A 56,145-nucleotide genomic window follows, 5' to 3' on the forward strand; every position below is an offset into this window, starting at 1 on the left:
ATGGAGACCAGGGATACTATTTGTACCTGCCATTAGTTGTTGAGTGGTAACAATACTACGCTAAATGTATATGGAACATATGTATGTTTGTATGTTTATGTGTGTATGCATATGCTTATATATGTGTATGGTTGGGTGTGTATTTATGTGCATGTGTGTATTTATATGCTTGTATGTGTGTGCATGTATGTATGTGTGCCTGTATGTGTTTGAAAAAAATAGAACTAGCATGTAAAAACCAAACTCTATAAAAGCAACAACAAAAATGGTCAATGGAGACATTTTTTAGATGATGAATAACTCTGAAATTTTAAGAACACATACAAAATAATATCTAAGTGTCTTGTAGAAGAAAAATAATGAAAAGACTTTTCCTATTGTATTTTTGATGTTGCAAAGGTGGGTCATGAAATACTGTAACACTCGAGAAATAACAGATGAAGCAGAATAAAGATACAAGGGAAGAATTCTGTGATGGTTAATCATTTGCTCCCAAGTTAAAGTGACTTGAAAAGAGGACTATATGTTGGAGCATGCTTATAATCCTAGCCCTCAGAGGGCAGAGACAGGAAGATCTCTACCAGCTGCCACCTCAGAGATCATAAATAAATCATAAATAAATGAATAAATATTAAGTGATAATAAAATGTGATTTTCAAGAAAATTGTAAAAACAAATTGGGTCATGTCATCTCACAATATGTTTGTGTCCACCCCCCCCGACTTATTTATATAAAGGTAAAAAAGAAAGACCAGAGCACAAAAGAAAACATCCATGGCCCCGTCTTTTGGTGCCTATAAACTCCTATTCTCTCATGTAGACTTAGGGATGATGGTGTGTAAAGGGGTGCATACTTCCTTTTCGCTGCCAGTGGCAAACAGTGAGAGCCACAGTTGGGAAAGGAGTTGCAGATTCCACTGGTTAGGGACATACTTGAGAACTACTTGGCTAAAAGCCACCCTTCTTAGAGAATGTGTGGGAAGAGCTTGCCCTGAGGTTCCAGCAGATGTCTGGGAAGATGACAGAAGGAAGTCACTCCTACCATGCTTTGGCACCTTTGGGTAGCAAATCCTTGACTGAGCTAGAGAGAATGCTGTGAGGGATAGGGGAGATGGGAAAAGGTGGGAATATGGAAGCCAAGCCTCAGGCCTCCCCCAGTTCCCCTGAGCTGTGATAATGTTCATTATTTAATAGTAAAAGGAGATTTCCCCAGGAGGGATGAGCCCCAGGGCAAGCAAAGATCACTTCTCATCCTAAACAGGGTAATTGCTGAACAGTTCCTTGCCAGCTTGTCTTTTCAACATAGGAGGAGAGATCAAAGCTGGGCACATCTCCTTCTGTGCCCCAGCAGGCTCCCAGTGCCAGTGCTAGCTGGAGGCATTGTCCCTTCTTGGAAGGTTTTTAAACAGACCCAGCCAGTTTCTGTGAGGGCAGAAGGCCCAGAGACAAGGCAGCTTGCTGGGTGAGGTGCTTAAGGAGGGCCTGCCAGGAGGCTTCTGAGGTGCCACAGCAGGCTCAACCTCTGTCCAGCCACAACCACAGCTGCTCTCTGCTGTCATTTGCAGAGGCATGCAAGCTGGCGCCTCAGAAAAACAGAAGAGACAAGGAAGGGAAGGGAAGCACACATCAAGACTATTGTAGGAGATGGTGGTATTCGCGTTGGTTGTGCGGCAGTTTCTGTAACTGAAGCCCAAACCCTGGGCTGGTTGACCCCTTCCTGTCTCCACCCCAGGGTGAATCTCAGGAACCCCAAAAGCTGGGCTGTTTGCCCCTTTCTATCTCCACTCCAAGTTGGATCTTAGGTCTCCCTTTTGGGATTTCCAAGGCTTCCTCCAACACAGCACATACCCCACTGCTGTTTAGAACCCCTTTCCTAAACCCTCCTCACGCAGTAAAACCACAAGCCATGTCTGTCCTGTCCTCAGAGCTGAGTGTATCCCCCAAAGCCAGATGAGGTTCCTGATGCACAGAGGCAGACCCTTTCACCCAGGGGCAGGAGTTGAGAAGGAGTTACCACTAAGGATGTAAGTTAAGCATGTAAGTTACCCAAGTCTCTGTTATCTGGACTACTTAGACTCAAGTGCCTGAGGAATGGAAGGTGCAAGGTCACACTGCCCTGGAAGGTTCCCAGAGGCAGATGATGAGATTCCTGTGTGAAAGACTCAGCGACCACACCCCCAGACCCTCAAGGAAGAGGGACCCAGGAAGACAGAGGGGAATGGTTTTCCACACCATGAGTGAGTAGATTTTTTTTTTTTAATTGGGGGCTGGAGTTTTATTAGTTGACACTTCAAAACACCATCAAAAAGAAAGAGCTATGAATAGAGACAGATTTGAAGACGTGAAAACACACACATAGAACACATGTGTGCCTGAATTTACATAGCTGCCTAATCTTAAATGTTCTTTTGATTGGTTTTAATATCGCGTAGTGCCCTCCTGTTAGTTAATAAGTAAAATTTAACTCATATTTGAATAAAAGTCCTGTTTTTACCAATTCAAAAATTATACTTCACTGGATTATGACGCTTCCACCAGGATGCCTGCGCCCACTCATTTGATGAAACCTGGAAGACTTCATTGGCATAGAAGCACAAGTGCAAATGTGTATGTAGAAATGTTATAAATGATCCCAAGCAGCAAATAAATATTCCTGTCTTTACAGTTGTGTGTGTATGCGTTGTTTTGTCTTTTTTTATTTTTTGAGACAGGGTTTCTCTGTATAGCTTTGGCTGTCCTGGAATTCGCTCTATAGATCAGGCTGGATGAACTCACAGAGATCGACCGGTCTTTGCCTCCCGGGTGTTAGGATTAAAGGCATGCACCACCACCATCTGGCTCCTTTCTGTGTGTGTTTATGTGGATTTTGTGTTTCATTTTTATTTGGGGTTCACTTAGCAATAATTATTCCCCATTGATGGCAACAGCAAACATTTGGTTTCCCAGAAGACCCTGGGTGATTTCTGTTAGAGCAGAGCTGGAAGTGGTTGCTTTGATGAGGACAGAAGATAGGGCCCCAAGGTGATAGCTTTGAGAAAGTCCTGCTGGAGGCCAGGGATACTGGGAGAAGGATCTGGTTTCTTGTTGTCTTCTACATGCGCATCTCTTCCTGGGGGCCATGGGTGAGTGTGACAGAAAGCAAGAGGAGGCACCTGAGCTGGGATGATGGCACTGACCGACTAACTCACTCCTCTCCATGCCAAACTCATTTCTGCCACAAGCCACATAAAAGCTCAATGCTGCCCTATTGCCTAGGACCCCTCCTGCAATGTAGGATCTGTCCTCTCTGTCTCTCTCCCACTTATGAGTTTATAATAAAATTCTCTAAACTCTGTTGTCCATGAATCATTCTTGATTTTTTTTTTTTTTTTTTTTTTTTTGAGAACAGAACCTGAAAGCCCTCAGCCATAGAGCCAAGCTCTCCCAAAGTTGAGAATGGTCAACGATCTCTTCTCACAGATACCCAAATATTCCCAGCGTAAATCTGTGTATTCCTCAGAGTGAAAAGTGGCAGAGAATCCGGTCACTTGATTTTCTTATCTGTTACCAAGTTTGATATCAAATCAGTTAGAAATCAGGTTCCCGGAAACAATAGCCTTGAAGACAGTCCTTTGAGGCCAGGCTTTCATTAGATTGGCAGTAAGATAGACAACTTAAGACATAAGGTTTTTTGCTGCACTATTTTTCTATGTGTTGACAGTATTAAACAGGTCCTTTGTATGATATGCACCAAAAATATGGGAACCTATCATTATATTAAACAATATAATGTTAGGGGGTCCCCAGAAAAGCATAAGCAAGAGATACAGAGAATGTGTAAGAGGGCAGCTATCATGGGATTGTGGTGGTTTGAATGAGAATGGCCCCCATAGGCTCTTAAATTTAGAAGCCTGGGGGTTGGAACTTTGTTGGTGTCTGTGGCCATGCTGCTGCCAGAGCCATGCTGATCTGAGTGGCCAGTGTTTTCACCTGGAGCCAGGATGTCTTCTAGGCCCAAGCTGCTGCCAAGGGCCATGTCTGGGAACATGGTCCAGCTGCAGTCAGGGTCTATGTTGACGTTTGTGGCCCATGTCATCTCAGCGGGCCATAGAAACCATGCGTGATGAAATCAAGAGGGCCATGCTGAGCCAGCCCACCCTTTGCTGGCCCTGGGAAAGCTGGACACTATAGAAAGAGAGCTGGCCCTGCACTTGGCAGAGATGGCCCCATTCCTCACCACAGAAGAGGGAGAACCAACCCTGATGGCATGGGCCCAGGGGAGCTGGATCTGCCCCTCTCCTAAGACCAGCAGCCTAGGACTGACCAGCTCAGCTACCACCCAGGTCTCCAGCCGGGCCTTGGGTTAGCACCCCCTAACATCTACCCCATCTAGGACCTGTTGGAGCTCATGAAAGGACTGGTCCTGTGGAATGGCACCTGCAGATTTCCATGACTCAGGGCAGCTGTGGGACAACCCAGAGGAGTTTCAGTGAGGATCCTGTGATGGTGTACCAGAAACCAGACCTTGAACCAAACCAATGCACTGCAATGAACATTTGCAAGCATAGCTGATTGGACAAAAGGGTGTACTATATGACACCATGCTGCCAAAGCCACCAGGACAAATGAGAAGGTGTTGGAGAGGCGGGAAAAGATGGAGATGCTAAATTTTTTTGTTCAAATTTTCTTTTGGGGGACAATGCAGAGGTGAGGGGAGGATAAGGCGGGGGGAATGGCAGATGAGCAGTTAGAATATGTGATGTGAAATCCCCCAAAAATCAATAGATAAACATTTTTTTTTTAATCAAATAAAGTTGGGCGGTGGTGGTGCATGCCTTTTAATCCCAGCACTTGGGAGGCAGAGGCAGAGGCAGAGGCAGAGGCAGGTGGATCTCTGTGATTGAGACCAATCTGGTCTACAAAAGCTAGTTCTAGGACAGCCTCCAAAGCTACAAAGAAACCCTATCTCACCGCCCCCCACTCAAAAAAAAAAAAAAAGAAAAAAAGAAAAAAAATCAAAGAAAAAAATCTCCCAAAAGACCAGTGAGTTTGTGTGAGTGTTGGCCACCTACTGTTAGGCATGGTTTACATATCCAGTGAGACTACATTGAGGAAAACTGCACTGGCTCCCTTAGGATGAAAACTAGGCAATTATATCATCTGAAGCTGGTTGAACATCCTATTTTGATTCAGTGTAGTCTGGGGAGGTCTTAAGATCTTTGCCATTTCAAGCAGCCGGAGCTGTACCCGAAATGTAGTTGACTGGCATAGAGCTATTATCCTGGCTCTAAGTGGAGGAAGGCAGTTCCCATTCCACAGCTGTAAATGCTTCTCCAAGAAATCAGGAACTGTAACCAGGTGCTCAGGTGTGTGGCCACCAGTATTGGGAAACTGCTAGCTCACAAAAACTCCCAGAGTGGACTTACACCCGGACACTGTGCTCTCTTGAAACTTTCACCTACAGATCTTTCTTGCTGAAATGATCACGGGTGGGGTCAGTTTTTGAAAAGCCACCCCCACTAGCATGCCTGTTAGCTGGTGACACTTGAAATGGGATCACTTGACAGGCATTATCTTGCAATGTGGTTTCTATTCCCACAGTTTCAAAATTGTATCATTTTCATGAAAAACTGAATCAGTATTAAAAGAAGTTTGCCAGACATCAAACTCACGAAAGTATCCCTGGTCTGGTACAGGGCAGTGTCTGTATCATTTATCACACTGCTACTCTCCTGACAGCATTGGTTTAATTACAAATATAGTCAAATACCACCACTTTAACTCATTTTGTCCTATGAGAACCAAGTTTGAGGGCTGCAGGGATGCATCAGTGGTTAAGAACACTTACTGAATAATCATGAGGACCAGAATTCATGTCCTAGCACTCATACAAACCAGGTGTCCCCTGTACGACTATGCCTCCAGCTCCAAGGGAGTCAGTCAGACAGGCTTACTGACTTACAGTCTAGCTGACAGAACATGAGCCCCAGGTTGTGGGAGAGGCTCTGACTCAAAAGCTTCTGGTCTTTATGTGTGTACTTGTAATACACATGCACTTATATTCACACATACAAATAAAGCCTGTGGTTTAAAGAAACAAGACAAAACCCACTTTTCATTGAATTCTCCCATGGAGTCATCTACTCTGAAACAAATGGTACTTCTGTCAAACTTCTCAGCTCTAATGTCCGTCTAACTTTAAGGATCGGACAAACTGCCATCCTTCAGGTGGTGCCCCACTTTCATCCACTGACTCCTTGACAAGGAAGCATCTGGACTTATCACAGAATATGTTTCTGACCTTGCTGTGTCGTGGTTTGCATTTCAGATAATGTCATTTAATTCTACTGACTTCTTTCTTTTATACATGAATGGCAGGGGCAACATCAAGAACCCAAGAGGAATATTTTTATGGGGACTACAAACTTGTACCCAAGAGCAGTGCTTTTTGCTTCAAGTTGTTTTGGTTGTACAGGAAGTTTTCTTGAACACCCAGATCTAGTTCTTGGCTTGAGGTATTGAGGCTAATTACAGACAGTAGGGCGAGGAAACATCTAGACAACATCAGGTCCAATGCTCAGCTTAAAATGAAACCTGGGTCCTATGGGGTCAGGTGGGCCATATGGGGTCAGGTGGGCCATATGGGGTCTGGAAGCAAAGATGGGAACAGGAAAAGGAGTCCTGGTTTCTCTAGGGCTACCCTTCCATGTGATGGCCACAGTGTGGGCTTGAAAGGACCCTACCAAGTGCCCCATCCTCCCACATGCATCACCACACAGAGCCAAGTGATCCACAATCAAGAGAAAAGATATTTAATTATTTCTCAGTCTAATCTCTTAAAGCGCTCAAAGTGTTTTCACAAGTGCAAGGGGAGGGATTGTTCTCAGCCAACATTTACCAGTGATTCCGACACACGCAAAGAAACTGCCAATCACGGTGCTTTATACTTACTTTAATTTCTGCACTGAAAAAGAAAAAAAAAAGGTAAAAACATGACAAGTTACAGTGACATCATCTTGTCCTTAATCTCTGCATTGGGCCCAGGGGAGAAGGAGGGAAAGAGACAGGAAAACATTGAAGCATGGTGATCATGTGACCATAGCCTCAGTCTGGCTATGAAGGGCTCTACTCGCCTAGACATGGTACTGTCAGCACGCCAGCTCAGGAACAAGACAGACAACAGTCAAGATACATTAAAAAAAAAAAAAAAAAAAAAAAAAAAAAAAAAAAAACAACAACAACAACAAAAAAAAACAACCAAAAAACCCCATGATTCCATTCTTAAAATCAAGCACAAAATCTGACAATGAGATCAAGGTTCACATGTCCCCATGGGATCTGGGGATAACTCCAGGGAGACAGCCATGTAACATGACTTACACCACGGAGTAGACACCTGCTCTACCCAGAATGCTGACACAGGGGTCTGCAGAGCAGCTCCTCCTCTCCAGTGCAGCTGCATCTTGCATGGGAAAGGAGAGCCGTGGCCTGCTCCCTACCCAGCTTCCTGATAAGCTGCAAGAGCCACAGGGGCTGGGGTCTGTGCTTTGGAGGCTGCTGCCTCTGGAATGTTCCACGCTCTCACGGTCTGGTGGGCTGTAAGTTTTCAGGTACGCTCCACATGCTGTTTAAGTGCTTGCTTTATTTCTCATGTGCAAACTGTTACTGTCTAAAGCTTTCAGAAGGACGCGTACAGACATAGACTCCCTGTAGAGAGGAGGGTATTCGCAGGCCCTGCTCACTCCCGGGACAGGCGGGAAGGGGAGCGTTACAGAAATAGTTAAGAGAAGGGTGCTCTGAGGCAGTTAAAAATCTAGTCCCTGATTCGGTCCGTGGGGTGAGCGGCGTCCTCAGTAGGTGATTGTCCACTCCTTCACAGAGGCGTCATGGGAAGTGGTGACCAATGTGTGCTCATCCAGCCAGGCCAGGCTGCTGACATGGTGCAGCCGGTGAGCATCTGGGAAAAAGAGTGCAATTTGAGGAAACAGGCTCACCTTGCCTCTCCCTATATTTGAGTAAGAAGAGAACCACAGGGCTATAGTTGTCAGTGAGAACCAGAAACTATCACAGTGGCAGCTTCACTTTCATAAGGACAAATTTGTGAGGACAGAGCTCAGCCTTGCACCAATTCCAGGCGAACCAATAGTACCTCCAGGCTTCTTACTGCCCACGCCAAGTGGCTCCTCTTAAAAGTCCCAACACTTGATGATTCTCCCTTTTCACACACACAGCAACAGAACAGACAAGATAGAACAGACACAATGCGGTTCCACAGGATCCACATTTACAGACTCAAACAATTAAACAGGGAAAACAGCCAGCTCCACAATGGCTCTGGCTGTGCTCAACAGACAAATCAGTTATTCTCAGATCAACACAGCACAACAAGTGTTTATATGCCATGTACACTGCTAGCCAAGTAACTGTGGTTTGAAGTGTACCGACATTGTGTCAGTTTATATGCAAATGATGCTATGTATTTCGAACAAAGACCTTGAGGTCTTTGGATTTTGCTGAGGTCCTGTCACTAGTGTCCTATGTAGCACTAAAGTGGAAGAGGTGGGGTATGGACAAGAAAGAGATTGAGGACCTGACTGGTGTCCCCTCCAGAAGTCATACTGGAGCAATGGGACTCAAGCTGTCCTCTCACCTCCATTATTCTTGACTTCAACCATGAGACTGAACCTTTGTGATTCCTTCAGCTCAAACTTCTCATAAAGCTCCAGGGACCTCACAGTTCCAGGAAAGAGGTCCCTGGACAGGATTCCTAGTCCCATGGCCCAGGTAGCTTCTAGTCTAGATCAGCCCCACCTGGGCCTGAGAACTCCAAAGTTTCAGCACTCTCCACGGCAAGGCCAGGTGTGAGCACCTTGTGTTCAGGAGTCTGTGACCACAGCAGACAGATGCCAGTCCCATTCTCGGCACCTCTAGTGCTGACAGAGTAACTTGCCAATCCATTTCATTTGTGAAATCTCTAGATTTCCTTACAAACCAAAATGGCTCCTTGGAAGCAGCTTCTGGGTTCCTCTTCTTTGTCTGCCTTCCATGAACACTGACACAGCAGGATATAGTGGGCCTCCCTAACTTGCAGCTATTGGAGTGGTCTGAGTACAGCTTTAAGATAGGCTAGGATCCCTGTTCCCATAAACACAGAAGGTTGCCACCTCTGTAACAGGGTAGGTGAAGGGGACAGTATAAAAATGGAATATAGCCGTTCCAGTCAGACCACCAGCCATATGTGACTCTGGACCCTAGCATGGAGCTACCAGCAGGATCAGTGTGGTAAGATGATGGATAATCAAAATAATGCTTTAAAAATGTCTCCTTTGAAATTATGGCTACTTGGAAAAGCATGGTTCCCATTATCCTTCTGCTGCCGTCACCATGGTGGGACTGAGCTAACTTGGTGGTTGTGGGCTTAGGCATAGGAGCAGGGTGGGGAAGAGAGGTGTCAAAAGCTTTTCCTCATGTAGCTCCTACATATGGAGATCAAGCATTCCTGCCATAAGCAATGTCTTAAGATCCCTCTGCAAGGCCAGCAGAGTGCCTGGTGTGTGCTAGAGGAAAGGATGGAGATACATCATCTCCTTCAGGTCACTTAAAGCACAAACCCCAGGGTCACTTGAGCTTAGGGAGCATGGTCAGAGAACTGACCCCTGAGGCCCAGGGATGAGTTACCTTGGATCTTAACTTTGGTCTCTGGGTCACTAAGTGTCCACACGTACACCATCATGTCCATGCCACCTGAGGCAAAGTGTTCATTGTCTGGTGACCAAGCCAGGCACACGATTTTTGCATGGTGTCCATAAAAAACATTGTTCTCCTAATATAGAAAGAAAACAGAGGTGTTAGATTGTAGTGTTGGCCAGGGTACTATGTGTCCTTCCTCCCAGTAACAGAGAGAAGCCCTAATGTCCTTGATCACTACCAGCATCCTCCCAATAGCTCCACCAGGTGTCTGACACTCATGGAGATGAAGACATAGCTGAGGAAGTCAAAGCCTAAGAGCACCTGGCTAGAGTCCTCCCATGTGCCTTCAAGTATAGTATATAGGGGTCTGCACCCTACTCACCGAGTAGTCATCAGCCACACTGAACACTGTGACCACCTTGCTGGCATCACACACAGCCAGGAAGGCACCATCATGGGAGTAGGCCAAGTCTGTCACTGGCCCCTTGGCTTCTAGGAGCTTGCCTTCATTCTTTAGCGTGGAGCCCAGGATGGAGTAAACACGCACTTTGCCATCCTGTAGGCAGGGACACAAAGCAGTCACTCCTTAACATACACACCATGTGCCCTGTCATAGGGGAAGGTCAGGGTTTGCTCTGCCATGGTTCTGTAGGCACCAGTCCATGCCTGGGGCTCTGGCTGCCAAGAAACAGCTGCTTCCTCCTCACATACTCCTTACTTATTTAATCTCAGCTTCCTCCTTACCTGGGCAGAAATGTCTGGACCCCAAGCCTCCCCAGTCTCATTCTGTATTGGCTGGCTGCCAAGGAGACCCCCTAAAATAGTGCTCATGGCTCCCTGAAAGGTCAACCTGAAGAAAACGGCACAAATAGCTTCCCAACCTCTGGGGCGCCAGTTGTGTCTGGCAAGGTACATATATCTGCTCCAGCATGCTTCCTGTCACCATGTGCCAGGTACACCTTGAGTTAATAGCCATTCTTGCTGGTAGACTACATCCGGAATTAACGGAAACCTAAGTGGCTAGGTACATCTGTGAGGATTATTTTTCCTTATTTAAAGGATCCAAAAAGTGGGAAGAAGCACTTTTAATCCAGATCTTGAGTCAGGATTAAATGATGCACCTTTAATCTGGGCTACATCTGCTGCTCGCCTATATAAAGGCCATGGAAGAAGCAAGCTTGCTCTCTATCTGCTTGTTCTTGATCTCACTGGCAAGTTCATCCTTTCACTACCATTGGAGCCTATCTTTGGGATTCCAGCATACACTCAAGACCTTGGCCTTCTCCAGGCTCCAAGGTCACAAAATAAAGGGTCTTACCGAGCCCCCAACAGCCACCATGTCCCCACCAGGGTGCACGGCCACGACTTCGGGCTCATAGCCAGGGTTGTCGATACTGAAGCACTTTTTCTGGTCCTTCAGGAGGACAATCTGTGACAGGGAAGATGTAGTCAGATCAGTGGCCCCTTAAGACAACACTGCTCATCAGCAGGAAAGGTGGATTCTGCTTAGGGGCTCTGGACTCTAAGGCACACCTGCATCAGTCTCAATCTTTTGATGGAGACTTTTCCTTCCTCAACAAAAGGACCATGGTACTGTTAGTCGCAGGCCAGAATTGAGAAAATGTTCTATCACAAGCATGTCAGGTGCTGATCTCTAAAGGGCAAAGGGCAGAAGTATCAGGAAGGGACTTGGGTTAACCATCAGGGGCAGTGGCCTGATTCTGAGGATTCTAGATCCTAGGTCACAAGAAACAGCTAATGCCTGTATAGTGCAGGTTTCTGTTTAGCCTGGAGGATAGTGTGTTATCCATGACAAAGGTTATTGGACACTGAGCACTGAGTGTCTGTCCAGTCCTTTAGGGCAGCAGTGGAGCTCTGTGGGAACAACTGTGCACCCCAGATCCAGGAAATAGGAGCAGCTCAGCAGCACAGCATAGCAGGGATGGGGGGAGGTGTTGCAAATGGACTGTTCTGAGAGAATCCTCACATCCTACCTGCTCTAAGAAAATCCTCACATCCTACCTGCTCTAAGAAAGACAGAAGACTGTGTGGGAGAAGGCTACACCACACTCTCCAAGTTGGGGCCAGTCATGCTTGCCTAAGAAGCAGATACTTCAATATGTTTGCTGTCAGGACTTCAGAGACATGTGGCAGCCTGATATTGACTAAGTTACGGGCTGGTTAGGGGTCAAGGTCACACAAGGACCTGGGCTTGTTAGCAGCAGCTAACATGGTGTACTCACATGTACACAGAGAAGAGCCCTTCTATTGGGAGATGGTACCCTCAGTCTTCTAAGACCGTGAAGGAAATTGCCACCACCTTCTGAATGGCAGGCAGTTTGAATCCCTACTTTCACCCACCTTGACTAATTCTGATCAGCCGCAAAGACGGGGTCAGCCTATGGCCACTGTGATTTCAGATGAGGTAACTGGGGCCTGGGACAAGGAGATGTCTGTCTGAGGCCTTGCTGCAGAAAAGGCCCTAAGTCCTCATGCACTGTTCACCAGGGCCAGGTGCTGACACAGGGCTGTCAGATCTGCCATGGAGCAGCAGCTGCCCAGGACACCCCACGCAGCACATTCCTTTTTGTGCCTGTGGCTGCCCAGACTGAGTGCAGTAATTATTTGGCAGTGGCATGTGATTATCTAGGACACAGAATCCACTCTCCCTTTAGCAATCAGCTTCACAAACCAGGGAGGGGTGGATAGATCCTCAATGGCCCTTTCTTCAGCAGGGTCTGTCACTCAAGCCAATAGAAAGCACTAGTCAGTTGCTGGCTCAGACCACATGATGGGATGCCTGGGTTTGCAGAGATGACATGTTGTGAAGCAGAATTCTGCACAAAGTAGGTCAGACACAGATGTGAGCCAAGGGTTCTGTTCTAGACACTCTAGAGGAAAAGATAGGCAGGGACTGCAGAGAGTTAGAATTTAGCATGGCCTGGGATCTACCTGATTTTCATGTGGCAGTGTCCCTCAAAGCTAAGCTGTACATCGAGTATGACAACTGTTATTTTCATGACCACCCCGTGCTTCTGTTAGGAATTACACAGAGCTAAGTGGGTGAGCTTCAGTAGGTAAGGGCAGAGATCCAAAGAATGGCTGAGTGCCTAAGATATCATGGACCGATGGCTCTACACGTCAGTCTCATTCTTAAAGCCCAGCTTTGCCCTCTTCCTGTGTCTCGATTTAGGGGGCAGCACTTTGCCTAACAGGCCCTAACTAGTAGCACAGTGAGTCCATGCATGGGCAAACCAAATGAGCCTGCAGCACAAAACACTGGCTGCAGGTACTTGTCATGACACAACCTAGAGTCACCTGGAAGAGGGAATTGAAGAATTGCTTTAATTAGATAGGCCTATGAAGCACTGTCTTGACTACTAATTGACACAAGGAGGGGCCAATACATTGTGGGAGGTACCATCCCTAGGCAGGAAGTAAGGAAGCTAGCTGAGGATAAGCCTGTGGGACACCAGTAAGCAGCATTCCTTCATACTTCCTGCTCTGCTGGTTCTCAATGATGGCCTCTGATCAGACTTAAAGTCAAATAAACCCTGTCCTCCCCAAGTTAGTTTGGTCTATGTTTCATCACAGCATCGGAAAAGGAAATCAGAACATGGGAATGGGTGGAATTCAGAAACTAGACAGTAACTCTACATCTCGTATCTCACCACTTCTGGTCAAAATGGAGCCAACCATACCTGTCCAATGCACACGACCACAGTATATCCCCCAGGACCAACAGCTACACACTTTGGTTGAACATCCAGTTTCACAACTCCTTGTCCACTGTTGGGGAGGAGGGAGGGCAGGTTACTTCCACATTCAGATGGCTTGGTGTGATATCCATATACGCACTGCAAAAACTGCACCACTTAACTATGTGAAAAATATCTTACTGTAATCTCTGCTGAAGGACAACTTGCTAAAATCTGAAGTGACAAAATAGGGCACTGAGGTCTTTTTATCACAAAGGGAGACTAGAGTGAGGAAAAGGTGTCAGCAACAAGCAGTTAGAGGAAGTTGTGCAGACTCTTCCTGCCCGCTGTGCAAAATACAGACATATTATTCCCAACCATCTGGAGGCCCAAGACTGCAATTTTCTAGGTAGGTATGGAACTGAGTTCTGCTCCTTCTGTGAGTCATAGCTGCTCTTCTCCAGAGGGGAACTAGGACACCGAAACCTTTAATGAAGACCCCAGTTCCCTCTTATATTAGATGAATGCTACATCTAGAATAAGTTATAGCCATCTTTCTTGAAAACATTTAACTAGCAAGCTTCCACAGAACTGAGCCAAGCCATGGTTGGCCTCCAGAGTGCCCAGGTCTTGAACCTTGCAGCCATGGCCATGGGTTGCCAACAGGATGACTTTCATGAGTGATGTCACAAGGCAATAGGAAGCAGACAGCTGAGAACCCTGGGTTCTGGGGTGCCTTCATTCTCAGATGCCAGGGGCCACTAGTCAGAACACACAGCAGCGCACATTGGTAGGTTTGTTGCCAGCTAGGCATATACCTGGGGTGGGGTGGGGGAGTGTAAGCCCCCCAACCCATCCTTCTCCTGGTCAGACACATTACTAGCAAGATGTTAGTCATAAAAGACCATGATGGAGTCTACCTAGAAGTGCTCTACAGGGTGGGGGTAGGGAGATATCATTAAGGTCAGTGGGTCTGCTTCTGAGCCAACAACCAGGAGCAGCCAGCCTATCTAGCCCCTAGGCTTAGTACCTGAATGATGTTCAGAAACAAACAAAAGGGTAGATAGGAACCACTTGACCTGGAACCTTACAGGCACCTGTGGCTCATTCTGGACCTCTCTAGAGCAATGGCTGGCTTCCTCGGGCAGGACATACCTATAGTCCCTCAGTGTGAGGTTGGTGTACCGCACAGTGTCATCCATGCTGCAGCTGACCAACTGCCCAGACTCATTCACCGTCATCCTGGACACCTGATTTGTGTGGCCTTTTCCAGAGAAGGAGTCATTCTCTCCTGTTTCGGAATCCCAGTAATGTGGAATAGGGTTAAGGAGAAACCAGACCTTAGGATGGTGATATCTACTGCTCTGGAGAGGCGTGGCTGCCCTTCATGCAGGCAGAAGCTACCACAGAAAGGACAGGAGGTATTCTCACAGATGGCCAAGCTTGGAATTTCAGAGAACTAAGGCAGTGTGAGCTACTGGGGCAGCCTGGATACTAGCCAAAGGACCTAGGCAATAAATAGCACAGATTTCTTTTAAGAATGCATGTAAAGCCAATGTGTTGGACACAGGCAGACTTGTCTATGATGGCCAAGACAGCTGACACACCTAATGTGTAACAGCCCAAAATCTAACTTTCTAACACACACACACACACACACACACACACACACACACACACACACACACACACACACACACACACTACAGACTCTGAAAACAAGAACAAGGACAAAACAGTTTTGGCCACAACAGTTTCAGATTGGGGTTCTCTAACTGTAGCATCACCAACTACTCGGGAACAGCCTTTTTGAGGTGGGCTCCTGATCTGACAAGAGCGCACCATGGCTCATATGTCACTGCATGTGAGCCAAATGCTCATTTTATCTTTCCTGAATCAGCAGCTGAGGCTACAACCACCCCCAGGTAAGCTGGCTATGCCTCAATGCTCACATAACTACTGCCCAGGTGCTACTGGGTACTACCAGCCTGAGGGTGGGGGAGGTCTACCTTCCAGGGATGATGTATTGATACTGAGCCTGGGGTGTTGAGGGATTAGAAGATGTGATTGAAGTGCACAACAAAAGACACTCTCAGTTCAAGTGACCATCACTGTTCCGTGTGAGACTAATATACACAAGCTGTAGGCATGAAAATCCAGATGCAGAATCTAAAGGACACAGCTCAAAAGTGAGTACACAGTGGGTAGTGGGTTAAGGCACACAGGTAGTGCTGATGGCCCTGGTTACAATCACAGGACATACTCACCTAGGGGCTGCTTAGCCATCAGCTGACACTTTTCCTTGCCTAGTGGCAGAGGGTGTGTTATCCACCCTTTCTAGGATGGGAAATCTTCCTGAGTCTTGTGAAAACCTGAGACAAAGTCAGTTTGGGAGGCATGCTGTGAGGTACTGGGACAACCTCCTCCAGGAAGCCAGCAACATGTGGGTAAGAGGACATCATGCAAAGGAAGCCTCATAGTCAGTGCACAAAACAGGCAACAGAGCACAAGCATGATAGGCATGCACTAATGGTTATACACCTAAAAAAGCATAACTAACTGGGGGCAAAGAATACAGAGAACCCACTCCCTCCTGAGTTCTGGCCCCAACTCTGTTGTTGACAGGTCATGTAGTTTTATTTAGGAAAGGCACCTTGCCTCTGAGGGCTTCAGTTTCCTCATGTTTAAAACAAAGTCCCTCTGCTAAGGGGAGTTCAAGAGCAGAGACCTTAAGCACCAAGCTAGGCTGAGCAGTAAGCAGGGTCCAGGGCTTTCTTCTGCCTAAAGCCTGGACAGGTCACAGCACCAAGTGCCGACAAAGGTACCAGAGGTCAGCCTGCTTAGTAAGTACAGCTGGGAGTGGTGCCATCTGGCTGGACTAGCCTGTAGCACCATGGGAATGGAAAAGTCCTCTCTCTTGCCAGTGTCTGTGTCAGCTCTCCAGTCAAAGGATATTGATATGTCCATCGTGGCTTCCGGAATAGATGTAGGACTTGCCACCATTTCTGTGCACTGTCAGACACTGGATGGATTTACTGTGACCCTGAGAGGGAGACAATGGGATGGGGTGAGCCAAGGTAGCACATCCTACACTCTGCCAATCATTAGCTGGACTGTGCTGGCACCCCAGCAAACATACTGCCCACAAATAAGTTACGAGCCAAAGTCAGTCATCCATCTCCCAGTCAGCTGATCTGACAAACCATCATTATTCCCTCAATACCCAAAACGTACTTGGACTAGGACAAGGTCTACACCAAAGCCTTGCACTCAGGGACCTAAGCCACTTAGAGAAGGAAATGCTGCCCCTGCTGCCACCCATGAGCACATCAGCTGGGTCTCTCACAGGGAGTGAGACAGCCAGGATAGGAGGCCCTGGTGCTCTAGGTGTGACCACTTTGGCTCAGGTCCTCCTTAGTATTTTTCCTAGTACCCCTTCCTTCAAAACTGATGAAGCAGGTGACCTTGTATACACAGGTTTCTCTAGAGAGCACCTTTCACCTCTGTAATGGGTTCAGATAGCAAGTGTGCTCTAACCTCACCCTTCCCGAGTCCCCTCTAGCCTCTGCTATTTTCCAGCAACACTTGATAGCTTGCTGGTCTGCTTCATGCCTGGGGCTTCCTCCTTACATCTTGTTTCAGGGATCCCCCGTGGGTCTCCTTTGTTACCACAATATGGCATTTACCCTCAGATAACAGAGACAGCCCTTGAGAATGCATTGTATAACTTAAGAGATATGAGCCCAGGTTGTGCTCTGTTTAGTGCACCACAGGCCTCACCCAAGTGCAGCAGACTGCCTGGCCTGTTGCATAAAAACCTAAGCTCATCAAGATTCCAGGGGGACCTGTGTGCTTCCTGGTGGCCTCTGGCAACAGTCTTGCTTGAGAGATTTAAGATTTAGGCACTCGGCACACCTCTCAGAGACCAGGTGGTTGAACAAGCTAATTGTTTTGGGTGGTTCTCACACACCCTCTATTTTGAGGAATAGGCTTGAGAAAGCACCACTAGGCCAGCTCCAGAGAGATCCTGGGGAGGCCCTTTGGACAGTCAGGAAACCCTTTGCCATAAAGCTCCCAGGTAAGGTAGCCATGTAGCCAGGTTAAGAATCACATTCCAGTCTCAAACTTCTGGTTCACTGGTACAGCTCATGCTCTCTGCAGGCTGAATGCCAGCTTGCCAGCTGCCAGCTGCCAGCTGCCAGGATCCAGACAGCTGTGCAAAGAGGATAAGATATAGGTTTCTCTGAAAACTTAAGTCTCAAAATTTCTCATTGAACTGGAGCCACAACACAGAAGTGCCTATTTCTGGGAAACTCTGTCTTCCCCATGCACAACTTCCCACCTGCAGAGGTGTACCCATGTTCTGTCACACATCCAACCCTGGTCTGGGACCTAACAATAGAGGGGCTCCCAATTCTGTCCCCAGGGGCCAGTGCCACGTTACCTTGTTCTGAGAAGTCACTACATGGGGCTGGGAGGTAAGGAGGCCCCTTTCTTCTGTACAATCTCACCTATAGAATGGGGACTATGACCCTGCATATTTGGGTACTTTGAATACCAGGCTGCACTGGTGAGAGAAGAGCTGGGCTGGGGTTTTTACTGAAAAGTTTAAAATGTAAATTCTGGAAATTATCAGCAACCAGGATGGGGGCTAGGAGGAGGCAGGAAGATTGTATGCTGGATAGTTTTATACCAACTCAATACAAACAAAAGTCATCCGAAAACAGAACTTCAATTAAGAAAATGCCTCTCTAAGTAAGACTAGGCTATAGGACACCCTGTAGGGCATTTTCTTAGTAAGTGATTGATTAATGGGGGAGGGCCCAGCCCATTATGGGTGGTATTATCCTGGGCTGGTGGTCATGGGTTCTATAACAAAGCAGGCAGAGAAAAACATAAAAGCAGCCTCTCCTTCAGCTCCTGCCTCCAGGTTCCTGTCCTGTGTGAGTTCCTATCCTGACTCCTCCATGATGGACAGATATGAAGTGTAAACCAAATAAACCCTTTCCCCCCTATTTTGCTTTTGGGTCATGGTATTTCATCACAGCAATAGCAACCCAACTATGGAAGCCTGGCTGTAGAAACCCAAATACGCAGGGTCATAGTTCCCATTCTATAGGTGAGATTATACAGAAGAAAGGAGCCTCCTGACCTCCCAGCCCCATGTAGTGTCTTCTCAGAACATAAAGCTTAGCCATTAAGGACTCTGGGGTCTTCCAGAAGACAGGGCAAAGGTGATCTTGGAGGCTGTTCCTGCCCCATCTGGCTACACCATGATTCAGACTCAAGGCCACCCCCTAACCCCACGCCCGCCGACTCCTGGCTGAAAGCCCCCTCCCCTCATTTGTTCATTTGGTCTCCCACCTCATCCTCCATGATTTATATCCTGCCCTAACACTCAGGATGTTCCTGGTCTGGTCTTGAAGTTTTGAGGCACAATACAAGTCCTAAAAGAAAGCCAAGCCACTCAGAGAACAATGCAGACCCCAATCAAGCATTGCTCAAAATACTTCTGGTGTCTAATTATTAACCAGAAATACCAACCCGACTTCTGCTGAAATTTGCAGACCAAGCAAGCCTGACATCTCAGCTTCCATTTGGCCATCCTTGTTGCCCCTTTTCAGAGCAGACCACAGGAGTCTGTTCCCAATCCACACCATGCCTATAACAAGGCTCACCTTGATGACCCAGAGGGGCTTGCTGGGGTTGTTCTTGTCCAGATAGTTGATATATCCAGACAGGGAGATGCTGAGGAGGTGGTCCTTCTGCCACAGGCAGCCCAGCTGCTGGTCCAGGACACTGGAGCCCATGGGAAATGTGTTGACCACAGAGTTCACGTTGACATCCCAAATCTTAGAGGTTTTATCTCCAGAGGCAGATAGCAAATGAGTGCTATCGGGACTCCAACTAATCTATTTCAACAAAACAGTGCCATATGTCAGAGGGTTTCAGAGCCCACAAAGCAGCAGCCTACAGCCACCATTTGACAAGAGAATAGGGAACTCATGAAGGTGGTAGGATGGACCCAGCCCCCAGGGTTCCTGCTTAGCCATTGGCTGCTCCCACCCTGACTATGACCTTAAAGCTCTGTGCCATGGCTCAACTCTTTAGCTGCTTACATCAATATTCATCTAGATTCAAAACAATCTATGACTACATTCTATCAACATAGAACTGGCCAAATTAAAACCAGCAAATCTGGTAACATATTCATACTCACAGCATAAATTCCTCCGTCATGAGCCTTGCTTCCTCCAAGAGCACACACTTTCTCTCCTGTCTTTCCATCATAAATGAATATCTTTAAGAAACAAACAAGTTATGTAGAAGCTGGTGTAATGTGCCATTAGCCCACCATTTCCCTTGCAATGATAGCTAGACAGTTGGAGCCTTAAGCAGTCTTTGATACCCTAGGAAGTGGGGAACAGGGAGCACTACCATGCACTTCCCTTCTCTGTCTCAGTTCTTACCTGGCCATCGGCACTAGCTGTGGCAAACCTGTTCCCATCAGGAGAGAACCGCACACAGTTGACAAAGCGGCTGTGATCCTGTGGAGAGAGGGCTGTCACAAACTTGACAAAGCTCACAAAACTTCTCTATTTAACCCCAACTGCCCTAAACATTGGTAATATTCATCAGTCCATAGGAACATTTCAAGCTTAGAGAAACTCCCAGGCAGTCTCTCATGGCACAGCACAGTACAAAAGGCTATTCTCCAGCCAGGCCCGCCTCCCTTATCAAGTGCCTTCTGATGCATCCTCTTCCCTATGAAGCCCCAGACAGCTTATGTACTAAATTACTGGGCTCTGAGATAGCCACATAAGGCACTCCTAGTTAGGCCTTGTTAGCTCTGGGGGTATTCGCTGAAGAGCAAGTGAATTTTAAAAGAAATCAAGCAGTGGCTGTGACTTTCAGGACGAAGAGTCTGAGACCAAAGCCTAAGGCAGGTCATGGCAGTACCCAGCCTTGGGACGTAGTGATGGCACCAAGGACCCCCACTCTAGTTATGGAGAGTCCTTACTTGTGTTTGTATTTGCTTGCTGTTTTGCTCTTCTGGTTAATCTCAAACATCCACCTGTCTCAGAGGCCACTATCTTCATCTGCTTAATTGTAGTTTCTCAGTAGGCACAACTCACACACTGCACGGAGTCAAAATCTTCCTAAGTCAGGGTCTCATAAGCCCTATATGCTTCCAGCTCTGCCACTGTCACAAGCTGTCACTGTTACATGCAGAGAGGCCATGGCAAGCTTTAGGGCAAACTCCTCACAGCAGAGTGCAAGGCCTAAAGAAGCTGGGTAACTTGAGATGCAACAGTTGTGAAAATGCAGGCTCCAGTTTATTGGCCAGCATTGACTTGCCTACATTGGCAGGCCTGGGCGGGCTCTGGTCAAGAGCCATCCAAGAGGGTCAGAGCTTTTAACTCCTCAGACTGATTGCCACCCATCTATCTCCTATTGCCACCCATCTATCTCCCATATCACCCATTCAGACATCTATCTCAGGTTGCAAAGGAACCTGCTATACAAAAGAGCTTGTACTCCATATCCATTAGTCATGGGGCTCAAAGCCCTTCCTGACCACTGTGGGGTGGGATATACACCATCTTTGGGTCAAGGTCAAATAAACTAGAGAGGTACCATATAGCCACAGCTAGACCAGAGTATCCATTTCCCCTTAACCCCACCCCTAGCACAAGGACCTCACACTGGCTCCTCAAATCCCCACTCTGACTATTCCACAGAAAGGAAGCAAAGAATCCACACTTGTGTCAGCACACTCCTGGACCCTGACAGAGTACCAGGGCACTCTACAATTCAGAGGCCAAAGTGCCCATACCAATAGAGAAGCCTGGAGACCAGAGGATGGAACGGGGTGCCGACTTGTCAGTGTGAAAGGAACATAAGAAAAAAGCAGACAGACAGCAAGTGTTCAACTCGAGCCTCTAACAAACTGCTTGTCACTACTTCCCTGGGGCCAAACAGACACACCTACTACTAGCCTGACCTGATGCAGGACAATCCTAGGAAGCAATATTGGAAGCCACACACAGACTCCAGGACTTCAAACATGGCCTGTGACCAAGCTCCAAAGCTTCTACCTCTGTGGTCTCTCTTAGAAAACACACAACCTGGCTGGGGTGAGGTCCTGTGCCCTAGAGACCACACAAGTTTAAGAGGCCAAGAGAAGACTGGGCAAAGCATACAGTGAATGGGGTGATAGAGCCTACATGAGCCCATTTAGAGCCTTAGCCCATCATTCCTTCCTGCAATTCAGCCAGGCACCACTGTGTACATGGGCAGGAGACATGCCTGTTCCTGAAATAGACCCTGTGGCAAGCAGAAACAGCCAACAGCAGCCTATTAGCCAAAGAAAACGAGGGCTAAGGATAGTGTTTCCCGTTGAGAGGGCCTAGCAGTGAAGAGGGAGTTTGGAAAGTTTCTCAGTGAGTCCAAAGGTTCAGCTGCCTCACATGGCTGCCTGAACCAGTCACTCACTGAGCCAGACAAGACTTCTGGTCCCTGGGCCATCCATCCAGAGGGGTCACATTCAACCTCATAGGTCCAGTCTCTAATACCTCATGCGAAGGTGTTCCAATCACCTGGAACTACTCTTGGCCCCCTGTAGCTAACACTCATTAAACCTGGTTAACAGCTATGCCAGTGAGTTCCCCAAGAAGCTACTTTCCAACCCCACTCCCCACTCCCATTCCCCTATACTATCCCCACCTTCCCCCAACCTCATCATCTCACCACCAAGAAAATAAGCTTCAAGCAGACATTCAAATCCACTCCACTGATGGGATCCAGGCCCTCTTGGGCTCCTATGGCCTGACTGTCATGGACATGCTTACTACGTGGGTTGGCTCATGAAGGACCTCTATAGAGGCCCTCCTGAATTCTCAATGTTCTCTAAAAGGTAGAACACTTATCTGAAGATGATGGTATAGCCTTGCTCCAAAATCCCAAAGGTGTCCTCAGTGATTCACCTATAGGGGCCTGCCAAAGACCTCCAAAGAGTATCCCCAGTGTTCTTTGGGATGTTTACTGACACCTCAAGTACCATCGGTCTGCCGGAAGCATTACATGCAAGAAAGAAGATCCATAAGCAGAATAGGTATCGACTCCAGTAAAGACAAAGCATTATCCTTTCCATGAAGAAGTGGTCCCATGTAGTCCTACCTGCCTTGTTTTCTGGTCACCCTGGGAAATGGTGCCATACTGGGGCTCAGGGTTCAGTGTTTGTCTCTGCAGTTCGACAATCTGACATTCATCAACAGCTGTAGCCAGGTCAGCCTTGGTGAGTGAAGTCCATGTTGTCAATCCCATGCAAAACCTCTATCTCTGCTACCATGGCCACTTTGTTCATGGGTCCATTGGGCAATGACAGGGATGGCCAGCAGCAAGAAGGTGGTCCTACTCAGTCCTTCTAAGGCCAAGGTTGAACCCTTAGGGGAAACCTGCCCATCTCATCCATGGTCTCCCATATATGACCCTGGAGGGTTACCTCTTAAGGTCACTTACTACATCAAAAAACCACAGTGGGTGCAAACAGGTAGTGCTTTGGACCATTCCAAGAGAAACATTTCTCCACACCACCTTCAAACACAGACAAGACCCAAGTCTGGTAGCCAGGGCTGGGAGGCATAACTAAGTCTGGCTATGGGTGAACCTGAGCTCACTTCAGAATAGTTCAAGTCTATACCCTGCTCTTAACAGTGTTGTGATGTGCATAAGCAAGGTGGATATGATCTTTGTAGATCAAGTCCTATTTATTTTTTTCTCAGCCACTATTTTCCTTCTGAGGCTGGCACATCCCAGGTTGGTTTTATCACATACCACACAGAAATTCCTAACAACTGCTTTATGAGGCAGCAGTTTGAACTCACTCTCTAACTGTGTCTTGTCCCAGTGACACACTATGGGATGCTCCTGTCCATTGCTTGGAAAAGCTCCTATAAGGTCACCATCCACTTTGGCCCGGAGACCCTTACAAGCCCTAGGTCTCTTGCGTAGAGATGAGCTGTAAGTAGAACGTAGATGGGAGATTGGATGTTTGATTTCAGGGACAGAGTGCCTGTGGGCTGTTCACTTGTTGAAGATTCTAGCCAGCACAGGCCTTTTGGCCTGCAGAGAGAAGGGAGTGGAAGAAGCCTGGTGTTCAGCATTCATGGGACAGTAAGGAAAGATCTGGTGACAAAGGGATTGCTATTTGGACTTCAGTTTAAAAAGTTAATTTCCTAACAAAACATGGTAACAACGAAAAACCCAACACCCTCACATATTTTAATTTTTAAAGCCTTCCACTAGGAAGCGCTCAATGGACTCCTGAGAACCACTACAGCTCTAGCTTTTGCTATCAGAACCCTCATGTGGTTGCTCAGTCCATCTTTAACTGAGAGCCTCACCTACCATAGGCTACCTGTTTCCCATCTGTCAGCATACTTGTCCTTAGTTGGGTCAAAGCAAAGGGTCTGCCTGCCCTGCCCTGCCCCACCCCGCCCCACCCCACCCCACCTTAAGAAGACAGCAGAAAGGAAGCCATAGCAGGGCAGATAGCCTTCTGTCCAGCCCTACGACCGCAGCCTCACCCCTGCTTGCCAGCAGGCCGAGGTCAGACACATAATCAGTTACTGACTTGGAAGTCTCCAGCACCTTACCAATGGACCCTCTCTCCTTATGTCAGCTGGGCCTGTAGGAATAGCTTTAGATGGAAATGTGAACTCTCCCTACAAAGGGACCGGGGGGGGGGGGGGTGGTGGTGGTGGATTCTGGTCTGAGAGCAGAGGCACACTTGTCTGGAAGGTAGAAGAACCAACCAGTTTTGTGCTAGGTGCCACCTAGAGACAGGGCCAGCTGAGAATGTGGGGAAGGATACTGTGTAACAAAGGAGCTCCCAGTGAGTGGTGAAGAGTGCAGGCACAGGCTCCTTGCCAACAACAAACCCTGACCCTATGGCTCCATTAAATGCTCTTCAGCTGCTGTGTTCTTTCTTCTAAAGTCTAATCCACATGCTCAAGAGGATGGATCACTCCTGCTACAGGCAATGGAGCCCCACCTACAAATAGCTCAGACCAAGAAGCCAAATGGTGTGGGTTGGTCTGGGGAAGGCAGACAGCGTCACTAGAAGCAGGACAGCTTCTGGTGGCTACAGAAACCTCATCATCTTCCCTCCCCCAAGATCAGACCCCAGAGATCGCTAGCTCAGCATTCCTTAACATTCACCCTGCTTAAGAACACTGGCCTTGAGCAGCATCTTTCAACAAAGCTCCCAGAATAGCCATGCCACCACTACCTACCGATGGTAGATCCAACAGACCAGGATGAGAACTACAGGAAGTTAAGAAGAACTTGGATCAGCACACCTGCTGGACACACAGGTTTTATTTAGCTTCCTCAGGAATGAAACAGAGCCTACTTCACTACAAAGAAGAAATCCCTAGATAGTCATCTGTACCGTAAGCCAAGACCTGTTTATGGAAACTGCGTACTGCATGAGTCCTGACCTTGCCCCTGCCAGGAATGCTGTCCCTATTTATGACTTGTTACTAAAATACTAAAATTAACAGTTCTCCTCAGCAAGCCACTTTAAGGATATTATCTCATTTAATCCCTGATGAAGTATGGACACTGGAACTGCTCTTCTTTAAGGATATTCTCTTATTTACTCTCCAATGAGGTACGGACACTGGAACCACTGACATTAATGAAAGATGAGTCTGAAAACCTTGGAGAAGCTTCAAACTCAACTACCTCCAAGGACAGAAGACATGTCCTTTCTGATTAAACAGTCACTGCCTCTCCTATTACCAGAACTAGTATTGGCTGCTTTGTTCATGGTATATAGGACAGTCACCAGGAAAGCCAGAGCAAGCAAGAAAGCCCAAGGGCTGCCCACATCAGAGTCTTCTCCCCTATCACTTGTCCTCACTCTAGTGTGTTAGCCTGACCACCAGCCTGTCACCCACCCTTACTCCAGAATGCCAGCCTGAGCACTACAGCAGTGACAGGGCATGAGCACTACTACAAGCTGTGTCTTGGACAAGGCCCCACAGACCACCATCCTGTTATGGGAAACAGAAGGTGAAAGAATCTATCACTTGGCCAAGCCAGGGACAACTGCAGAGCACAGACCTCCAGATTAAAATGCACAATGCTCCTAGGAAAAAGGTTGAGCACTTGACTCCTCAATTAGATTCCACTCCAGGCATCTCTGCTCTGCAGGGAGGTACCCTAGAGGCCAATCCAGATAGATGTCCTGGAGGGAGATCTTTTGCTAATTTGATGGCTTAGCAAGCCCAGCTCAACAGAGCCAAATAACTGGCATTTTGCTACCTACCCTAATACTATGTACACTCGCATTATCCGGAGCATGTCCTTCCCTACTGGAGCCTCCGTGCCCAGCCTGGGGCCTAGAATTATGAGGACCAGGGTTAAGAATTCCCCATTAGTGTCTATTTTCCCCACTAAATCTGCTTCCTATACGTTACAGCACTTAGAGCATACACTGTTACTACCTTCCTGCATCCATATCTAAACACATCTATCTAGGTCCCATGGTCTCAATACAAAACTCACCCACAAAACCACCCTAAGAAAAGAAAGCCCACTTACACCAATTGTAAACTTGAATTTGAAAGGAGGGCCCTCGAAGAATGCTGCACAGTTATCATCGCTCCCAGTTGCTAGTCGGTAGGGCCTGTTCTGCTTGATGTCCACACTGTTGATGACTTTGTTGTGTCCAGTGATCTCACCCACAGAAGAGCCACTGTCCCATAAAAAGACAGCTCCAAACCTTTCCCCAGTCAGGGTCAAGGAGAGAAAGAGAGGGGGGGAAAAAAAATCAATCCCAGAAAGACAATGGGAACCCCAATGGTCAAGCTGCTAGAGCATAGGTATGCAATATCCACCATAGGCCTATCTGAGGATGCTATAGGGATTGATATGCACTAAGGACTGCTTTGGGGCTTTAAAGCTCATGTCCAAAGGTGTCTCAGAAGAGATGGAGGCTATGTAGGAAAGGGGCCAGCTGTCCATGTCTGCATGGCCCAGTATTAGCACCTCTACCAAGGATGGAGCTACAGGAAGCAGCACTGGGGAACATCTTTCTGGCTTCATCACTTCCTAAGTTTCTTTGGGAAGGCCAGGAATAGGCAAGTTGGTATCTCCTAGTAGAAAGGAGCTAGCCCACTCGGTGCTGGTACCCATGACAACCAATTGTTATAGCTACTTAGGAGAAAAACCTGGGCTGCAGCTCTCACCCCACTGGACACTAGTCCTGATAGGGCAACCACCTCCCCAACAGATCTTTTCACCTCTTTGGCATGCACAGAGAAAGTTCAAGTGATGGGCCCATCTAGAAGAAAAAAACTGGCCCTGCCCATCCTGCAGCTCAGAGTGGTCATGTGTAACCACTGAGGGGATTCCCCCATAAAGTAACACATCTCTCTCTCTCTCTTTTTTTTTACCACCTAGCCCTTTCTTGCTGCCTGGGGTGCAGGTACAACAATTAGAGTCCAGAGCTCCAGGAGGTAACGGACTTAGGACATTGCAGTGTAGACAGAGGAGATGCCTATGCCCTGGTGACACTTCTACTGTGATGTGGAGTCTCTCTGATAACATGACAAACTGGCCCTGAACGGGTCAGTGGCTCCAACTAGTCACAATACTGAGAAATGAGTGCTGGCATCCTCTGGAGCTGAGCCACATTTGTGCCAATACAGACCTTACTGCAACCTGTTTCTACAAGGGGGCAGGCCATAGCACAAGTATGGGGGTGGGGGCAGGGAGGGGCTGAGGTTAATGACTCACTTCTCCCTTCCTTCCCCGACCACGGCGATCCTCTTACTGTCTTCCGTCCAGGCAATGTCCTTGATCTTCCCAGCAAAAGGCTGGTACTCATACTTTAGAAGATGCTCCTTCTGTGTGGTATCCCAGATCCTTAGCTTCCCAGAGACATCTGCAGGACACGACAGGGTAGAAGGGTCACATTTCACCACCAGCCAGGGAAGCATGGCCACAGCACCCTCAGCACCAGCTCCATTTCTTCTGGTCCAGGCAATACACTCAGCCACTCTAAATCAAGGTGCTGCCTACACACAGTTGTCACAGTACCCTTGTGTTCCACCTGGCCAGAAAACCTTATGTAGGAATACAAAAAGCCAAGGGATAGTCAAATCCCAGTACACCAGAAAGCAGTTTCCTGTATGATTTACAGAGCACCTGCACAGTCTCCACAACACTTGGCTTGAAACCCTCCATTTCTGAAGTATGACAATACTACACAGCCTACGTTTCCTCTCAGGTGCAGGTGCAGCTTAGCAGACTGTAATGCTGTGACAGCCTGTGTCCAGTTGCACCCTATAAGCCCTGCTCCCAAAGGCAGATCTGCAGTCTCAGTCTCCCGAGCATTTGCTCCTCCTCTCCACTCATAAGAGCTAGGTTTGAGTAAAATGCTTCTGTGAGATGAATGAGGTGTAGGCGGTATAAGGAAAGAACACAGACTGTGAGGCAGAGTTGTTCCCAATGGAATGCTGCCAGCAGATTGTAAAGAAAAGAATACCTGGCACCCCACCCACCTCTTCCCAAATTAGCACCATGCCTGTGCCATGGGAAGAAATGAGAATGCTTTACCTAATTCTTCAGGCTTATAGAGCTCACATGACCTCTAAGAAGGCAGGCAGGGTGTACCTTTTCCCGAGGATGCCAGACCAGCTGAAAACAGCTTCCCTGTCTGGGCTAAGCAGAAGTGAGGGACAGCAATGGTGACTGCAGTGAAGGGCAACAGCCAGCATCCAGACCTTGTGAGTCAAGTTTTCAGGAACCAAATCTGTCTTGGCTGTATGTGGGCTTCTTGGACCTCATCAGGACCTCATACATGGCCCCTTTGTAAAACCATTACCTACAGAGCCATTTCATAGGGTTGCTGAGGTCAAAAAGAAGTCTCGTGTTAAGTCTCAGGCTACTCCTTGGGGTGCAGTCAGTTCTTGTTAAAAGTAAACCACGAACTAAGGCTCTGCATACTAAAAACATAGTGCCAATGTTTATAGCAGTGGTTCTCAATGTTCCTAATGCTGTGATCCTTTATAGAGTTCCTAATGTTGTAGTGACCTCCAAACAAAATTGGTTTTTTGGTACTTTGTACTATAATGTTCTACTGTTATGAACTATAATGTAAATATTTGTGTTTTCCAATGATCTTAGAGGACCTATGTGAAAGGGCCAATCAATCCCAGAGGAGTTGTGACCCACATGTTGAGAACCACTGGTCTAGAACCAGGACATGCATGAGACTTGAAATGCTGTCCCTATATCCTGTGTGTACATAGGAAAGGCACTGCCCCCCCAACATACAAGGCACCCTACACACTATATACACACGTTTGCATATGCACTCATGAATAAAAATGTACACATGCACCACACAGATACATATTCATGTACACACGACAATGAGGTTCCTCCCTATTAGGGCCCACACTGTTCCCTGGACAAGTCAAAAAGGACAGACTGGAAAGTGTTCTTCTCTTTCAGGCAGGGCAGGACCCAGCTTTTCTATGCCCTGGTTCATTGACTTGCTGCCACTCCTCATGTAGTTCTCCCGTCCATTCCTCAACTCATGTCCAGTCATTCATGCACTACACCTCTGCCACCAGACTAGCAGCCTCTTCCTCCGGGCTCACTTCGCTCTTTATAGAGGAAGTTGGAACAGGAAAGAGATAGGAGACTGGAGATCAAAACTTCAACCTATCAGAGTAGACCTCAACATTTATCATATGTGAGCTTGGAGCCAAATCCCATGCAGGGTGCTGAGGACAGAGTAGGTACCAGTAACCAAAGAGCTGAGAAATAGATAGATCATTTTCAATGATCTGTTGGTTGGGAGAAAAACTGCCCAGTGTTATGTGACATCAGGAGTGGGCTACTTCTAGCAAACTCATGTTCATACTTGGACAGGGGGCAGAGCCAAGGGAGCTTCTGAGTCTATGTCATTTCTCAACCACCACACAAGTGGTACTGAGAGCACACATCTGCTCATCAAATGCCATGGGGCTTGAAGTGGGAGGAGGAGGACTTGAGCAGAATGGCTTTTATTCCCTAAGGAGATCCAGCCTGTGGACCTCTCCTCCCTGTGGTGCCCCTTCTAGCCTTCATCTCAGGCCATCCTTTAGGAAGCCTGTCCTGGACAGCGAGTGGGTCAAATCAGGCACTTCTGCATCCCCAGGGCTGTCTGGGAACCACTGTCAAGAATCAAGGGGCTAGCGGAGCAGACAAGCACCAACATCACCCCAAGATGTTGACGAAAACCAAGACTGTCCTAGAAACAGCTCCTATGATCAAAGAGCCTTTTCAGAGGCACAGGCTCCAGGGACTCAGACCCCTATGTACACTTAGTATTCCTGCCAGAAGGTTCTGCCTTCTAGTAGCGACTGGCCAGCTAGACTGACAGCATCTATATATTTCAAAGAAACTGGGACCCCAGCTTCGAGAGAGATGTAGGCTTCAGGGTACTGGGATCCAGCCCTGTGGGCACACCTGTTAGCAGCCAGACTACCCATGACATCACAGCCTTTCCTAAGCTTCCCCACCTCCTCCCTTATTCAAACATGCAGCACTATTTTTAGCCCAGGGCCTTCATGTGCACAGCGAATGTCCCACTGTTACCCTTAACAATCACTTTGCCTTCCTCAAAGAAATACATTGGAAATGTGAAAATGTGACCTTCACCCACAAGCTCCCTCCATTCTGCCAGCAATCCAGAGAGTTTTTAAGATGACATCAAAACCATACCAATGTCCCCTTTCATGGACTGTCCTTTGTCGTACCCTCTGCATCAGCGTTCTACATAGACTGCATCCAATCTGAAGGCCATCAGATTTCTGTCTCATTCAACAGCCCCATGGGGATACTGAGGCCAGGTTTAGGCCCACAGGCTCTCAGGTGCAGATGGCAAAGTGGGAGCTCTGCCAAGCTGGGTGGTTGCCCTCACCAGCAACCTTCTTCTCCTAATAGAATTCTTAGAGTACTCAGCCATGTGTTAAACACAATTTTAAAAGGCGCTCCAGCCAAATCCTGGGGTTTAAGTGAATAGACATTTTGCTGGCAAGTGGGACCAGAAGCAAAAAACTCTACAAGGTACAACAGATCACCAGACCTGAATTTGTTTTACATAGAACAGAAATATCTAAACACAAACAGAGTAAGTGCCCCACAATGTGTCAGGTTCCTAGCCCAGCCCTTCAGTATTACAGCACACCTGCTGTCCTGCCTCTGTCAGCACAGGGCCCCTTTCTCTCTTACATGTGCCCCAGCTTCAATGACAGCTGCCACAGCCATCCCTAGCAGGCTTTGTGCTACTAAATACCAAACACACATCACCTTGCTGGATCCTCGACCTACCCAGGAAGTTTTATCTGCAGTCCCAGTTCACAGAGAGAACTAAGGTATAAGAATGTAAATTATTGGGCTGTATATATATAACCAGGAAGGGGTGAGCTGCAGGCCCTCCCGGCCCTGCAGCCTGCCATCTCCTAGACAACACCAAGAATATGAGGGCAGGGTAGATAAAGATGGCCACAGCACCTAAAAATCCCAGTTCTCCTTGCTCTGTCTAAGTACCTGGGCTCTCACTCTCAGCCATCAGTCATTCACACTGTCCCTCCCTGTGCTGGAAACAGAGATAAGAAAGTAGGCGATTAACTGTTTATTGGATATCTGAATGAGAAAAAGGAATGAATGATTTGAGTGGATAAATGAATGAGATGCCGAGTGTAGCACTCTACCTTCTCTGCTTCTGGTTTCATCTGTAAATGGTTAAACTCTACTTCTAAAAGATAAGAGTATAAGCTCCCACAAATGCAAATAACTGCCTGCCCCATCTGCCACAGTCCCCTGCTGACATACAGAGGCTCAGGCCTGGGGGCCTGGCATAAAGGCCAGCACTGGTTGCAAGGCTGGCTGGAAAGGAGCAGCCAGTGGACTGACACAAAATAACCACCACATTCCCAGGCAGAGCTCCAACAACATAGCGCAGACACTCAGGGGCCTCACAGAAGTGTTTCTGTTGACCTCCAGCTAGAACATTGGAACACAGCAAATTACAAAGTGTCCATTCTAGGTCTGCTACTGGCACCCTGGAGCTTTGTAATTTTCTCATCATCTTAAGTAAAGCTAGTCAGTGGTGCTCTCCAAGCCCTTAACCAGCCCCCACCCCATTCCCAAGTCAGCAGATGCTACCTGGGCCACACATTTGTCCATGAACAGCATTCATTACCTCCAGAAGCAATGTAGAACCCACTGGGTGCATACTTGGCCACTACCACTTGATGGGCATGTTCTGTGTAGATGTCAGCAATAGCGGGGTTCTGTGGGGAAAAAAGTGGAGGCTGAACAGAAGGATTGTACAGGCACCAACAGCTGCTGGCTCCCAACCCAAGAGCAGGGCAAGGACACACAATGTTTAACATTAGACCATTATCGACAAAGTCCTAGAAAGATACCTACCTGTCCATCCACTGAAGCCCATTTGGCCTCTTGGATGAGGGAATCTGAGATCCATTTTTGCTGGCTTGCTTTTTTATACTTCCCATTATACACAACAAATATGTACTTGCGGAACACCGCCCAAACGAACATTGATTAAAGAGTTCTATGGTTCTTCTGTCCTATATAGGAAGCTGTCAGCTGATAATAAATTCATCTAGTCTATTCCCACCCCGTCTCCCCTGAGTAATGCCAATTCTACCCAAGCACCCTTTGGGGCCTGTCACAAGATTGCTCCTGGCTCTGATGTTGGAGCAGAGGAAGCCCGAAGCTGGGGCTTGGGAAGAAACTTGGGCTTGGGAAGAAACGAGGATTCCCTGCACCTTCCCATAGCACACATCAAAAATGGCTGGACATGAAGCAAAGAATGGGGTAGAAGCTAGGGCTACAAGCCTGTGTTCCTCAGCAATGACGTTTTGCATTTGTGTAGTTTGTAAAAGTACATCCCTGTTCATTCATTCCCAATCACCTCTCTCACAAATATGCACATCCAGGCAGTCTTCCAACATGGCCACAGATGCTTCTCAGCCTCTCCACAGTTAAAGATGAGGCTGTCTATCCTGATTGCTGCTGTCAGCTTTCTCCAGACCAGTACTCTCTGGGAAAGGAGGCAGCTTCCCACATTCAAGGCTGAAATCACAAGGGAGAGGCTCAGGTGGTACCAAGACTTTTCCTGAAGCCCCTGTCTTCCCAACCCTAGAGGTTTGTTTATTCTTAGTCAAGGGATCCCATACAGCCCTCACTCTACAGATGAGACCACCCACCTCCTGCCAGCCAATGCAGCCACATTCTGGGACTCCTGAGTGATCTCACTTCTCTGTGCATGTTGGTCCCTTGCCCAGTACACATGCCTGGCTGCCTGCCCGAGACCACCACTCACTCATCTTAAGCGGCATCTCCTCTACAAAACTTACCCAACTGCTTCACAGCTCTTCTGTAGTAATTACTGTAGTGGAGCAATTACCACATCCCTGAGGGGGCTGCATGGAAATCTGGGAACCCCACCCCTCCACATAGTATAGCTGCCCTTCTCCTCCATCATTTCTGTTACTTGCTTCATATGATATCCCATGAGCCATCACAGCACTTAGCTTAGCAAATAAGGTGCTAAATACATGGTATGTGGTGAGGGAAAAACACTGATAGTCTCTTTCACCTAAAACTTAACCCATAGACTAAACATATGCCAATAAAATAAAAAAGACAGAGAACCCAAAGAGGACATTGAGTATTAAATCAGCATATAAGCAAGTGTTCAATAGCATTCATCTTTTGGGAAATGAAAATCAAAACTACCATACCTATAAGAACCAATGAGACCAAAGACACCAGCTGCTAATGAGGATGGAGGGAAGTGGCACTGGACTGTTCACACAGTGCTGGTGGAAACTTAGTGACACAGTTGGAAGATATCTAGGTAATTACTTATGAAGGAAGTTAAATGCATACGAGATGGCAAGAAGGCTTGGTGGATTAAGCAACCTGAGTTCAATGCCTGGAACCCACAGAAAGGTGGAAGGAGAGAACTGACTTGGAAGGTGTCCTTTGGCCTCCATACATGTGCCACACATACGCATTCAGAAAAAGTCCCACTCTTGGAGTACTTCACTAGAGAAATGAAACCCCGTGTCCACAAAAGACCACCAGGTAAGTCTCATCAAGGGGACCTCAAATTGGGGACAACCCCAATGGCCACCAGCAGATGAATAAGAAAACTAGGTGTGGTATATCCATCCACTATCAATACAACACTATTCAACCATTAAATGGACCAAACTACTAACACCTACCCAGCTGTACCTCCAAAGCATCAGTCATGAAAACCCACGAGTAAGTTCTAGAATGGTAGCCCCCATTAAAATCTGGATCAGGAACCGCTGTGGGCAGCATGCCTGGTAGGAGCCAGGGGCTTCCTGGAATGCTGCTATGGTTATGGGACTGGTCAGGTCTGGGCACCTGCACGGCACACCTCAGTGAAGCAACCCCCTTCTTCTCAAATCCATTCAAGTTTCACATTCTGACCAGCCCCTTCCTTCACAGCACCTGACACATCTATCCTCACCTACAGCTGACAGAGCCTCCTGAGGGCTGTGAACCCTGCTCTAGCTACAGGACTATGTGATCTCCTAGGCTGCATTGCCTTCCAAGGGAAGGAAGGAAGGAAGTCAGCAGAAAAGGGTATCGCAAAATGAAGAAAGAGGCAGCAGAGGCCAAGGGATCACACTCTGCTCCTAACATTCCAGACCCTAAATGGTCAGGGTGCCTGCAGAGTGCTTGTAAAGCCCCAAAGGGCACCAAATCCTGCCTAAGCTGGATGAATCATTCACTCACTCACACTCTCTCACTCACTCACTCTCAATTGTGTTCTGAATACAACTGGGTCAAAAGACTCCAAATTACAGATAATGACTTGCATCTGAGTCAGCAGCCTCCTCCCCCACCCTCCTAGGCTCACGGCAGGAGCAGCTACTAGTGCCAGGAAGATGGGGTGGCCTCCCTGTCCCAGGCAACTGTGTATCCCACTGAAGGCTCAGTTCAGGCCACAAGACAACCAGGGTGATCACACACACACACACACACACACACACACACACACCCCAATTGCACAAGCACCCTCTCCCCAGCTTCTTCTCTAGGTGAACAGCCTATCTGAGGAACCAAGTTGAAGAGCATGGGGGATGGTTATCACTGTGTGCAGGGCCCACTGCCCTATTTGGGGGCTGGGGTCACCATAGTGGTGTTCCTCAGTCTAGACTTCCTTCTTACACTACTGCAAGGGGCATGGGACCAGGTTCTAGCCATCAGGTCAGAGGCTATAGGATTCCTGGGAGAAAGTAGAAAGGGCCACCTCCCTGCATGGAGACCCAGGGCTGCCCAGTGCTCCCAACCAGCCCTGGAATACACATGTTTACCCACCACATTTCAACCCAGGAATTCCTGTCGCTCCTGGTGTTAGCAACAACTATTCAGCCAATCCCTGTACCATCCATCAAGCCATGTCTTTAGACATCAGCTGGCCCATCCTGTGCCCTGGAACCACAGGCCTTTCTTCTGGAGTTCCCAGTATTACATCTTGCCTGGGAGGGCAGTAGCAACTGACATAGCCCCTGCAGCTTCCGGAGTGCTCTGCCTCCAGAGTGAGGGAGGGCTGTGGTTAGGATCAGACTGGAGGCACATCTAAGACAACCAGGGTAGCCCGCAGAGGACACGGGGAACATGCAAATTAACCCTTTAAGCCATGTCAGTCAGTATCACAAAAAGGGCCTCCATGTGCTTCTTTCATTGCCAATGGTCTCCTGGAGCACATCTTGAAGAGCACTGGGCAGCCCCCACCATTCATCTGTATGGGGTGGAGGCACACTTCCAGGAAGGGCACTGTGTTCCAAGTACTCCCAGGCTAGAGGTGGCAAGGCCTGGGAGCAGATCCTGCTAAGGGCAGGCCTGTGCTAAACAAAATGTATAGGGCCCTTCTGTTTTACCAGTGACACAGGGCCAAACCTGTGTTATTGCAGTAACCCAGCTCAAAGCAGCACCCACACCTTCACACAACAAGAGTAGAACTTCTGCTGGGCCAAGCTGAGCCCCAGACTATACCATGCTGAAAGAGAATTGGAGGAGACCAACTGACTTAGTACAGTGCCAGCCTTAGGTGGTAAGCACAAGGTGTGGTTCACAGGCTGACCAGCCATGCCCCCAGTAACTCATGGAGTACTGGTTAACCTAACAGGGCAGACACAAAACAGCACATCAGACACCTTCTCTGGCTCCATATCACAACTCTTAGCTCACCATGCCTGCTGTACCCCTCATCCAGCCTATGCTCCACAAATCATTGCTTAATCCCCTCATCACTTCCATCTAGACTGTGCCTCCTTCCTAATCCTCGATCCCTCCTCCCTGTCAAAGATGTAGCAAAAGGTACCTCGCCCACCTGGCCTTTTCTGATATGCCGTGCCACACTACCTATACATTATTTGGGACGTGCCTCCTTTTGGCACACTCCACCAACCATCTACACTAAGTCGATCACACACTTTAAGCAGAACAAAATAATGCTGGGCTACTGACGGGTAGCCTGAGCCACACACATAGCCTCTACCTGTTGTCTTGAGTCATCTTAGCCCGGTCTTCTCCCTCATCCATGTTGCTGCAGTCACTACTCTAGCTCAACCCAACTGGTACCCATAGATCCTACCAGAACCCATACTCTTGTGATTGCCTTGTGTTGAAGTACTTTGTCTAGCCCTCACCCAGCAGGTAGGTGGTCTTGGGTGAAGGGAATGGAGTTCCTGGCTCTGGATGCCAAGCTGCTACTGTGTGCTCATTTCTGTCTAAGTGGTCATCAAACACACAACTTGTCATGAGAACCTCAATTTGCTATGACAATGTGCTCTATGAGCAGGCCCTTAAACCTGTACCCCCTAGGCTGACAGCCATCCTGGAAATGCAGCAGCGACTCATCAGGTATGTACTTAAACAGAGGAACTGTTAGTCCTCAAGTCCTGTTTCTCCCATCTCTACCTGCAAGGGCCCACACAGGTCCTTGTGCACAGGCTGGTAACAGATAGTGCCAAATGAAAACTTTTTGGTGTTCAACCTCCTGCAAGGGGTTTAAAGAGACAAGCCTGTGATTAGCATAATTGCTGTGTGCCATTCCCTGAGACCTGATTTTATAGGGTCAAGTTTCCCAGATATTAGTTCTACAACCCAGGAACCAAATACCTTCTTTAAGTTCTCCCCATATTGCTCTTCCCTTTTTTTTTGGCCGGGGGAGGGGGGGGAGGAGGGTCCACATTTGTCAAGGTACATAACTAAAGTTTTCCAAATGCCAGTTCCCAGCTGGCCTCCATCACCACATGCTTTAACTCTGAAGAGAATTTCCTCTTCAAATATGGCAACAGGACACAGGAAAAGAAACAGGGAGCACCTTTCCTACTGGCTAATTCAAAAGCCAGGTCCACAGAGCATTTTCAGTCAGAGAACAGTTGATAGACAGCCACAGTAAGAGTGTGGCAAGAATAATAAGTAAGTTCAAAAGGTGGGTACTAGAACATTTAGGATGCAGTGGTGCCATACATTCTGTCTCTGCACCATGGAGGCCGAAACGGGGGAAATTTTGAATTTTATGTAGCCTTGGCTATATAGTGAAACCCTATAACAGGAAAAGAAATTAGGTGTGGTGAACTTAGTGGGCTACTGTGTGCCAGGTGTTCCAATGTGAGGACATGAGGTGAACAACACAGGAAAAGCCCTGCTTTCCTGGAGTTGCAGGCAAGGGAGAACATCCTTGAACACTTAAGAATAGCAACGGGAACAGCAAAGGCCTGGTTCACATTTACTGCCAGCAGAAAACAAGAGAAGGCCAGAGGCAGAAATGCTGTTTAGGATAAAGGCCCTCTAGTAATTTCTAAACACAAGTATAAGAGATACAGGCCTTGTGGACATTGGAGAATTACTATCCAGGCAAAGGCCACACCACCAGTAGGTCCTAAGAGGCATGTGGAGAAGTGAGGGGGCAAGTAAATCTGGAGCTGACAGAGAAGGGAAGGTTGAGAGGAAGAGCACTGTCACAATGATGCTGAGTGTAAGGTGCTCCAGCAGGCACAGTAAGAACAGACCTCAGGGCAGCAAGCATGGCACCTGGATACAGTAGGAAGCAAGGCGAGTCTGCAGATTCTAAAGGACTCTAATGAAATGTGACACGGTAGCTATGGAGCTCACTCAGAGTAGTCTTGGCTCTTGTACCTTTACACCAGCAAGATAGGGTTCAATCTGGGGGAAGAGGCATCCAAGGGCCCCCAAATGGGTTCAGGGACACATAGGTATGAGAAGTCTACAAAGCATTCGGACCTCCCATGATGTGGTGCTAGCTTTCCAGTCCTCCAGAACTTGGATCCCTACCAGAATACCTTCCTTCCTGCATCCGGAATGTTCCTGAGAATTCACACCTCATTTTCTCTAGCAACACGGTCCTAATAAAAATCTAACCCATCTCTATGGACCAGTAGCCCAACAGAAAACTAGTACATGCCTGTTAACATCCAGCACACAAAACGATGTAACAGTACCCTACTCCATATTGTCCTGACATGCCAGGAACTTAACCTTGGTGGGAACAGAAGTGGCTGCACCTCCAGGAGAGAAAAGTGAAGTCTGGAGGGGAAAGGTCTGGCAGGGGTACACGTCACTGGGGGTAAATCCACCCCTTTCAATCTCCCTGTGCACTGTTCCTCTGATAGTACCAGGCCAGTGGATTCAAGGGACAAGCTGGCCTACACCAGTTCTCCCAACTGGATGTGAATAGAGTGGAGTGACGGAAGCTGTATATATGACAAAACCAAATTCCCCAAAGCTCAGGGTACATGAAGATGCTTTAGACATCTTTGTCAATCCACAGAGCTCCCATGTGGCCATCTCCATTTTCCCTTTACTTTCTCAAAACCGTATGACCTCAATGCAGTGTTAAGCCCTTGAGGAGGCATCCCCAGTTCTAAGGAGGCAGGATCAGCTTTCTAGGAATCCATGCAACTAGCAAAGCAGGCTCATACCCAAACTCCTACCCCACTTGAGGTACCCAACAATGCTTCAGAGGTCAGAAACTACCACAGAGCTGATGACTGGTTGGCTTCATTAGACCAACAAAGACACAGCCACAGCCACAGCCAGCAGCCACCAAAGTCCAGAATGCAGCCTCTCTTTACAAAGAAGCTAGGGTCTGCCCTCAGCCAGCTGGGAGGCTCTTGGAGGATATTGGTGTCTGAGTCACCTCACCTGACCAATGATGCTCCTAGCATGCATGCAGAAGCTGAAGGTGACAGCCTTGGTGGAGCAGTCAACCAACACCTCCACCTCTCTACCAGTCCTTCACCAAGCATGGTAGTAAAGTGCCCTAACTCCTGGCTGCCACCTCCAGTTTCCACCCCATACCATTCCTTAGGGCTGAGGAGAGGAGGGACAAGATTTGAGCCACCATCCTGGAGATGGAGAAGAGGCAGACAGACTCATTTCAACAATCAGAGGGAAAACATTAATTCGCAAAGGCCTCCCAAAATCCTGGCCTGGAAACAGGTTATCTGCAGAAAACCACGAGGCTGAATACACTAGTTCCTGTTTCTTCTGAGACTCAAATCCAAAGCAGTTGGAGTTCAGATAACTGGGTGTGTTTTCTGGACTCTGGCACACCAGGAAGCTGGGGGTATTAGGATGATTAAGCAGAAGGGCCATTTACCAAGTGCTCCATTAGTGCCCAACACAGTCGGCACGAGAATGGCTGACCAGCTCATTCAGCCGGTCCAGGAAGCCAGGGAAGTGGAGGATCATCTCACAATCTCCATTTTCCCAATGCGGAAACTGGGCTCAGAGAGGACCAATCACCAACCGACCATGATCAAGTAGCAGCAGCAGCCTCAAAGCCCTTAGCTCTAAGAACCAAAATGATGGAAGCCTCAGTTTCCCAGTCAATGGGGGTTTGGGGTGAACGAAACAGTCCAGTCTAGTCATCTGAGCCATCCAAGGTGTGGCTCCTGGGCAGAAGGGGCGTGGCTACCCCTCTCCTCAGGCCAACCCGCTGGGAGATGAGGGGGCGGAAGGGCAAGAATTCCCGACTCTGGAGGTACCTCGCAGGGCAGGGACGAAAACAGGGCACGCGGGGGCATGGGGTACTCACATCGATATTCCTCAGGATGACGCACTTGCCATTGGTGTAGAGAAAATGATTGCCCTTGGGGTCTCCGCCGAGGATCTTGGAGACGCCCCGCTCCACTTGGGGGAGGCTAGCGAAAACCTTCTCTGGGAAGACACAAACGCGTAACGGTGCATGAGGGGCGCTCCGGGACACTTGGGACCCGGGGAGCCACAGGCGGTCAACACCGGGGGTCCCAGGCCGGTCACCTGTTGCCGCCTGCGGGCGCGGCCGGCAGACTTCCTGGTCGGCGGTGGCGGCCAGGCCCCGGGGTCACGCAGTTCGCCAGTCCAGCCCACAGTACCCACTCCGGGCTTCCCGGCCCGCACCCCGCGACCGTGCACGACCCCAGCCGCGCCCTCCTGCCTACACCGACCCCAGAAGCCAGCGGCCGCGCGTCGAGGCCCACGCACTCACTGATCTCGTACGGCATCCTCGCCCACTTGTTACGGCGCAGCGCTCGAATGGGACCTCGCAGTGACCGAGCCCGGGGACTGCGCGGAAGGCGGCGCCGAGCGTGCGGGGCGCGGAGGGGCGGTCCGAAGCCCGACTCCGAGACCGGCTCGCGCGTGCCCCTGTACGCTGCTGCTGCGGACGACCCAACCCGGAAGCGCGGTCCCGGCGCGGCTCGCCCCCAGCTTTGACCATATATAGTCAAGCGCTCAGCTCCGCGGCTGCAGCCCGACGAGCCTGCGCGGACACGGCCCCGCCCCTCGTGCGGTCCCGCCCCGGAAGTGACGCAAATACACGACTCGAGAAAAGGCGGCTCCGGCCACAGTAGAAGTCTGGGGGTACCGGTTATGAGCTTCTCTTTGCTATAGCGGTGTCCCCTCGGGCGGTTTTCTGCCACCTTGGCGCCTGGGCTTGTAAAAGACTTGAAGCTGTGGCTCGCGTGGCTTTAAAAAAAAATCTCGGGTATACTTAGGAACTCTCCTTCCTTGAGGCAGATACTTTATAAAGCGCCTTCTAGATCTGAACTCTCCTGTCTCTTCCTCCTGCTAATCCTACTCTTTAAACTTCTACTGACAAAGAAGCCAAAAGCAAAGGATTTAATTGTTAAGGCGGCAGGGCCAATTTCCTAATAAGCCGGGCACGGGGCGGTGGAGTGGGGAGAGGGCATGAGGGTTGGAACTCTGTTCTTAGAGGGGGGGAGCAAAGCCTGGAATTTGCTCTGAGCCTCAAGATGATTCATTAGAGCAAAACGAAGAAGACTAACAGCTAATTGCTTGAAAAGCTCTGAAACCTTAGTTGGGAAACCGGAGAAGTGGTCTTTCAGAGGGAAACTCCTAGAAATTTGCCTTAGATGAATTTGCCTTCTGCTTCAGAAATTGGAGCCAAGTGTGTCTTGTTAATTACTCTGTAGGTCAGACCGACCTCTTCTGGCAGTTCCCTGGCTGGCTACCCACCTGTTTGCTATCTGGCCTGATACAGCTTAACTTTTCAGTTGCTATCTAGTGGTTAGATGCCTCTACAGGAGTTGCAAATTTCAGAGAGCTTTTAAAGTGTGTCCTCCTAGGGCTTCTGTGGCGCCTCAGTGTTAACTTGAAACTATATCCTGTTTTCTTAGTACCTAGTGTAAGACCCCTCCCCAAGCTCAAGCCTCCAGTATCTTTCCCCAGGACTGCTACCACCCCAGTCACCATGAGGAGGCTGAAACTTGATGCAAACAGCAAGAGGCTGTAATGAAAGGTGGTCGTTTGTACAAATGGGCTCTCTCAGCATGAAGGCTAGAGAGCAGCCCTGTCACCCGGCACAGGCATTTTAAAGGCAAAAAGCATAAGCTTAGGGAAGGGCCTTGTGCATTGAACCCTTGAGTCATGGGTTCCTAGGAGGCCCTTTGTCTTGAGGGGAGGCCTGGGATTCAGCCTCCTGACCCCACCAGTTGTAAAACCTGCAGATATCAGGATGTGCTGACTAATGGAAGCTATCTTTGTTTCACAGGGACTCTTAATTGTTAATTATTGATACGTTGGCAAGTGGGGCAATCTGTTTTCTTCATGAGTCCCCTCGGGGTGGGTAGCCATCTGGGAATTCTTGGTACCCAGTTATCTTATGGCCTTGTAAGGGAGTAATTGCTGGTGGCTGGTAATTTCCAGGCACTAATTGATAGTAGTAGCCTTGATCAGTTTCTGGGCTATATTTCTTTGCTAATTAAGTCTTTCATTAGTCTCTTCTTGGTGCTGACACACCAACATTCTTAAGGTCCTAGGAATGCTAACCCATGCCCACTGTGATCTGTTGTCTTCCAGGATTGCTGGTTTCTAGGGCGTCCTACGCGATTAAGTTGACTCGAAAGTATTCACTTCAGTCACAACTTTTCCCAAGTTTCACCTGTCCCAACCTTGAACCTGTAACCAATGAGTCTCTCCTGCCCCAACCTTGAAAACTAGAGTCCTAGCCTGCTCTCTCCACTTGACTCTGTGATGTTATTTCATACGATGTCTCAAGGCTTGAAAAAAATCTCCAAACTGCCCGGAAGCCACATGTGGCTACTTAACTACAATTACGACTTGAAACAGTCCTTGTGTTACTCTGTCTACCTTAATGCACAGAATAGATAGTGCTCTGGTCTACAGCTTTGCTAAAGATATTTTCATTAACAGCAAGGTGTCTATCCTAGGATTCTGGGAAAAGATAGCGTAGGCTGTGAGTTTTCTGACCTACTAGAATTGTTCTAGATGACAGTTGTTACAGATAATCTTTCTAGTAGAGCTGGGGAGATGGCTAGACAGTTAAGAGCAGTGACTGATCTTCCAGAGGATCCAGGTTCGTTTCCCAGCAAGGAATCTGGCACCTTCAGACATACGTGCAGGCAAAGACATCAATGCACATGAAATCTTAAAGGAAAACCTTTCTAAACCATACTAAAGTTGCCACTCAGTGAGTATTGTACAAAGACTGCTGGATCACTTGTGTGAGGAGGACTGTAGGGATAACTTAAGCAGATGGATGCAAGCTGTCCTGTGTGCATAAAGGCTCAGCACCGGCAATGAAAAGAGAGACCCTCCAAAATATACCAGGCTTTGGTATATTTTTCAGCTTAAATTACATGAAAGCTTCAGAGAACTTGGATACTAGGGGCAGCTTAATCACTATAAAAATCCAGTACCATGTGTCAAAATAAGTTTTCTGGGTTTTAAATAAGGGTCACTGAGGTGTTGCTTCACTGTGATTGTTTCTGGGCAAAGTCAGCTGGATTAGCTCAAACCACGCATCCAGGTATAGCTAATTTGTTCCTTGCAGTTCTACTCAGTGTGTGAACCTGAGCCAGTTGACTTTGTATCCATGCAATGACTTTCATCTAGAAATTAGCCTGATTCTTGTGCCTACTTCTCTCTGTACCCGAAGCCTCCACTGCTGTTCAAGGGTGGCTTCTATTAAAGGTAGCTGTAAAAGCAGAAACACGGCCAACTGAGATCCATGCTCTGCTTTCCCCTCCCTAACTGCAGGCTTTGGCATGTTTTTTCCCCACTGATAAGTGAAGCGGTAAAGCTTCATATATTTTAACTTCTAGTTCATGCAAATCTGTTACTGCCTCTGTGTGTGAAGATGTTAGATCCTCTAGAACTGAAGTTAGACATTTGGGAACAGCCATGTGGGTGTTGGGAGTTGAACTGGAGTCATCCGGAAGGAGCAGCCCCTGCTCTTGAACAGCTGAGCCATGATCCTCATCTCCCACATTCAGTCCTTCGTCAAATGCAGTATTTGTGGAAGCACTTAGCTTGAGTCTGTGGATCTCTACCTTACTAATGCTACTTTCTCCAATTGCCTCACGCCACCTGGGCCTGTGTTAGCCAGCTGGTTCTGCCCTAATTAGAATCAATCTACTACAGCCAGTGTGGTGTTAGTCGCCTTACCCCTCTACTCAGTTTTTGGCCTCGAAAGCCTTGGAGTTAACCTTTCCTGCCTGGCTTTCATACAGCTTAATGGGTGTGGTTCCGCCCTGTCTAGCACCTACCTCAGCCTTCTGTACCTGCTCTTTCTAGGCCATTCCAGATGCCTCCATTTGAGGTCAGCCTCCTTTACAAGCTACATACTATAGTGTTCAGCACCTGGGTACAGCATTTCTCCCTTCCCCACAAGAACTTTGCAGACATTTCAAATGAAGCTGCTGGTTGTCATTGCTGTGAGGAAATGGGCGGCTTAAGTCACAAATCTGCATCGAATTCCAAAGCATGCTACTATAAAACAAGGGACCGGAAAAATATTTAGGGAAAGGCCTGGAACAGTCTTAGGTAAGCTAGTTTTAGTTACTTGAATTAGCCTTAGTAGTTTGTGATGGGTAAGCCTTGAAGTTCCTGAGAAATGCACCCAAACACATTCCAATGTACTTTTCCTCAAGATAGAGATATTCATGGGAAATGGTTGCAATTATAGATATTCTTGTATGGTTCCCCAAAAGAATGTTGGTAGGATTCTAGTTTTAGATTCTTGATGTGGTCTTCCCAAAAGAGCAGTCTTCCCAAAAGAGCAGTATTCACTCATCCCGATGTCAACAGGGGTGACTGGCTATCTCCAGCTTCCTGGGTTGTCTTGTCAACAGCTCCAGAACGCCAAGCATGATCAATTCCTGCAAGATAACCAAATAAACTTGCCAAGTTTAAGGAGCTCTTCCCCACCAAAGCAGTTTCTTACGTACATTGTAACAAAAACCTGGGGCCAAATTCTAAAGGACCTCCACACTTGTTCTCATCTACATCCAGCCTGAAAAAGGACCTGGTGCCACTAAGTGGGAACTAGGCTCGTGCCCCTACCCTCTAGACCTGTGTGGGAGTCTTCCCTGTCACTGAGTCTACCTTCTCATAGCCTACCCTCTGAAGGAATTTAGGTAACTCTCCCAGTCTTGGGTCTGCTAAATGAGCTAAAATAAACCATACTCTGGGGTCATCAAGAAACTCTGAATAGCCAGGCTTGGGTCATGTCTCTCCAGTGCATCCTCACTTTCACCTTCACTCTGCATCAAGACGGATGCTGCAGAGGGTTGTCATTGTGCTCTTGAACAGGCCTGACTATAGAACAGTAGTTGTCCATTGCTGGATCTGACTGCAATGTCTTAGGCTGCATAGCCTAGTTTTGGATCTTGCAAATCATAAAATCCATTCCAGGTTAAAGACCTCTGAGGTGCACTTAGGTGAGACTAGAAGTGTTTTCAAGTCGCATGTGGGAAAGATGAGCTTCAACTACTTTGATTCTGGAGCTGAGGCCTGGTTTGGTTGGGGGGGGTGTGGTTGCCTGGGGAGAGCTGTGCTGTTACTCTAAAGGGACTGCTGCTTTGGTCCTCAAGCTATTGTTTGAGGACAGGTTAGAAGAATTCTGGCCTGACCAGCAACCTACCCAGAAATTGTATTTCTTGATGAAGGGATAGCAAGTGGATTCTTAACTCATCCCATCCCTAAGGGAGCTTGGTTTACTGGATGCCTCCTTGAGACTATAAATTTGTGTTCAATTGTTAAAGACCTCACCGGCCCCATCCCCAATCCCCACCCTCCAACAAGCTTAGTGTCCTGTTGTCTGCTTGTAGTTGGCCTTTGTTTCTGTAAATGATCCAAGAGTAAGCTGGGACAGCCTTTTTTTTCTTCTTCCAATTGCTGTCCAGGTTCACCAGCTTATGACTGAGGGAAGTTCAGGCAGGAATGTGGAGTGGAAATGGGAGTAACTCTGATTGCTGGCCGGCTGCTCTCTAGTTCATAATCCTCAAGCCACAATCTTATGTTGACAACCCAGGCTACCTACTTGCCCAGTGATGGCATTGCCACCAGTGGACTCTGCTCTCCCACAGCAATCAAAACGGTTCATCCCAGATGAAGCAACTAGTGAAACTTCAAGGGCCAACTCCAGTTGAGGTTCCCATATTCCCAGGTGACTCAAGTTTGGTGTCAGGTTGACAATATAAGCCAGCACACAGGCTTTTCAATTCTATCACAGACCCCCAGACATTTGACATTTTGAGATGATCTACAGTGGTAGCTTCTGAGAACTTTGCATTACTGCCAACATTACAGTAATGTAATGTAAGATGTGTCTTGTGGGTAGTTCCTTACCTACCTTTCTGAAACTAACTTCCAAGGCAGCTAAGCCTGTTAGTCAGGGTTGGGAGTGGGAAGTGGCATGATCCTTAGTGGGGTTTGGCTGACAGCTAAGGACTGCAGTTGGCAAACCTTCTTTTGAATGACTTAGAGGAACCTAATCATGTATCCTACAGCCATTGAGGGAAATTCTCCTGTAGTACTGAAGGACTTAAGAATTAACAAAGAAATAAAATAAGGAGACTTAGAAAGAAAAAACCTCTCACACTAAAAACAGGGCGATCTGACTTAGAAATCTAACCAAGGTCACACTAGCAGGCAGCAATAACTCCCTTATAAGGTCACAAGACAACCTAACTAAATACCAAGAATTCCCAGAGGGCCACCCTGCCCTGGGGTCATGAAGATAAGAACAGACTATGCCACTGAGTAGGAGACCCTCTGGCCCCAAAGATAAGAGATCTCCAAAGAACCTGTGACTCTGTTTACCACCCTAACCCCTAAAAGCCTATGGTTTTCTCTTATAAAAGAAGCCTGCTTTTGAGGAACAGGGCTTCCTTTGTCTGTCGGACTGGGAGGCCCATTTGCGAAAATGTACCATAATAAATTTACCTCTTGTTTTTTACATCAGCTGGACTGGACATTGAGTTTTTTGGGGGGGACTGTCCAATTTGTGGAGACCCCTCGATCTGAGGGTCTTTCAGTACCTATGGGCTCTGTTACTGCCCTATGTTTTGCAACCCCCACCGCTTTTGATGGAGTAATGTTGCTAGGAGATTCAACTTTCATCTGCCTGCTGCTACACCAGGTGAAGTACCCTGAGGCCATGGTACAAGCCTGTTCTGTTTGCCTACCCAGAGTATTTTCCAGAACAATGGTTTTTTTTGTTTGTTTGTTTATTTTCAGGCCTTATTCAGGCCACGATTTTAAGACCATACTCTGGACACTGAGTATGCTTTTTTCTTCCTGGAACAGGGTTTCTCTGTATAACAACCCTGACTGTCCTGGAACTTGCTTTGTAGATATGCTGGCTTCAAATTCTGAGACCTTCGGGCCTCTACCTGAGTTTTCCTTGGATTAAAGGAGTGTGCCTCAACACCTGACTTTACACTGTCTTTATACATTAGAGGCAGCAGCAGTTCAGGTTTTAGCTGTCCAAGTTAAGAAGCCATTAGTGGTCTGCATCTAGTATTCAATTAGTGTTGTCTTTATGTACAAAGCAACAGCAGATCTAGAGAAGCCCAGTTATAGGAACTGATCTTGTAAAATTCAGATTTATGTATTCAGCCAGCTTTGGTGCTAGATTAGCAGAACATTTTAGCTCGAGTGCTACTAATTTCTTCCAATTTAGACTGTGTAAGCCAGCCCTCCTGACTTCTAGATGTGTGATCACATATCTGCTTGTGTAATACTTGGTTTTGGGGACTGGTTTGTATGGTCTGGCTGAGATCAAGGTAGGAAGACTTGGCCTTTGTTACTCTGTATGGGTTATGTTATTGAATTTCAGGTCCTAGCAAAACCCATTACTGGTTGCATGAAGACTGCTTCTATAGAAGTGTGCTTGTATGGACCTTAGCATACCTTGAATGTCTAATTAGCACTGTGCTTTCATCCTGATCCTGATTGGGAAAACTATGCATAGGGCATTAGCATGTTTGGTGGGGTGGGGTGGGGGTGGGTACACCTTTAAATCTTTCCTATGGAACTGGCCCAGCCCTCTTCCCAGGGGCTGTTGAGGATAATAGTTAAGGCCCTGAAGCTTCCAGAACACCGTCCTAGTTCAAGCCTGATAGCTTTCTGACCTTGTCCCCTGGGTGGCTGTTCCTAAAGCCTCCACTGTTGGCTTTCTCCTTAGTTCGCATCTAAATGAACAGGAACCAGAGGGCCTATTCCTTCCAAAAGCACATCTCTATAGGGCTACCTTAACTTCCATGGAGAAGGGATTCTGATAAACTTGGATACTCCATCAGGCTCCTTACTCCTTTTTCCTAAAATGAGGCATGAACTCTGTCCCATAGATGCCTGGCCCCATAGATTGTCTTGGGGAAGACAGTGTAAGTATAGTTACCTTTCATCTGAGCTCTGTCTGCTGCTAGCAGGTATTCTCTGATCTGCTTCCCCATGAGTGGACTATTCTCCACCCAAGGGGAAATGAATTGTAGGTCTGCAGGTGAATAGCAGTAATACTGGTCATCAAGGGTAACCATAACCAAAGAATTCGAAACATGAGTGGCCTGAAAAAATTCTTCTTGATCAGAAGCCCAAATCAAGAGACATGCTACAATATGTTTCTGAAACAAAAAAAAAATCTGTTCAGTCATCTCTCCCACAGGCTCTGCATGGCTTGGAGCATCTCTCCCGCAGGATCTGCTTGGCTTGGAGCACCATCCTCTTGGCACTTGACAAGTCTCCCCGTATAAATTGAAAAAAAAATTTTTTTTTTTTCTGTAGGGGAACAGTATCCCTAAGCCTATCAGAGCTGTTGGACTCGGCTGTGCTGCAAGAAGCTTGTCAATTTTCTTGTTTTAGTCAAGAGTATTCTAATCTGGAGACCATCCAGATGAGGTCTATTGATGGCTTGTCATAGAGTTGTTGGCTCAGCTGGCCTAGTCATATGCTGCTTCTCCACCACTTTAGCCTTTCACTCTTGTCTTCACTTCAAGAATTCTAGGACCATGAAATGGCATGCAGCTGGGATCCATATCTACCGATCTTAATGAGGCATGGGAGGAGTAACTGAAATGTCTGAGGGCAGGAACATGGATGCAAGAACTGAAGCAGAAACCATTGGGAAAGTTCTTTAAAGCCTTCTGCACCCCACAGCTTGCTCAGTCTGCTTTCTTGTACAACCCAGGACCACCAGCCTGAGGTGGCACCACCCACAGTGAGCTGGGCCATCCAGTTTCAGTTGAGAAAATGACCACAGGCTTGCTCACAGGCTAAACTGGTAGGGGAATTTTTCTCAATTGAAGTTCCCTTTTTCAAAAAAATTTTAAAATTAGATTACTTGATTGAGAATTCTGTGTACACCTAAGTTCTGTGAGAGTGTTGCCCCTTATCTCATTTCTAATTCCGTCCCATTCCAACACCAGTATTCCACTAACATGTGTTCTTTTGTTTAACCTACCAAAGGTAGGAAAAAAACCCAAAAGAGCAAATAAGCTACTTTTAGTCCTTGGAAAAATGTTAGTGAACACACAGAAAAATAACTCCTCTTCTTTACCCCAACATGGCAATGGAAGGTGACAAGAGATTGAGGGAAGAATAAAGAAGTCCTATATCACATATTCACTGGCTGCTTGCTCTTTAGAAAGTACATGTTTCTTCATGTGGAGATGGCACACTGAAGCCTAAGCTGTATTGTATTTAGGAAGGACACACAGCTCAGTCTCGTTCTGCAATTACTCCAGTTCCAGTGTGATGTGGAGGACTGGGAAGGGTAACACAGGGAGCAGGTGTAGGGCTTCTCCCCTGCGTGAAACCTAGCATGAGCCTGCATTGTTTCATGGCAGAAAACCTTCCACATGTACTACATGGGAAAGGCTTCTTTCCCTGGTGTATGACCAAATGTACTTTCAGGCCTGATTATAAAGCTCTTAGAACACTGGTTACAGAAAAAAGACCTCTCCTTGTGTCTTCTCTGGTGGGCTAAAAGACTAGAGGAGAATATTTGAAGATCTGTGACTTTCCTCACATTTGTATGCTCTCTGTAGAATCTTATGGTGACCCTCACATACGTGGAGTTGGCCTCAGATTCTGGCAGTCTTCAGTCTGCTCTAGCCTGAAGATAATCTCTGGTTGTCCCTTCTCCTTGGGGACAACTTCAAAAGAAGATGCCCTCTGGGACACTTAGTGGTACCTGGAGGTGACTTAATAAGCTCTCCTCTCATGCTGAGTGGATTCCATGAGAATCACCTCCCTCAGACTCGGGACACTTATCCTTTTGGGATAATGAAAAGGGAGGCTGTCTCACTCCAGGACTTCTAATACCACCACTTACTTTGCTAAGGTTCAAGGGATTGCTGTTGCCATCCTCACTGTCTGTTGCCAAATACATGTCTAGTAGGATCTGCGAGTGTGTCCTTGCATTCTCTTGTGTTGCCGATTGCAGTTGTTTCAGAAGCCTAATGACTTCTTTTAAGGACATGTGCTCAGGAAAGGGCTCATCTTCTCTCTGCCTGGAGACATGGACCATGATAGACTTCAAGCACTCTTCTATCAAATCCTCCATGAATCTCTCCTTGGTTCTGTCACTTGATTCCCACTTCTATATCAAGGCAAACTTCTCATTGCAGGGCCTAGTTTTGAGAGAATGCTCCAAGACCAGCTGAGAAATCCTCTGCTCCTTGCTCTGCTTTTCTGGCTGCAACCATTTAGGTGAACATCTCCCACAGGGTTTTTAGCTCCTTCTTTGCACAAGTGCCATTGTCAACAGGAATGTTGAGCTCAGCAATTGGAAGTTAGAGATGTCGTCTTCCCATTGCACAGGAGAACCCATGGAATAAACTCCATGTTGTCTAATACAGGGTCATTTTGTGGTGAGTGGGTCTTAAATGATACTCTGAGCTAAATGATACTGAGCTGGAAGCCATTCTACGAATCCTCAAAAGATTCCACTATGGCAGTCAAGTATGTGTCTTGTGACTTGAAGATAGTCCAGAGGTTCAGTCCTTTATGGTAGGGAATAGGACTTCATGGAGCAGAGGCAGTGCTGGAGCTGAGACTGCTACATCTTTTTGTTCTCTTTCTTGGGTGAATTTCAAGGGTCATTCCAGGAAGCTCTAGGATCTGATGCACCTCCAAGCCTATGGGTCTACTCCATCCTTTTCAAACTGATTGGAGCTTGTTTGTGTTTTTGGTAAAGCTAGCCAGCCCAGCCTGTAACAAGACAGTTTACATCCTATTTCAATACAGTCACTACTCAGAGATTGACATGTAATTTATATGTATATAGACTGTGTGGAAATAATCCTCTGCTTAGGTGAAAGCACCAGGTGGACAGCCCCAGGGTTTTCTAACCCATTCAAATGGATGAAATGTGTAGAAATGTGGAAGCCATTTCACCATGTTTTGGGAACTGCTATCAGTTTTGAATGAGTTCATTTGTGTATATAGGAAGTAAAAGCTAAAGCATCGTAGAGCTAGTAACATCCTATTGGATGGTCATGGCAACCAATAAAGATGGCTGGAGTTAGCCCTGCTCTAGAGCAACTCAAAGGTCAGTAGAACTAGGGCTTATATCCAGCTGAAATCAACTTGGGGCAGTCAGTCTGCTTGAGTTGCCAATAGAGTCCCAGGCAGAGAGCCTGAGTGTGTTGTCCCTGTGGCAAGTTTGTCAGTAAAAGAATGAATAGCGGAACGAAACCAGTAAAATGGGCAAGAGTTCATCTCCATAGAAATTGATCTTGAGGAGCTGGGAGCTTTGGCCCAGGACAGACATGAGATCACTGAACTCAGAATCCTGCAGCCAACACTACTTCAGTTCCAGGGTTTTCAAGATGGCTGTACCTCTCAAGAAGAATTCCAAGTGACTTAAGCCATACCTCACTTAAAATAGTCTTATGAGATTCCACCAACATCTAGAGAAGCTGAGGCATTCAAAGGAAGATCAAAACCAGTCTCCAGCAGTGGGTCCTGTTGTCCTCTCTATGGATGAGCTTTCCCCTTGTAGGCCTCTTTGGGTGGTGGGACAAACACTATTAAGCTCTGCTGGAAATTGCTTATCCTTGTCACCAGCCCCCCCCCCTTTTTTTAAGATTTTATTTATTTATTATGTATACAGTCTATACAGTCTTCTGCCTGCATACCAGCAGAGGGCACTAGATCTCCTTCAAGGTGGTTGTGAGCCACCATGTGGGTGCTGGGAATTGAACTCAGGACCTTTGGAAGAACAGTCAGTTTTCTTAACCGCTGAGCCATCTCTCCAGCCCCGCGACCAGCCCTTTTTAAGGGCACATCCTTACTGCAGGGCTACATTGGACAGGGGAAGGAAGCAGATCTTGGACATTTAGGGGTCTTGGAAAAGAATAGCCCTCATCCCCAGAGTCTGTTCTCAAGAATCTTCATCAGCATGTGACAGGTTGTCCATCGCATCCTGCTTTGGATATATAACAAACATATGTGTATTAGGTGCAAGGGCTGTGGGTGCATAACTTGAGCATGAGCCCATGCATGGCAGTCATTGTAGGAAGGAACAGAATAGCTGAGCTGTGTGTTCACAAAGAAATTACAGCGAGAGGGAAAAACATACTTGTGATTAGTAGGTACAGAAAGTAATAGAAGTGGACAAAGAATGAGTGGGGAGGGGTGAATTTTGATTAAAGGAAACAAAAATGCAGTCAAGTAACCGAAGTTTCAGGTTGCAGGAGGCTGAGACACAAAGATCATGAAAGCCATGTTATGTTCTTTGGGGAAGCCCAACAAAAGAGGGACATGACAAAGAATAAGGATGGGACAGGGCAGGACAGGTGGTCTGCTTAACTGACATTGGCCATTGTGAAGGAGGGGAACAGGCATGGAGACCTGGATAGGATGTCATGGAGCCAGACTCTACCCCATGGCAGCCTCAGTCCTCAGCTCCTCTGGTGTGCTTCTCTGTTGACTCGATCCTCCACACCACTGCCTTTATTTCCTCCAAGGTCAGGTCAGATATTGAGCCCTGAAGTAGGTAGCTTTCCTGACCAGCACCTGGGATTACTCCATATCTGGTCGGTCCCTGCAGGAGTCTAGTATCTGATTCAGGGCAGTCTTGGAGATGGTTGGGTCCTGGATGTTGGCCCTGTCTTCCTGGTGGGTGGCTTGTTTGTTTGGGTTTTCTTCTGGGAATTACTCTTCCAATGCCCATGAGCCACTTGAATCTGTCATCATTTCCCCAAAGACTGACTCTGACCAGTGCCTGAGTACTGTCAGATTATGGTGCAAGTTTCTCAGTCCACAGGAATTCTGGCTGGGATTCCTTCTCTTCTCTTTAGTTCCTGAGGGGTGTGGAGCAGCAATCTGTTGCCTGAGAAGGCATCTCCCTGCTCCTGTGGAGCTCCAAGGGTTAATTTAACTGTTTAGTTCTCTAGTTGGCAGGGGGAGCCTGCCGAGAGTGGATCCTAAAGTACCTATGTAGTGTCTCCTGCAATAGCCAACTTTATTCAGAGCATCTTGACAGCTTACAGGTGGGTCACTCCCAAGAACCCTCCGTGAGTAAAATATACAACCACAAGGACAAGCCACACAATAGTGACAACTTGTTTTTCCTTAGAGGCATATAAAGAAGTCATAGGCAGTTATAATGAATGATATGAAGTGAACTCAGTCTTATCTGCTGTTCCCAGGAGGGGCAGGAAATCACATTCTAAGAAGAACCATGTTATGGAGGTCAGATTACAAGACTCTCTCTGGTCTTGAAATTTTTCACACAAGTCCCAAATCTCATAGCTTCATTCATGGACCACGTTCTAACACTGACTATTCCCTTAGCTGCAACCTAGTTTCTCTCAAATATTGAGTAATGGGTGCAGCCTTAAGTGTGACATGTCACGGGTCGCAGGATGATGGCTAAGGCTGCCCTAATCATGCTCCCTTCCCCATCAAAAGGATGAACTCTGGAAATAAAGGGAATACAATCTTTAAATGTTGGAAACTTCATACATGTATATGTGTTCTGATAATGTCTTGACTTGTCCTGCTTCTAGCTCCAGGCTTTCCTCAACATGTCCCTCCTAATTTCATCTCCAACAGAACCTCCATGCAGTACCCCATCTTAATTAGTGCTGCTCTTATGTGCAGGAGTTTGTGCCCATTTTCTGGAGTGTGGGCAACCTTACCTGGTGGCCTCAGTTCCAAAGAGAAATGATACTCCATCCATCATCTTTAGTGTCATCTTTAAGTGTTGAATTCTTATACCTTGCCTGATGGTGGTGGTTCAGTCAAAATCCCTGTCTCTAGCTTGTTAGGAGATTTGACTATTTAAAACCATGTTTAAGCCATTTTTTGGAAGAGAATGAATTATATTACTGCTCTTGTGGCAAGAGCTCAACGAGAAATACTGGGTTCATATGCTGATTCCATCAGCCATATCAAACTGAATGAACAAACCCAGATTTAATAAACCAAGCAAAGCAGAATACTTCTTGGTGACTCTCGGGAATGCAGGAAAAGGGGAGAGTTGTGGCTGTTCTAATGATCAGGTGTTAAATACCCTGTTGGTATGGTCTTGATCTGCTCTGAAAGAGTGACCCTTCTGAGGCTTTCTGAGGCGCTGGGTCTGGAATGGGAGGAGTCAACCTGGAAAGGAGATCCCAACACTCCTATTCCTCATTGAGAATCTAAACTAACTAGAATCATGCAGGAATCTCTGTGGGGGAATGGGAGTTCAGAAACGCCTACAACTGCAAATATTTCCCCTGCATCTCTCAATCTTAAGGAAATCTGAGTAAGCTCGAATATGCTCACAGAGAAAAGATCATGAATAAGTCTGAAAGTTAACCAGAATTTCTCCAATAAAGGACAACTTAAACTGTAGGATCGGATAGGGGGAACTATTTCGAGATTAATGTAGCCCCTGGCCAAAGTTTCTTCACTAGATTGTACTTCTTGCCATATCTGGCACAACTCCATGAATGGACCTGTGTAGGGTGGCAAGAGAATGAAGAAAAACCACAAGGCTGAAAGCTGGCGTAGTCTAGAATCTGACAGAGGAGCCATACACAGAGCTGGGACTGAAGCTCAGGGTATATTGTGTACTTATGAGCCAGGGAAGTGAGTTGAGATAATAATCTCCATAGCAGTGGTCTTGTAGAGGAGCAGTCTTCAGTCCTAAATATCCAGAAGACAAAGATACAGCGTACTTTTCCTGCACATGCATTCAATATCCATATGAGGGTCGGCTGACGGCTAACTACCACAGTTGGCAAACCTTGTTTTGAATGACTTGGAGGAACCTAATCATGTGTCCTGCAGCCATAGAGGGAAATTCTCCTGTAGTACCTATGGGCTCTGTTACTGCCCTATGCTTTGAAGCCCCCACCCCTTCTGATGGAGTAATGGAGCTAGGAGCTTCAACATTCAAGTGCCTTATGCTGCACCAGTGAAGTACCCTGAGGCCAGGGGACAATCCTGTTCCATCTGTTTGTTTGCCTACCCTGGTCTATTTTCAAGAAAAACGTGTGTGTGTGTGTGTGTGTGTGTGTGTGTGTGTGTGTGTGTGTTTCCCTGTCTTACTCATGCCATGATTTAAGAGCTAGCTCTGGGCACTGGAAGCTTCAGGGCCTTCACTATTACCCTCAGCAGCCCCTGGGAAAGAGGCTCTTGCTAGTTCCATAGGAAAGATTTTAAGATGCACCCCCTCCCCCAAAGACACAAGCATACTAAAGTCCTGTGGCATAGTTTTCCCAATCAGGGTCAAGATGAAAGCACAGTGCTAATTAGACATGTATGGTGTCTGATTACACTGTATTCCTGAGACAAGATTTTTATGTATAACCCTGACTGTCCTGAAACTTGCTGGCTTCAAATTCCTGCTTCTGCCTCCTGAGTTTCTCTGGGATTAAGGAGTGTGCCACCACACCCAGCTTTAACACTATCTTTATACATTGGAGGAAGCAGCAGTTCACGTTTTGGCTGTCCAAGTTCAGAAGCCATTAATGGTCTGCATCTAGTGTTCAATTAGTGTTGTCTTTATGTACAAAGGAACAGATCTAGAGAAGCCCAGTATATAGGAACTGATCTTGTAAAATTCAGTTTTATGTATTCAGCCAGGTTCGGTGTTAGATTAGTAGCACTCGAGTTAAATGTTCTGCTAATTTCTTCCAATTTAGGCTGTGTAAGCCAGCCCTCCTGACTTCTAGATGTGTGATCACATATCTGCTTGTGTAATACTTGGTTTTGGGGACTGGTATGTATGGTCTGGCTGAGATCAAGTGTGGCCACCAGTATTGGGAAACTGCTAGCTCACAAAAACTCCCAGAGTGGACTTACACCCTGACACTGTGCTCTCTTGAAGCTTTCACCTACAGATCTTTCTTGCTGAAAAGATCACGGGTGGGGTCAGTTTTTGAAATGCCACCCCCACTAGCATGCCTGTTAGCTGGTGACACTTGAAATGGGGTCACTTGACAGGCATTATCTTGCAATGTGGTTTCTATTCCCACAGTTTCAAAATTGTACCATTTTCATGAAAAACTGAATCAGTATTAAAAGAAGTTTGCCAGACATCAAACTCATCCCTGGTCTGGTACAGGGCAGTGTCTGTATCATTTATCACACTGCTACTCTCCTGACAGCATTGGTTTAATTACAAATATGGTCAAATACCACCACTTTAACTCATTTTGTCCTATGAGAACCAAGTTTGAGGGCTGCAGGGATGCATCAGTGGTTAAGAACACTTACTGAATAATCATGAGGACCAGAATTCATGTCCTAGCACTCATACAAACCAGGTGTCCCCTGTACGACTATGCCTCCAGCTCCAAGGGAGTCAGTCAGACAGGCTTACTGACTTACAGTCTAGCTGACAGAACATGAGCCCCAGGTTGTGGGA

At 47.3% G+C, this 56,145-nt stretch overlaps 1 protein-coding gene across 1 annotated transcript; it reads right to left on the reverse strand.

The window, feature by feature from the left end:
• Positions 1-6,775: 6,775 nt before the first annotated feature.
• Positions 6,776-40,191, reverse strand: Wdr1 (WD repeat domain 1). The gene is made up of 15 exons (XM_027387031.2): positions 40,006-40,191; positions 39,574-39,695; positions 31,639-31,729; positions 27,177-27,324; positions 25,980-26,160; positions 19,838-19,915; positions 19,588-19,668; positions 19,046-19,279; positions 16,323-16,410; positions 14,523-14,679; positions 13,371-13,458; positions 10,988-11,098; positions 10,052-10,225; positions 9,658-9,802; positions 6,776-7,936 (listed from the first exon to the last, which is right to left on the reverse strand). The coding sequence occupies exons 1-15, from the start codon at positions 40,019-40,021 to the stop codon at positions 7,830-7,832; spliced, it is 1,821 nt and encodes a 606-aa protein (XP_027242832.1). The 5' UTR covers positions 40,022-40,191; the 3' UTR covers positions 6,776-7,829.
• Between the last annotated feature and the right edge of the window lie 15,954 nt (positions 40,192-56,145).

The sequence above is a fragment of the Cricetulus griseus genome (assembly GCF_003668045.3).
Source record: "Cricetulus griseus strain 17A/GY chromosome 1 unlocalized genomic scaffold, alternate assembly CriGri-PICRH-1.0 chr1_1, whole genome shotgun sequence".
Taxonomy (NCBI): Eukaryota; Metazoa; Chordata; class Mammalia; order Rodentia; family Cricetidae; genus Cricetulus; species Cricetulus griseus.

Bases quoted from the DNA above. Each gene is read 5' to 3' on its own strand.
- Wdr1 (XM_027387031.2), bottom strand. The intron at 26,161-27,176 runs GTGAGTCATTAA...GACTGGGGAAAG, and splicing joins GTCGGGGAAGGAAGGGAGAA to GTTTGGAGCTGTCTTTTTAT. The intron at 19,280-19,587 runs GTGAGTATGAAT...TTGTTGAAATAG, and splicing joins ATGACGGAGGAATTTATGCT to ATTAGTTGGAGTCCCGATAG.